Raw genomic sequence first — 63,057 nt, forward strand, 5'->3', positions numbered from 1 at the left:
GCATTGTACCATAACTTTGGCATCGTAATTAATTATGGTCAGATTTAGCGGCATTTAAAAATATTTATTCATATCTTCTCTCAATAAGTCCATAAAAAAGTACGTTCACAAGCTCGTCATAGTTGAAAAATTTACTAAACTGATAATAATTATCAAACAATAAAATGGCAATAAATATTTATCATTTCTTTTGATTAGTTACGTTAAGCCTGCATGGCTGTCTTGGTCTGTGCCTACTATGGCAGTAAGACAATTAACACTCCTAATGCCTGACGTTAAGGCTTAATATACCTTAAGCGCACGATGTTAGGTAAACTTTGGCTAAACACAAGTGCTTCTTCTTTTCTGTTTACCAAAGATCTGAGTGCTTTGTCGGTACTTGGTATATGTAAGGAGTAACAATAATGGCCTCCTTTTCGCTAAGAATTGTTGATAAGTATAGGGATTTAAGTTGCGAAAATTATTTTAGTTAAAGCTTTATTATAAACAGCCTAATTGCGCCACATGTGGGGTGATTAAGGATATTTATCAAGTTGTGTTGGAATGTGTTCGGAATGAACGACTTAGAATGAGTTTACTAGAAAAGGTAGTTATTTAAGTATAGTTTATTTAATTAGCTTAATAGCGTTGCCTCCCAGATCAGAATCAAAACTGATTTAGAATTTAGTTTGAAAATTTTTAGATTAAGAGAATAAATATCTGTACATAACTAACAGAGCGGCATAGTCACATTATGTGACTAAGCTCTTTAAATAAAGAGAAAAAAAACCCTGTGTATAAAAAACAAAAAGACGTTAAGAAAATCCCTTCGAAGAGTTCTTTAAGATTTATTTACCGATAAGGTAGACGTTATCTTCATTGTATTCAAATTTCCCAAACTGATACCACCTGATACGGAAGCGTTCTTTGTGTACTTACCACGAGGTCACCGAACCCGACGACAACCTATTTCGTTTTCGTGTCCGTCAATACCCAAATGTTAGAGTTTTTTGTGACAGAGCTCGTACGGGAAAGTACTACTGCTATGCTTATTTTGCCGCTATATTCTGTGTATTGCTGTTTTCCGGTCTGCTAGTTGCCAAGTTATAAAAAAAAACCCACACCTTAGAATGACACAAGACGTATGGGTAACTTATGGTAACCAATTACGGTTTTCCACTTAGATGAGGTACAGGACATGTCTGACAGTCTGTCCGTAAAAGCACGAATAATAATAAAGTTTATATTCAAACGCATAATTCAATGGCAAAGCTTGATTTGTGCATTAATTATTATGGTCATCCTAGAACATACTGGAGTGAAAAGATATTTTTATTCTGTACGACGACGTTAGCAGTTTCGTTCCGTCTTTTTAATTTGAAAACTGTGTATGATATTATGTAGCCACCATAATATATCTACTGAATTTGAGCAAGGAATAAAAATAGAATCACTTGTTTAACGTGTCTGTAAACGTTTTGGATGGGTGAATAATTGAGCCAAATAAATAATTAGGGATACGACGACCTCGGCCCAAGTAGTGTGGTGACGGCAGATCAGAATACAGTTTTCACCACCCCTCCTTTTAACGCGGGTGTCGTGCGAGGCGACTTAGGGGATATAAAGGAGAACGGACAGGGGATATAAAGGCGTTATCCGTGCAACTACTACCATCTACTGCGATCACCAATCCGTCTGCCCAACGTACTGATTATGGGTAAACCCTCCCGTTGGAAGAGGCCTTTAGTGCATCTGTGGACTGTATAGGCGGTGGTATTGATGACGGCCCATATATAGGTACAAACAAATTCTGTAATTGGCCGCCTGTATATACCTATGCTAATTAATAGCAAGTAGGTTTTCAATTCAACTTATGATAACACGTAACTAACTCATGCTAATAAGTTAATTATAAAATTTTCCCTGTTAATTTACCTAATTAAAGCATTCTTATATGAATGACAAAATGTAACTTGGTTAAAAAAAATTGCTGAGTTGTTAAGGCTTCGGGTTCCCTGAAAGGGGGCTGTAGTTTGTACAGCAGCTTTTTAATGTATTAGTTAGTTGTTAAGATTAGCTTTCAGTTGTTTAATTTTATATAAATATATACCTATATATATGTTTACATTAATTAACATTAACAAATGTTAAACATGTAAAAACCACTTTACTAATAAAATAATGAGGAATTGAATCTGGTACGACAGATGAATATTTTTTAATAAATAACATACATAAATAATTATCATATACACCCAGACACTGAAAATCATGTCATGTTCATCACACAAACATTTTCACCACTGCGCCAATCGACCATCGAAATGATGATACAACTCAATAGGAATCTAAGATATTCATCCAATTTCTGAGCGTTTTAAGTAATCCTATTTTACTGCCTTATCGGTTAATTCAATTATGTCTCGAGGTTAGTTTTAGATTGTCCTTGAAACAACAAGATTTATAGGATTTATGGAAACTTAACTGTTAAAGTACTGAAGCATATGCTGCGTTTTTCCATGAATATTATTATTATGAGTGTAGGGTGAGTTAGCTTGAATTATTTTTCGGATGGTTTTTCAAATTTTAATTATTTTGGTATTGTGCACAATACAACCATAATTATTTTGTGATTAAATATAACCACTTGAATTGAAATGTTGTATCATGTACGATGGACTTTTTAAATGCACGAGATTTACCGGTCGTTCAACGAGAGAAGTCATTAAGCAGGTCGATTATATTATAAAATGGAAAAAAGGCAATAATAAAAATTAAAAACACTGCCTGCACTTTGTTTGGTGGATGAAATAAGTGTAATTTTTCAAGGCGTAGATGTTAACGCCTCAGATTGATAGACGCAGGGCGGCACACGGCTGGACGTTTCCCTCGCATACCCGCGAAGTGTTGTTTTGTTTATAGGCGATGATTTTCCCACTAACAATCGGGTAGGCCAGCTGCTTGGTACGTCAATTACTAAAAATATGATCGTAAGCTTGACCTCGATAACAGGACGTGTCCCATATTCCCAACTTTTAAGCTCACCCTACTCATGACTTATTAGATCCGCAGAAGAACGCCTCCGCGCCCCATGTGTCCGATTCAAGTAATGCCTTAATAACTTATAGCTGACACTTCACATTCTGAAAAAAGACCTGTACCCTGTATTGTGCCAGTAATAGTTTGATGATCATGATCGTTGACTTTGATAACAGGATATGTCCTACATTTTCAACTTTAAGGTTCACCCTACTCGTGACTCATTCTTAGACTGTCGAAAGATTGCCTCCGCGCCCCATGTCCGTAATACCGATTCAAGCCAATGCCTTACAAACATATAGCTGTTAATGATGACATCATAACGATGACTCGCACTCCATTTTTTGCTCATTCTAGTTCGTCTACAACTTTTTATTTGACGATTGAAAATTTTCACGTCACAGTCGACCGTTGACTAAATGGCTACTTTACACATTTTGATTTCGCTGTAACGTTTTTGATAGTCCACAGTCTTACGAATTTGATAGAAGGGCTAGAAAACTTATTTTTGAATACAAAAAAAAAGCGATGGCTTTCGCGGGTACAAATATAATGCACATGGCCGCACTGAGATCAGTTTATAACTCTGATCAATGGTCAAAAAAAATCGACAAGTTTCATGTGGATTATCATTTTAGACCCAGGCCGATATGAATCCTCGGATCCCTAATTTTACAATGAACGCTTTATACGTGCCTGATAAGGCTTACATGAATAAAGAATACTGGAATTTGTACACTCATATGTGAATTGAACGTGTTTTGAATCCAGCACTTTGTCCACAGAACGAGATAAACACTCAGTATGAGCGCGTGTCGACGAGCAGCAGTACTCAGCGGTACAGTACGCTCGCAGACCTCACGCTCAGCCCCATACACACGTCACACAATGTGACGCGGGACAGGTGGGTCATTAATTTTTAATAAACATTAAACACTCAGTATGAGCGTGGGTCGACAAGCAGCAGTGCTCGCTGGTACAGTACACTCGCAGACCTCACGCTCAGACCCATACACCCGTCACACAATATGACGCGGGACAGGTAAGTAAACAATTTTAGATAATGATTATACACCCAGTATGAGCGCATGACAATGAGCAACAGTTCGCAGCGGTACAGCACGCTCGCTAACTTCACGCTCAGCCCCATACAAGCGTCACACAATGTGACGTGCAACAGGTGGGTCATCAATTTTAGATTACTTGGGTTTGGCTGCAATATTTTAAGTCATACACATTGCCACACAGTATATGTATAATGTGACGCGAAACGTGTCGACCTTTAATTTTAGAACTTCTTAGTTTTCTTTGTTGTTGTTCTTTTAATCTAGAGTGTTAAAATCAAAAAATAATAAAAAATAAAAGTTTTATATCAACAATGTTTCGAGGATACTCCTTCGGTCAACCCCACTTATTCCTATAAACATATTACTAACGTTACATAATATGACGCAAAACAGGTGGGTCTTTAGTTATTACCTTGACCTTGTTCTACAACGTCATAATGACACTTTAGCCGAAGATAGTTTATAGAGTAACGACACAAATGTTTTTTTCATTGTAAAAAAAATTCTCCACTACAAGTTAGCCCTTGATTGCATCTAACCTGCTGGGGGTATGGCAGTTATATTAAACGCATACCCCTAATATGTTTCGGCATGCCTTTGTCGGTAACCCTGGTAACTAACCATGCTCCTACCAGATCATAACAGAAAAAAATCTGCAATTATAAATTCTAAAATTGCCCCTGACTGGGATCGAAGCCCGGGAGCTCCCACTTAAATCCACAGCGCTCACTGCTGTGCCGAGTAGATTCACAAAATTCGTGGGTCGTCATTGCTTTTGACAAACCACCGCATCAAGAGAACTTAGGACATAATCAAGATCCAGTTACATCCCACAATCTGGTACGAGAATATATTGGATATCGACATACCCATTTGACGTCAAAGGGCTCTTACACTATGTATCGGTACCTACCCCAATATTCCTGATGCAATATGTTTTGATCTAAAATCATAGTATAGTAGTTACGTGAACAATTCTCGCTCGCAGAATAGTTTTATACTGAACCCCACGACTTTTGGCTTACACCCAACTTTTTGTTGCATTGGGCTTTTATTAATTATCGCATTCGTAAGAGTAAGGCTAAAATGTAGCCGTTGGCAATGCAAATTGAAAAAAAAGGCCCCTCAAGGCAATTCGGGATATCCAAAAAAATAAATACAGTTATACCACGCTTTACGCGAGGGATACGTTCCGAAAAAAATCGCTCACTAACTGAAATTCGCGTATATCGAGGTTTATTAAACATATTCAAAATACGAATCATTTTAATTCTAAGATCACTTTATGCAATACTTCTTATTAATTATTTTTTTACAGAAAAATACTTCTATTGTCTTTTGGGTAGCGTTTTTTTACGTTCTTATAAAATACGTTCATAACACCCAACCCTGTTTTTGATCACACCCACCCAATTGTATGACACACGATCAAGACACCATAGAGAAGTTGATGACCACATTAAAGCCAAAGTCAAAAATATCTTTATTCAAGTAGGCCCATAGGTGGCACTTTTGATGCGTACATAAGAATTACACGGTGGTGAGATGATGGCGATAACCACATTCGTAAACTTAAAACTAAAGCTACGAGGGTTCGAAATTTGAAATTCGCGTTGTAGTGAAACGGGGTCGCGTAAAGCGGGGTACTACTGTAGTGGTTTTAAAAGATTCAACCTATTGTGATTATAATCGGAGAACCGATGGACGTTGGGTTGACCTTGATGGAATGGAACCGCACAGGTAAACGTAGTGTTAATAGACCCGTTATAATGTGGAAAGACGACATCAAACGAGATCAGTTGCTTTATCGGTGAAGCTAAACATCGTGAGGAATCTTGCATACCAATCTGACCTTGACCAGCGTGGTGGACTACGGCCTGAACTCTTTTAATTTCTGAGGGGAGACCCGTGCCCTCTAGTGGGTCGGTAATGGATTGATAATTAAATTATGCGTGTAAAACACCCATGTACGTCGTGTCAGACATCTTCCCCAGAACGGTTATCGCTGACCGTAGGCGGTAAGAAGTCCACAAGAAGAAACTCTCATGTGTCCCTGGTACTAGAAGCCCTCTGTTATACTACTCTCCTTATAAAGCCAGAGTACACACCGCTAGAAAAAAAAAGCCTGCAATTCTTTTTTTTCCACCAGGTCAACCCGCTTCAGTAGTCCCGCGCACAGCGCATGCTCGACGGACAGCTCGTTCGCCGAACAAGCGTTAGCAGATGCGAGCGTCCTACTGGACCGCGAGCCGAACGTAGATCATCTCCCTTACCGACTTTACAAGATGGCGGGCGAGTACTGGAAGTTAGTACCAATTTATTTTATTTATTTGTACAACCGCCGTATGCAGTGTAGTGACGGCACACCAGATTACTATCTAGCGGCCCAGTGGGTCTTCGACTTCACTTTCGGGGGGCCGAGTTTGAATCCCAATATACACCTCGAACTCTTGTAAGTTAGATGCATTTTAATCAATTAAAATATCACTTAGATCATCCGCGAAGGAAAATATCGAGACGAAAGCGGCATGCCTGAGAGTTCTCCGTAATATTTTCAAAGGTGTTTGGATTCCACCAATCCGCACTGGGCCAGCGAGGTGGACTAGGGCGTTAACCCCTTCTCATTGTCGAAGAATACACACCCGTGCCCTTTAGTGGGCCGGTAATAGGTTGACCAACCCGTCTGCCAAACGTTGAGATTATGGGCAAACGCTCCTCTTGGGAGAGGCCTTTAGTCCAGCAGTGCCCTGTTATAGTCTATTGATGATTGATGATTTGTACACTTTGATACTAGCTGCTATCCTCTGCATAGATGCAAAATAGTTTCAAGACGTAAACGTTTAACGTAACGTTTCCCCTCCCGTACTTCGGTGACGCTCTGGACGCTCACTGCATAGGAAGCTGCAGATTTTACAAAGAAAGATATTATACGTATGCCATTATATTATATAAAGATTGCAATTTAAATTATGTTATTTGGTCGCATAGTGCAGGAGATAGTGAAATAAATAATAACCGGAAGGAATTTGAACAGCGTTGGTAGTTACCACCTTACCAGACACGTGCCGCCAAGCGATTTAGCGTTCCGGTACAATGTTTAGAAGCCGATTAGGGTTTAAGATAACTGCCATACCCATAACAGTTAAGTCTTCACCATCTTAAACTGCATCATAACAGGCGATATTAAAGTTTAGGGCTAAATCAAAAAATGATTAGTATCATATTATAAGTTAGTTGTTGTTCATTGTCCAGTTTACACTTAATATCCGTCGGTGTTTTACTCCGTTTAAAACAGCCCTTTTGTTTTACTACGTTGCGGTTTGAAATTTTGACGAAGGACGCGCGCGAGCTGTGCTTCCTAGCAGGTGAAAAACAACCGGCCTGTTGTCAATTAATGTGTACATCTTGATATACAGATGTGCAAAACAACTGATGATACAAAATTTAAAATAAAAAAACGATCAAGGACGAGTATACTCTTAGAGAGGGTTCTGTACCATTTAGGTATATGAACAGGATGCTATATAATATTTTAATATAGTTTTCCTACTTGTATTAGAATGGATTTTACACAGTGTGTATGAAATCCAATAGCATTTAATAAAAATAATAATAGATATACTACAGTACAAACATCGCCATATAGCCTCAAAGTGAGCATAGCTTGTGTTGTGGGAACTAAGATAACTGATGAATATAATATACATAAATACTTATAATATACAGATAAACACCCAGACACTGAAAAACATTCATGTTCATGACACAAACATTTTCCAACTGTTTTGTTTTTTTTATTCCACTAAAATAAATTAGCCTTTGTCTGCAATCTCACCCGGTAAGTGAAGATACAGATATGAACCTAAGGTATGACAGAAATATTAACTCATAACGGTTTCTTCAGATACTCAATCGCAAGGTGCCATTCTTTTATCGGCAGTGTGGTAAATATACCACCGAAGCGTCCCACCAGAAAAAGTGCTGCTTATTTAACGAATCCTATCGCTCAGGTTGCCTTTAAAAAATGACTTTTAGTGATAAAGGCCGCCTTTGCACCCTAGCGCTAGCACTAAGTACTATTACTGTTTTCCTTGTGTTTTTCCTATTGTTTTGTGTTGCAATAAAGTTCAACACTATGAAGCACGGAACCCTAATAATATGTTCATCCTATCCAACAACACTCTAAACAAAAGACCATGGTACACTTTAATTTTGAGAAGTGTATGCATGTAGTACATTGAAAACCGGAATTACGCACAGGTGCTTTTACATTGTTAAATTGTTGAACTTGCTGAATAAGGACTTGACAACTTTGTAATTTTTTGTCAGTACGTATTGCATCTGCACGGTTATGCATTGGCAGGAGACAATTATGTCCCCGGGGAAAGGATACAAATTTATCTTCTCCTACAGCCTTATCAACTCTCGGAGTATTTATTTATTTATTGAAACTCTTTATTTGTACACCACTACACAGTTAGGATAATAAAGGACGAATCGAGAGAAACACAAAAACTGGAGTAGAATACAAAAGGCGGGCCTTATCGCTTTAAAGCGATCTCTGCCACGCAACCTTAGGATTAGGACAACAAGAGCGAGAACAAATAGGTGGTGTAAAAAACCAACCTTACCTTACGACAATTGGAAATAATATCCAAATAATATATGTGTAATATTAAACGAGGGTAAATTTCTCCTATTCCATGTTCCCGTGCTTTAGCCACCTGCTAAAGACGCGTAAATTATATCCCTTGTCACCATAATATAATATAATCGGGGGATATACTTTTTGTTTTCTGTCTGTGCTAGCTCTGCTGTTGTAATAGAAAATAAAATTTTATTTAATATTTCTTAAAAAAGTATACTTTTTTGTTATGCCTACTAAATACAGATTTATTTTTTACATATTTTAAAACTTGTACATATATTTAGTGGGTAGATTACTTTTATTTTATTTGAATGGTATCATCACTAACGGGTAACGGGAATGGGCATTCTGTCAGAATGATGGTTTAGGGCGGCCGTAGTCTACCACTTGTCCAAGTTTAGGTTGGTTGACTTCGCACGCCTTTGTGAACATTATGGAGAAATCAACGGCATAGACATCGTTTTTTTGCGTAAAACATACGGCGTTTGCAAAGCAGCGTATAATACGATATAAATGCCCGTTTTCACTAACGATGGAATAGGCAATGCTTAAGTAAATAACGCCTAATTAAAGAAGATTCCAAGGCATACATTCCCTTTCACCAATCGATTTTCACTAGGCAACTCATAACCTAACTTTTCTATGATTCTTGCCACAAGATTTATCAACTCTCGGAGTATTTATTTTCAAGATTTTTTTTATCCGTTTAAAAAGTTACGACGGAGATACATAAATAAACATCCGAATAGATAACCTCCTTTTTGAGGTCGGTTAAAAAATAGCTACACATAACATGGTGGTAGTGGTGTTATAACTCCGAAAAGTCAGAGGTGCGTGCCAAGGATCGAACTAGGTACTTCTGAAAGGGATGCCGAAGCTCTGATCACTATCCACTATAGGCTAACGCAATCGTAGCTTTCGGCGAAAAATAGTATCAGAATATATTTTATTTTATTTGTAAAACAAAAAAAAAGAAGCGTAAAAATGGACAGTACAAGAGTAGATAGGATACAAAGGTTGGCCTTATCGATCTTTTCCAGGCAAGCTTAGGATTAGGAAAACCAAGAGAAACCGATTATATAATATAATAATAGTAGCAAAAATAAATATTTACAAAGGTGGGTAAACGAAAAGTTAAACCGCTGTTACAGTTTACCAATGTCAAATTTTCTGTCAGTTGATTCAAACCGTTGACTTGTTAATGGTGTAATAATTTAAATATATAATGCCAATGTTTTAATCGAAAATGTTAACGATTTTTTTGTGACTTGTGTAATATTTTTGAATAATATTAAGTTTAAATTTTAAAATGGATGACATTGTAAAAGTGGTTGATTTCGAGACTATAGAAGAGGTATTCGTGTTAAGGTGCGTAAAGTAAGATAATATTGTGTTTTGTCTTGTGCGAGGTTTCGGCCGCGGCTAGTTACCAAAGCCACGCCGCCAAGCGATTTAGCGTTCCAGTACGATATCACACAGAAACCGATTAAGCGTATTGGTTAAATATAGCTGCCATACCTCTAACAGCAGGTAGGCAAAATTATATCCCCCGATTATATCCTCTAGCAAGGGATATAATTAACGTGTCCACCTGCTAAAGCACGGGGACATGGAATACTTATAAGGAGTTAACCCCCGTTTATTATTTCACATATATTATTCGGATTTTATTTCCACTTGTGCGCCAGTTCTCTGAGAGTTGATAAAGCTGTGGGAGACGGTAATTTTGCATGCTTTCCGCGGGGATACAATTGTCTCCTGCCCATGCTAGCCGTGCTGGTAAGCCAGGTATGATATATCCCCTGACAGGGGATATAATTAACGTGTCCACCTGCTAAAGCACGGGAACAGAATAGGAGAAGTTTACCCCCGTTTCTTAATACACACATACATATTACTTGGATATTATTTCCAATTGTGCGCCAGTGCTCTGAGAGTTGATAAAGCTGTGCGAGATGATACATTTTTATCCTTTCCCCGAGGATATACTCGTCGCCTGCCCATGCTAGCCGTGCTGGTGAGCCTGGTATGGTATATCCCCTGAGAGGGGATATAATTAACGTGTGCACCTAATTAAGCAAGGAACATGGAATTGGAAAAGTTTACCCCCGTTTAGTATTACACATATATTATTTGGATATTATTTCCGCCAGTGCTCTGACAGTTGATAAAGCTGTGGGTAAAGATATATTTTTATCTTTTCCTCGGGAAGATAATGTCTTAGTGGTAGGCTAGCCGTGTAGATTAGAAAGTTATAACAACAAACAAAAACACGCGGCGCGGCGCCGCGGCATGGTGTTAGCTACATTACTAGGACAGTATGATTAAACGTCGTTCTATATTTGCGTCCCCGCAAATGTCACATGAACACTAAGCGGTAGTTTAGTCTGTGATTATAACGAAGTCACTAGCACTGACTCGAAACTGTGATAATAAAAATCGTAACGAGGATTTTTAGATACTGTAAAAACTGCTGTCAAAGATATCGATAATACAGTTGAAAGTTTAAAACATATTCTAGGTGGCATACGATTGTGAACTTCATTTTTGTATATCATTAATGTAACGTTAATATTTTACTCAGAGGTAACAATATCATAAGATTTTTTGGTAAAACGGCGATATTTTACATAAAAATATTATATTTTACGTACACGCCTAAACTGAAGATTCAAAACTTAAGCTGTTGGTCCCACCTGACAGTTGATAACGCAATCGATATTATGTAGCTTTTTTACTTTGCTGTATTTAAATATATGTTTCTTATAAAATCTGTGAAACAAGTGCACATTGAAAAAAACTGTAAAAAAATAAAGAACCCATCCCCAAATAATGTTTTGTTTAATGCAAGGAAGAAAAACTAATCAGGCTGGTACTTCTGAACTTATCGAGTTCGAACGTTCGAACGTTAAAACTCTTGCGCTTTATATATAAGTTAAGTTGGTAAACTTATAGATCTTTGAAGATAAAATACAAAAGATCATGAAAAAATTATTATTACAAACTAATAGGAACTAAAATACAAAGATAATTTTGTTCGTAAAGGTTCCAGTATTCATAGAAATTGTAAAAATTCTTATAAATGTTATAACAGAAAGCTTATGAAAAACTGTGTTATGTTATAACTTCGAGAATCGTTGATTGTGATTGTGATGTCTTTGGGATTTGTTTGCACAACTTTTCGGGCTTCACACTGTGTAAATAAAAGTTATGTCATATGTGTACTCGTCAATGGTAGGCTTATGTGTGTTTACGAAATACTAAGACTTATCTATGTGAGATATGGTGTAAGATGAATCAATTTATGAGGTACCTACTTGCGTAAATTTGTACTTATTCACAGCTCAAAATAACATTTACAAAATGGTCTACATTTTGTTAGTTCAAAACAATATACAATTATATGCCTTAGATCGACAATTAGCATTAGATAAATAATAACAATAAATCCTACTATAATATTATAAATGTGAATGTGTGGATGTTTGTTACTCAATTATGCAAAAACGGCTGAACAGATTTGGATGAAATTTGGCATGCATGCAGCCTTTGACATGGAAAATAACATAGGCTACCTTTTATCCCGATTCCTTAAGTAGATCATGAAATTTTTTTTCGAGCTAAGCCGGGGGCAGACAGCTTGGTAATTTGGTATGCATATTACCTATGCTATGGAAAAAAACATGTAGTTTCTATGCCGATCTCTGAAAAAGTTCCCGTGGTAGGATTAAAAATTGTCAACGAGCGAACCAATTCTGAAGTTCACGCAGACGAAGTCGCGGGCAGAAGCTAGTTTATTATAAAAGTAATGACAAACATAGTAAATATTTCTGGGTGGTGACCGAATAAGATGAGAAATAATATCCAAATAATATATGTGTAATACTAAACGGGGGTAAACTTTTCCAATTCCATGTTCCTTGCTTAATTAGGTGCACACGTTAATTATATCCCCTGTCAGGGGATATACCATACCAGGCTCACCAGCACGGCTAGCATGGGCAGGCGACGATTATATCCTCGGGGAAAGGATAAAAATGTATCATCTCGCACAGCTTTATCAACTCTCTCTTTCTTTATGCCTTGTGGTGGTGGGATTGATTTTGGAAATTGTTTGTGTCGATAAAATTTTAATTTTAAAATACTTAAGTATAAGTAACGTAGTAACGTAGTCTAGGTACAGTTTTATTCTTAAATATTATCCTTGTTTTCAGCAAATACCCGAAAACGGACTACACATATTCGCCACTGTCGCGCGACCGAGTGGAGCTGGCTCCCGGACAAGTCGCGGTGCCGAATATGTCGCGACGGTCGCTGTCGCAGTTCCGTATCCAAGGGCCAAATACCGTGGACGAACCGGATATACCTGTCAAATCTGTATGGAAGACCAGCACGTTGCGGAACCGATTTACTGTAAGTGTATCATATATACCTAATGACACATCGCGACAGTAGTTGTCGCAGGTCCATCTTCTAGTTTCGTATACAAGAGCCCAATACCGTAACGAAACCGATCATTTACCTGCCAAATCGGTTTTAAAGACCAGAACGGTGCGGAAGCGATTTAATGAAAATATTTTGAATAAAATTAATTTAAGTTAAACATGCCGCGACAATTGCTGTCGCAGTATATACTAATTCTATATACACGAACACATTACCGAAACAAAACAGATAATATCTCTGCCGAATCTGTATGGAAGACCAGAGTTGTCCGGTAGCGTTTTACTGAAAATATTGCATCTACGTAAGATCTATTGTTAGAAATATTGGGTTAGGCTCACATAAATAAAATACAGTGCACATATTTAAGAGTTATTTATTTACTTTGTACTTCGAGATTTATTTTAGTTACCTACTAGGTAAATATTTTTCATACTAATACTTTACTTCCGCTTTATTTACAGCAGGTACTTATAATTTATCATAGTACCTGCCGACATAATAGGTTTGAATAGTTTTATAAAGTTTAGTTATCATGCCTAACTTTAACCGTTATTATTATTTGGTCACAATGGTGCTTGTAACAGCTTCTAGCAACTAGGTTTTATGTCAATACTCATCTCCAATCTCGTTAGCAACTTGTGGTTTGTAAGAAAGTACGTTGCAATGACTCACAATTAAACTGGTTGTTCGTTTTACTTTCCTTTATAAACAATTACTTCTCATAATTAGGTGTAAGAGTGACCTTTTCAACTTCTACCAACTGATCATTTTTAAGTTTTAACCATGCTTGTTTTCCCACCATCACCGGTTAATTCCCCTTTTTTTCACCACTGACATTGACATTCCTCCTACCAAGACCTACAGTTTTCGTTCAGGAATCGGGAATACTCAACAACTGATGTCGTATCGATATTATTTATTTAATCCTAACTGATTCTTAGTGCTGTTTATTACAATTTGTTTGTTTGGATATTTTATTTATTTATATTTATTTCAAATGTTAGTCCATATTATATTAATATAGTCATAAGTAAAACATGCCGCGACAGTCACCGTCGCAATTCCTTATAAAATGGTTTAACACCGTGAACGATACGAAATTGTTTCAACTATATTTATAATAAAACGTGAGATGTGCCGATCATTTATTGTTATGATAATGATGATTTACAAATAAATATTCAATGGTTTTCAAATTAGTTATAACTACAGTAAAACACAAACCTATAAAACAACAAAAGTCGTTAAGTTTACGACTAGCATTACGAGACATTATTAGGTATGTTCAATGACAGACCTTGAAAAACCAGTAATGGTAATCCGTAACGAATTTTTGCATAATATGTCATACATATCATACATGGTAACTGTATGTAAAAGCGGGTTTTACGTGTGTGGTTCGAGAAGGTTCTTAATGCTTCTCTAAGGACTTAATATACATGTTTGACCTGTCGTAGACGTTATGTCAATACACGGTGCGCGGAAGCGGTGATAGCCTAGTGGGTAGAAGCTCGGCTTCACGTTTGGGGGCCCAGTTCAAATCCCAGCACCCACCTCCAACTTTTCTAAGTTATGTGCGTTTTAAGTAATTAAAATATCACTTGCTACAACGGTGAAGGAAAATATCGTGAGGAAACCTGCATGCCTGAGAGTTCTACATAATTTTTTCAAAGGTCTGTGAAGTCCACCAATGCGCACTGGGCCTAGCGTGGTGGACTAAGGCTTTAACCCCTTCTCATTGTGGGAGGAGACCCGTGCGCTGCAGTGGGCCGATAATGGGTTGATATGATGATAGACGTTATTTCAATAACAAGAGAGTACTTCATTATGTTCACAAAAACTTGTGATGTCCACCTATTCCCCCGAAAAGGAGGCCACAGTGTAACCACAAGCCTATATTGGATAGAAGCAGGCGTTACTTTGCGGAAATCCACAATATATTATGGAAATTAAGCTTAATTTGCTATACTCAGCAAACAGCAACAGAAACACAACAGAACAGTATCATAAAAACTTGACTACATATGACATACAATAATTTGTTATTTTTTTAATTTAGCTATAATTTCCAATGTTACCAAGCTATTCGTCAGGCTCAAGGCTTCATTCATAAGACCCATACAAAATCTGTGTTGCGGTGTTTATGTGGTGCATATGACATACACCCGTAGTGAAGTGATACCTAATAAGACCAATTTGAGAGCCAAGTGCCCCGTGAGTAATTGCTATGAATGACAATTTTAAACATAAAAAGACGTTTTCATGAAAATAATTTCTCCTTATGGCTTCTAAGTACAAAATATATTTTTTTCAACTTTTCTGTAAAGTAATATTATGAAAATTAAGCTTTATTTGCTATACTCCGCAAAAAGCAGGAAAAATCTGTATGTAATTTATAATTTTTTGAATCCCTTCGCTCCGAAACCGGAGCATCTTTAGGAGATGTTGACTTTACAATGAATAATTTTTAAGCATACAGATTCTCCTGCTTTTGGCGGAGTATGGCAAATTGAGCTTTATTTTCATAATATATCATGGGATTTCCGCAAACTAACGCGTGCTTCTATCCAATATGTAATAGTTAGAAATATGTGGTAGAAATAGGTATAGGTAATCAGTTGGTCGAAGTTTAAAGAAAAGAAAAACACTGTTTAGACAATCTTCAAGGTGACAACTAACTGGTTCTAGATAACACACGATACGATGCCGCATAGAACCCGATTAGGGGTAAAGGTTGAATTTAACTGCTTTACCCCTATCAGTCTAGCTGGATGTAGTTTTAAAAAATCAAACACACACACACACCAAAAAATCATCGAGATAAATAGTTAAGACTTCGGATCCATTGGGAAAATAGTTTTCAAGTCATAATACTTAACGACATTTGTCTACAAGCTTGCATTCATTTTCCATCTTAAACTCAGCTAGCTTAATTATTCATGTATATGCTCTTCTTAATAAAATTAATAAGTTTAATTAATGTTTTGTTAATTATTAATATGGTTGAATACAAAATCTCAATTAAAAATAACAACTAAAGCTTAATTTAAATAAAAAATAAAGTGTAAAAAGCACTAGTGCGAAATATCCAACTTTCCGCACGATACACAGCTACAAAATGTGCAACTTTCAGGAAACTGTATTAAAAACTTCTTTTCCAGACGGTAGACAGTTCAGACGACGAGAGTGCGTACACCCGCAACGGCGCCTACTCTAAAGCAGACGAGCGATGGTGGATCACGCAGTTGCTGGCGACCATCGTGACCACCGTTACCACCGCCACCAGCGACGCGTACAGGAAGGTTGTGGGGCCTTCGCACAGATACCCATACACTGACCGGAGACCTGCTCAGAGTATGCTGCTTTCTCCATATTTTTTTGATTTTATAACCGTCGATAAGTGACAGCCCCCTTAAATCTATCCAATCTAACTCTATGCAATATTTAAAAATGTTGAAGTTTACGACACTAGTGATGCAAAATTAAATCAATAATTTCTATATTGTTGGTCAAATTATGGAACTATATTTTCATGAAAAAACCGTAATGGACTGAATTGTCACCGCCGCCGACACTCGTAACAGGATGATTCTTATGACTTTTTACCATTGTATAGTAAACGATAGATTAACTGCAAAATACGCAGCGTGCAATGTTGTGGAAGGAGTTTGCACAAATAAACTGAGCCTGCTTCCGCAGCGTCTTAATAGGACTGCAGCAACCCTGCTTTCTGAGTCCTAGGCCGTGGGTTCGATTCTCACAACTGGAAAATGTTTGTGTGATGAATATGATTGTTTTTCAGTGTATACAGATAAACACCCAGTTTATCTGTATATTATAAGTACTTATGTGTATTATATTCATAAAAATATTTAACAGCTTTCTTTGTACCCATAACACAAGTTACGCTTACTTTGGGGCTAGATGGCGATGTGTGTATTGTCGTAGTACATTTATTTATGTGGGACATGCTCAAACTGGTGCAGGTCTTTTATATAAGCGACTATTGTTAAGTTTTGTTCTAGCAACATTTTTTTTTGGTTTTCAGGCAGCATAGTATCGCGTACAGCGTCATTGGCGGTGGCGCCGTTTTACTGGATCTATACGATTATCAAGACCATAGTGACGACTACAGTGACGACAATAACAGAAACGGTGTGTTAAATGCAATGCTAATCCTATAGAAGTCGAAAAGCCGAGCTTCATCATCGTCCCCCATTATCGTCTCTCAAAGTGTTTAAGCCGTACCACGCTGGCGAAGTGCGGATTGGTAGACTTAACACACCCTTAAGAACATTATGGAGAACTCTCAGGCATGCAGGTTTCCACACGATGTTCTCCTTCACCGCTTAAAGCAAGTGATATTTAAATTGTTTAAATTAAATTTAAAACGCGCGTAACTCCTAAAAGTTATAGGGGCGTGCATGAGATCGATTTCGGTCCTCCGAAAGGGAAGTCGAAGCCAGTAAGCTATCACCGCTATACATAAGCCGGGACGTTACAATAAATATCTTTTAAATTTTTCACGAATATTCCAAAATGCAATTTAGTAAATATATATTAATACTTGAAAGCTATGAGGAAATAAACACTATGTTTTAACATATGTACAGTGTTATATGGACAATGAGGATACAAGCACTGCGTTATGCGTGTGGTAGCAAACAGCCGATATAATGGAATTGTATATTTTATTTTAAAATCAGATAATAAAACTAATCCCAATAGGAAGAAGCGTTTAATTCTCGAATTTAGTTCGTAGTAACATGGGGACACAAAGGATTTGTATAAAAGCGTAATAAACGCGGACAAAAAACGCGGGCAACAGATAGTTAATTATATTAATTGTTAAATTGTGGCGTTCATTGCAATACCCTAAGTCAAGGCTCGTCAACCTAATCGCCGAAGAAGGTACAGAGGTGCGCCGCGAGGCGCTCCTTCTGTACATCAAAAAAAAACAAGAGAAATAATTTTTTGCAAGTATTTGTGCAGCGGTGTCACGGGTTAGCGCACACTTTGAAAAATTCAATTTCAGTCGCCCCCTTGTTGGGATTATTTATTATGGTTATTAAGGATATTTTATTTTTTTGCGCCTAACTGCCTAACCAACAATTACCTATCTACAAGCTAGTTTAGGGCGCGGGCGCCGTGTCAAATTTCCTAACCTGTAAGTGCGTCACTAGCTAAATAAGCGATAATATGTTACCAGGTTGCGTATTATAATTCTAGATATCGCCGAGGGAAGTCAACGAGGCTAAAGCATACGGGGCCCGGTACGTCGAAAAACCCGCCAGCAAAAGACACTGGTGGCCTTGGATACTTCTGCTGCTATTGCCCACGTTCGGATATGGATGTGAGTTTCTGTAGTTCATAATATTTCCTTCTTCATTATCCACAGTCTGTTAACGTCCCACTGCTGGGCTAACAAAGCGGCTCCAATGCGGTTCAGTGGGCTTCCATACATTATACCTGTTTGCGGTTCTGTTCAGTCTTTTTGTCGAACGAACAAAGTTTTTGACATTATTGAAATAGTTGATTGGCAGCGGGTTTGATAGTGTTTTTTTTAGGCAATGACAGCACTGCATAGAGCCAGAGTAAGAGCCAGTGCTCGAGAGTATAGAGTATTATACATACATACATATAAAATATATTTCTAGACACAGAATTAAGAACATACAGAACCCTCATTCTGTGCAGCTTATTATTGTATGTAGTGCATTGTATCCAAAAAAAGTGAAAACGCACCGCGCACATCTCACTTCACCCCGCGGAATGATGCTAGCTCACAAACTGTTTAATGGCAAACGTTTAGATCATTAAAGGTAAATAAGTACTGTCAACCACTAAATGGAATAAGTGACTAACCGCCTGTTCGAGAAACACTACCAAATTTCAGTGATTTTTGATGCTTCAATATTAGTCGTGTTTACGGTTTCTGTACGTTCTTAATTCTGTGTCAATCAGCCAGCCAGTCATGTGACTGCCGCTACTATTTTAGTCGTTTATATGTGCGAACGAGACAGATTGATATAATGACTGAAAGCGATATAACAATGGCTGGCGACGTTAACGTATTACGTACGCGGCAGGCTCGCAGAGTAATAAAAGCTAGAGACATTAAAGATTATCTGCATTCACGAAATCTAAATTAGGTACTTAAAAATATGTTAACATGCAAAGGTGTTACATGAGTTTGTGACGCATGTGTGCGTGCATATGTGTATGAGTGTGCGGACGCTGTGTGTGCGTGTGTGTGTCTAAAATGATATATAAATTCGCTGCGCGCTCGTCTCGATTTCGACTCGCTAAAATCGCCAATGTAATATCACCACTATAAACGGACGAGAGAGATGAAAATGGTGTTACTATTATTATAAATCCCAACGAAGAATAGTTGTTTTTATCCATATATGTAACGTTCTTTTTCTTCTATTGCCTTCTTGGCTGTTAGATGTGCCAAATCAGCGCATTCTACTTTACCAATGTCACGTGTATACCATATAATGTTATCACTAACCCAAATTCCTTTCAGTGCACTACACGTACGAAAACTACGAACATCTAGCTATGCCGAACTTTACCGATTTCTACCTAGATTTGAATGAGTTCTCAGCAAAACTACCGAGCATAACTCTGCCTTCCATACCGAACATTACGCTGCCAAGCCTACCAAGCCTGCCAAGCCTGCCAAGCCTGCCAAGCCTGCCAAGTCTGCCGCCTTTATCTTCACTGAGACCATCTTTGCCGGATATAAATATCACTTTGCCCGACGTCACCGAAACGTTGCCCAGTTTGCCCGAAGTCGCAAAGACTTACAGGGAATACAAAGATGTGGTGCAGAATAGGGTATCAGACGCTTCCGACTTCATAGTGGTAGTTGCCGACAGCTGTTGGGAAGAAATGCGAAGGTTTTGGCGCGGGATCGCTGGATGATTTTTTTTTTGTTTCGTAATTTACGGCAATCACGATAATACAGACTAACTTTATAAATAGTTAAGTAAAACGTGTTTAAGAGTATTTTTTATATACTGTGCCAGGGATGGTGAACTCGTGGAAATAGCGTGAAAAAACAAGAAATATCTTTTAGGGTTAAGAGATATTACCGTTTTTGCAAGATTAAAAATCATTAAAAAATCTTTGCCCACATTGATTTTTCCCTTGTGTTTTTTACTACATTTTATAGGCGTAAATTCTACTTATTGCTAACATATATTGTAAGTAAATAATTACGTAAAAAGTTAACACGTTTGCTAACCCCGAGTTTTTTCACTAAGCAAATTTATAAACTATTTTTTTTAAAGATATGTAACATAATTGTAAACGTGTGCGCCATCCCTGCATAGTGCAGTTATGTACATAACACTATTTAATTCTTATTTGATTTATATCCATACATAAACACTTTATCAATAAATATACTAACTCGTTGTAAATGATATCATAATATAATCGCAGTAAGGGTTATTTTAAAAACGCCTACCATAAAACAGGTGTGTATCACAGTACACTTTTTTAGGTTAACGCATTACAATTATAGACCTTATCGTCGCTTACTATAAATCGGGCTATGTCGAACTTGGTCCACTGTCATAGGAGGCGGCGGCACTAACCATTAGGCTATCACCGCTTAATAGTAATAAAAAATTAGTTTTCATATAGTTTCAGGTAAGTTTTCGATTAACATGCAAAAGAGTCATTCAACTTTGTAAGTAAGGTTGACTACAGGGCATTTATTAACTAAAATCAGTGTAACAATAAGGGCCCTTTCCTTTAATACTGATTTCTACAGACGTGCCCCTCCCGTATCACATCATTTTATATTCCTTCCTGACGCAGCAGGTGAGCGCTCTGATTTTGAGCTGGATTTATAATTTCTGAATATACTATTTCATATTATAGAAATATAATACTATTATCACAAATTTATCATATTTTTAGTTTTTTTATTCCTTCGTAATTAAGCCCTCAAATATGCCTAAAATAGGTTTTTTAGGTGTTCAAACTATGTCAGTATAGTTTGACTACTGACCTCAAAAACAATATTTGTGCATTTGCAACTTTAATAGTGTTTACGTTGTAATTGCCCCATTGGTGCAGCGGTAAGAATGTTCCACTGCCAATCACGAGGTTTTGAATCCTTGGGCCAATGAAAAGTTATTGGGTTGAAGATGATGAAAACATAATACAGTTTACGCCCCACGAGAATATTTTAATGAGTAAAATTAGTTGATCTCAATTCGGCCAGTAGTTCGAAGTATTAATTTGTTTTCAGATTTAAAAAAAGTATAATTTTAAAACAAAATTATTTCTATTAATAAACAAGCTTTAATCTAGTATAAAAGTTAAGCGCGAGTACCTATTTTTTAAACGGGAACTACATATATTTTATTGATTTTCTATTCTTTTAGGCTGTACTTAAATAATGACTTAAAACAGTTTTATCGTAAAATAGAACTTATTTGACATACCTTAAAGTGCTAGGAATAAGGATTATATTTCTAAACAAAGCGTCAAAAATATTCTAAAATTACTGCTTTAAGCAATGGTAGTAAGGCCCATTTACGTACGTACTATGTATTTTATATAATTCTATTCTATAAAGGAGTCTAATGATGTATTGTAGCGTTATGTAAGGCGCAATAAGCTTTTTTTTCTACATTTGTGCGGGGTACAATAAAAGTGTATCTTTTTATTCATTCGTTCGCTCATTTTATAGTACTTTCTTAGATTTATAGACGTTTCTATATTACACACATAGTTAAAATTTCATGTTTTATAATGTTATACACGGTCACATTTTTTTCGACGTACACTGACGGTTAATCTGTCCATACACTGGTAAAAATAAATTAAAAAGTAAAGAAGCATCCTACATCAAGTGTAAGCGGCGCGGTGTGGCGGCGATATCAATTTAATTAATTACGGTGGCTTCATGCAGCATAAAAAATATTCGAATCGGTTCTTAATTTGAGTAGCTGCTTCTAAATTTCTAAATGCAATAATTGATGTTTAAATTTTTTATCTCTAGTGATTGATTGTTGACTGATTATTGATTATCCGGTTCGAGCTAGGACCATATGATCAGAAATCCAGGTTGTAACGAAAAATTTTTATTCAAATTTAATCATAAAAACTCTTCCTAGGAAAAGATTTCCTAGGATTAAATTTAAAGTACTTTGTAGTTCACCACATTGAATACACACAGCAATAACTAGTATAGTAAACTTTAATATTTTAAATATTGCTTAGAGTAACTAGTGGATCGGATAGATTAAAAAGGCTAATGATGTTCGACGATAAAAAAATCACGTAACTTACTATTAATTTTATTTTTATTCTACTGTGTATACATTTTAATAATGTTACAATAACACTTAACTAAACGAATTAATTAACAAATTTATCTATTTATTTGTGATATATTTTCATGTATAACATAAGTTGTATAAACATTTTACAACTCCTCTCCTCTCTCGCACCATAATAATAACAATCTGTTATTGCCTCAAACTAGTGAAACCCAAGAGTACAAAAAAAAATATTTTTCATTATTAATTTATTTACAATTCAATTGTACGTAATGTTGTGCTATTTAATTATTTTATGCTTTATAATAATTTCTTAAAATAGAGATATACATTTTATCTTAATATTTATTTTTTCATAACATTTTATTGTGTAGTTACTTATTTTTTTTTACTGATGTGCTTAATTAAGTATTATACTTGCTGCTTCAAACTTTAAATAAATAAAATTGCGAATTAAACGTGACCCGTTATTGTACCGATTGTTGTTGATAATGTTAAACGATAAACATTGAGTATATGTTTTTTGTTAACTTTTTGGCAAATCTTAAAAAAATATTCCACTTCTTTTTAGAGATATAGGATTATGTTGTATTTCTACCTAAAGCACATATTCTGTTTTGGATGATGAGTGGCGTTGTCACCAGCTAGAAACCAACCTCGGTGGTTTATTAGGAGTTAACAAGGGCCAAGGGTACCGCCAAGCGCTTTAGCGTTCCGGTACGATTTACGGTGTAGAAACTGATTAGGTATATGGGTATAAATAATTCTTTCATACACACCAAAACATAAAACATAATTCATAAACAACTTTAAGACTAAATTCTGGTGTAATGGCGGCCATTGCGATCTCTTCCAGGCAACCATTGGCTATGGGTTTAATATATTCTAAATTCCAAATTTAAAATACAGTTATTTCAAGTAGGCCTACTACATAAGCACTTATGCAACGTCAAGTCACTTTGTTTGTAGTGACTCTACCATCATGTATCTTAGAGAGCAATATCTCTTGTCACCTGATGAGATTGCAGTCAAGGTTTAACTAGAAGTGGAATAATGAATAAAGATCAAACTGTACAGCGTAAAATAAAACGTGTCAGAAAGCTCTCGGCCTTTAGTCGTTTGCAATAAATCTAGCAACTTTTGTTCTACAATATATATTTTTTTTTACTCTCTTGTTTGAGATATATTAAATATTCAATATTTTACATGGATACTCTTGTTATTACTCTGTAATTTAACAACGGCAACAAAGCGCGAACCACGCCTCTATCGTGCGGTCACTGACCCGACTACGCGACTTTTTTGAATCACAAGTTTGGTTTCACAGTGTAATGTCCAGCCATAAAGTTCCCAAAATTTTTAACGTTTTGAATGATACAATTTTGAGACAGCATGTATAAAGTTAGTGTTAAACAAATGATTGTACCTTATTGAAACGATGATGCCATATTATATTGGAGGTTATTTTTATTTTTTTTATTTTGATTGAAATTTTAATCATTTTAGTTATTAATAATTTGTAAGGAAACTAAAACCCTAGTCGTAAAGAAAATCTTTTATGAGAGGCATGCTTTTTATGCTGATTTTTATTTTATTTATTCTATTCATTCATTCTTATTCTATTCATACAAGTTTGGATTTCTATGTTAATTTAATATGATTTTTTTTATTTATGTAACATAAAAATTAAGTCACCACTCACAGTTTCGCCTATGTGTTACAATTTAAGTTAAAATAAAAATAAATGGTTCTTATAATTTATTGATTAACAAGTTGTTTGTTGATTATGCTTATTTTAATTTAATTGATAATATTGAGCTATTTTTAATTGAATACATAATTTTCTTTTGTATAAGCCGCGTGTTTTCCTTACCCCTCTCCTTAATTCTTCCCTGCAGACAAAATTATAACAATCAGGGAAGGATAGAGTCACCTATTGAAAGTGGTCGCAGGGCGCAACACTTTTAGGTGAGTTTAAAAAAAAATGCTATTTTTACGTAAATTTAATTCTCTGTCCTTCCCTGCTTACATATTTCCAAAAAAAAAAAAAAAAAGTACATTCCAAATTCTATTATACTACGTGGGAAGGACAGGGAACTTCTTCACTGGACTAAAAGTATTGTTTCTTCCAACAGGTTACATGTACAAAGACGAAATTATGCCGCAACAAGAAATATTAGTCGACACATACAAACCTCCAACCATTGTGCAAGATGTAGATTTAACGAAACGCGTAGCTGCCTTAGAAAATTGGGCGTTAAACGTCGATACGAGAATCAAATTCTTCGATCAGAAACTCTCGAAATTAGACAACATAGCGACCCAAATAGAGGAATATTCCTTCCACAACTTACAACAGAACCTAATCCGAATCCTGAACGACGATAAAAACAGTGAAGCTGTAGCGGCGAAACTCAAATATCACTTCGACAAAAGTTACGTTTCCAACGAGCGAATGGAAATACTCAGCCGCGAAATACACGAGAAGTTAATTAATTCGTGGAAACCTGGTATAGATGAGGATGGAATGAGGAAAATCGTCCAGGAATATTTGCTGACAATCGAAAAGCGTCAGATGGAGTTGATCGTGCAGAAGGTGAAAGAGTATGTGAGAGAAATCGAGACACGGCCTGTTGAAATGAGATCGGAGGTTGACTACGATGTTGTTAAGAAGATGGTTGCCGGCATGCTCGAGGTTTACGATGCAGATAAGACTGGACTAGTGGATTATGCTTTGGAATCTGCTGGTAAGTTTTTTTTTTATTACACTTAAACAAAAGTTTAAAGGTTATTTGAGTTTGTAGGTCGCCCAGGTTAAGTTCTCCGCACTGCAACTAAACTGATCGTAAAGGTGCCTTCTCATAATTCTTCTTTCTTCCACAAGTCCTTTATTCAGGCTGTTAAAGCTTTGGAATGCCTTGCCTTTTGCTATAAAAGAGGCAAAATCAATCCAAATCTTTAAAAAACTTGACCTGTGATAGTTCACTGCTCCCTTCGTTTAAAGCTAATTATTTATTTTGTTTCATATTTAATTTATTATATTATTTGTAAGTAATATAATTTTTATATATTATATTTAATTCAAATACTACTTATTTATTGTAGTGTGTATGTAGTTACTTATTTATTTTTTTGTCTTCAGTTACAAATATTGTTTTATATATATTATATATACAGTCAAACCTGGGTAAGTGAGAACTGGATAAGTGAGAGTAATAGCCAGGACCCGTCATTTTAAGCTCCTAAAATCTCTATTAGCGAGAAACAGAAACCTTTGTAAGAGAGAGTTTGTTTTAAAATATCACAAAAAAAAATTCTACATAATAAAAGAAATCGACATAATTCAATGTGGAATACTAATAGACTCATTATAGGAAAAACTAGTTTCACTCCACATTATTTGAGATTTTTGTACAATTGAATCACAAAAATTGAAAGTGTACACTGTCAAACCTTATAGCTAACTTCAGGGTGTCGGTTTTTGTGACAGTGTGCGCGCGCATCAAAAAAAAATTACTCTCATAATTTTTCCCCAACGCGCCAAAAGAAGTATAACTTCAAAAATATCATCAAATCTTTTTTGCCGCCATAGTATCTAGCACTCTCGAATAAACATTGAAATTTTCTGTTAAGAATCCAGAATAACACGATGTTATACGTTAAAGATGTATATTTTTTTTTTGTGTTCTATTCCAGGCGGGCAAGTTATATCGACGAAATGCACGGAGCTGTACCAAATCAAGACGAAACAGTACTCGATACTGGGTCTTCCCGTATGGTGGGTGTACACGTCGCCTCGTTACGCGCTCACCCCGGGCGCCATGCCCGCAGAATGCTGGGCTTTCCAGGGCTTCCCGGGCTACCTCGGTATGTATATCATCATAACAATAACCATTTAAAAAATTCACATTAAAAGATACACAAATTAAATTAAACACAGGAAATAACTAATAAATAAATATAAAATAATGTTAGTAACAAAAACCTCTATCCTATGTTAGTCAGACTTATAAGAACCTAAAATTTACCGGCCCAATAAACCAGGCCCTGTGGCCCTCCTATAGCCCGTGTGTGCCTATAACAGTTGCCGGCATAGGTCTCTACCAACCAGAGACCCCAAAGGTCTCTTCTAATCACCAATCTGGGCAGACGGATCGGTGATCGCAGTGGATGGTAATAGTACAGGTTGCTGCTCGTTTTCCGTTGTTTCCTTAGTCGCCTCGTACGACACCCGCGGAAAGAGGACTGGTGACAACTATATTCTATTTCATTTTGGTATTTACGTATATCTATCAACACTCTTGGCACTATCCCGTTCTCTTGCTGTACGTCCTATCTAGAAAGGTTGCCTGTAAGAGATTGCTTGCAGCAATAAGGCCGCCTTTGCATTTCTACATTGTGTACTGTATACTCCTTACCGTTTCTTTTCCTGTATGTTATACGTGCAATAAAGTGTTTCTTCTTCTTTTTCTTCTTCTTCTTCTTCTTCTATTCTGGTCAGATATATATACGCCCCAAATGTATATTACATAACTACGTAACTACACCAACAAACTAGAGCTATGCTAGGAGTGTCTCTACGTGATCAAATCAGAAATGAGGAGATCCGTAGAAGAACAAGAGTTACAGACATAGCTCAGCGAGTCGCGAAGCTAAAGTGGCAATGCGTAGGGCATATAGCTCGAAGAACCGATGGACGTTTGGGTCTTAAGGTGCTGGAATGGCGACCCCGCACCGGTAAACGCAGCGTAGGTCGGCCCCCAATGAGGTGGACAGATGACATCAGGCGAGTCGCTGGGAGCCGCTGGAGGCAAGCGGCCCAGGACCGTGGATTGTGGAACTCCCTACAAAAGACCTTTGTCCAGCAGTGGACCTCAATTGGTTGAAACGATGATGATGATGACACCAAACGCTGACCGAATGCAGATTGGTAGACTTCCCACGCCTCCCTGGCGGTGGGGTTTTAAGTGAAAGGTGAAAGGTTCCTCCTGGGTTCTATCCCGGTAGGAGAAATTTGGGATTTATAATTTCTAAATTTTCTTCTCTCTGGTCTTGTACTTCATTAGTAAAAACGGGTATTACAACCGTTATACCTAAGTTAAGTTATGATCATTCGAAAAGTGTTTATACTCTGTGATATATTTTCAGTCATACGCACGTACGCGATCATCGAGGTGACTGGCTTCTCGCTGGAGCACATGTCGCGACTTCTAGCAGCGGAGGGCAAGATCGAGTCAGCGCCCAAGAACTTCTCTGTTTACGTAAGTTTTTTAGTCACAAGTATATATTACTATCGTGAATTTCATAGTGTGACAAAGAACAACCGCAGCTTTCTACAGAGAGGTGGTCCCGATAAAAATGACAGCGTTGACAGTTTTGGCCTATTAAAACCAAAATTTTGATGTTAAATACGAAAATCAAGAAATTGTGACATTTTAAATCCATATATGTTCTGTGTTACTTGAACTGTCGCTGTTTGCCGTTATTGTCGAACTGTCACTTTTTATCAATCGGTCTCTCAATTGGAATTATTTTCGTAGACTTTGTAAATGTAACCAAACAGAATATAAACACTATATGCGTACCACTGCCTATATACTTTTTCTATCGGAACACTTAGACAATAGAGCGCCGTAGTCGTTTTTAGTCGATCTTTAACTACACTGAGTGCTTATTTCACACATCGTGCACATCTGTAGGGTTACAGACTGTATGTTCTGTTATACGCTTTCATCAGCCAATGAATTTTCAGAAATTAAAACAGTTTTCCCATATATTCAAATAGCGTTTTAAGTCATACAGTGGCCAACCCTGGTCCTAGTCATAATAAGTTGATCTAGTAATTAGAATTCAATTCAATTCAATTATTTTATTTGCACTAGACATTGTAGGTATACCAGTTCATTCAAAATCTATGACATGGTAATCTTAATTTACACAAATGAATTATATAGCTAAAAAATCATCAAACTATGTCGACTGAATACTATAAAAATGTCATTAGTAATCATGGAAAGTCAATTGAAAATAAAATATAAATTAAGTTAGTACCTAAATAAATTATATTTTGTCATCCAAAAACTCTCTTACCGAGTAAAAGCATTTATCAACCAACCAGTCACGTAATTTAGCCTTTAATATTAAAAATGGTAAATCTTTAATAGCTGTAGGAAATTTATGGTAAATCAAAATCCTACTATGATAACAACTTTTAGAACTAAATAAATAAATATACTACGAGAATACACATCGCCATCTAGCCCCAAAGTATGCGTAGCTTGTGTTATGGGTACTAAGATAGCTGATAAATATTTTTTTAAGAATATAATACACATAAATACTTATAATATACAGTTAAACACCCAGACACTGAAAAACATTCATGTTCATCACACAAACATTTTCCAGTTGTGGGAATCGAACCCACGAGCTTAGACTCAGAAAGCAGGGTCGCTGCCCACTACGCCACTCGGCCGTCAACTGAGCGCTTTTAGAAGTTGTCTAGCTTAATATTGCACCGTTGCATGTAAACGTTTCCACTTAAGCATACATATTCCTTAACTGGTATTTATGTGAATAACTAATGCATTATCATATCTAACGAAAAATTTAACTGAATACTCTGCCTAACAATTTTGTCTCAACTCGCATCAAACCCAGTAGTAGGACCTAGTCGTTAAAATTTCGTTGCGTTCTTACAGGAAGGCTCGTTACATTACGTGTTCCTTGCATGCCCTGCGAAATTACTCTGCTTATAGACGTTTTGCACCATCAGGTGCTTGGACCATACATTTTACTATAAACAAAACATACGCTCAATTAATATACCATTGCATGTACGCTCGATTTGACTTAAGCTTGCAATAACTAAAGAATTATTATATCTTCAGAAAAATGAAATAAAATCCTATAATACGACTATCCTATATATTGACGGTCGATTGGCGCAGTTTGCAGCCACCCTGCTTTCTAAGCCCAAGGCCGTGGGTTCGATTCCCACAACTGGAAAATGTTTGTGTGATGAGTATGAATGTTTTTCAGCGTCTGGGTGGTTATATGTATACTCTAAGTATTTATGTTATTCATAAAAATATTCAACAGTCCTCTTAGTACCCATAACACAAGCTACGCTTACTTTGGAGCTAGATGACGATATGTGTATTGTCGTAGTATATATATTTATTTATTTTATGTAGTGTGATCAAACATACAAACGACGCAGTTGATCTAGTTTTTAAAAGTTGTTTATCAAATGCCTAATATTGCAAGTAACCTCGTTTTCACTTAAGCTCGCTTTTTCCTTAACTGGCGTTCAGGAAAATAACTAATGCTAGGTTTAAAGACATTAATTCTCAAAAGAAACAGTTTCACTTAATAAGAAATTAAAATTAACATAAAGAAGTGGTCATATATTATCTAGTTAGTGTGATACAAAACAAAACAAACACATAAATACAAAAGATGGCGCGCTTATAAAAAATTTAAACAATTCTTTTTTAGCTTAAATGATTTAAAAGATTTCTCGCAAAAAATCTCTTTGGGTAGACTATTGTATAGTAGTGCTCCCTAAACCTGTATAGTTTAACTGCCATACTTATTTTATAAATAAAAAACCCATAAATTTTCCTTCCAGGGTCTACACGAAGAACTAGATAGCGAGCCACATCTCTTCGGCGAATACATGTATGACGCCAACAACACATCCATACAGCACTTCCCAGTTAAATACCCTAAAACCACGAACATTGGTGGGGTTGAGTATCCGGTAGCTTACGACATCATAGAACTTCGAGTGGAGAGCAACCATGGCAACCCTACGTACACATGCGTCTATAGATTCCGGGTTCACGGAAACCCACTGACAGACATACGGAGTGCAACTGAAGACAGCATAAGAGACAGTGAAACATAGCAGGAATTTCTAGAAAAGTAATATAACTGACATTAAGCTATGTATCTGTAAAAGTGACAACAGAAATTTCTAAAAAAAAGTGACATTAAACTCTATGTGTTAAAGTGACCAGTGAATTGACTTATAAACGTCCGGCTGCAGTGCAAAATTGTGTTTAATATTTGGAACAATACAACATTCCTAGGATATATTGATGTGGACTTAAAACTGCAAGCTATGTTACATTAATGGTCTAAAGTACAAAATCTGAGTGTTGACTTAAATGTAGTATTTATGTACAAACCTAGATGCGTTTTGTGTGCAGGCATATTTTCCTATAAAATTGAACAAATACATAATTACCGTACCTAAATACAACGTTCTGATTGAGCGTTAATTGTAACGTTTGTTGAAATTAACTGACGAAAATTTAGGTTTAGTTATAGTTTTATGAATAGTCCCGAATTTATGAAGTACAATATTAAATGTTCAAAACCCAAATAAAATCTAAAACAAGATAATCTTTTAAGCAGTACAAATTTGGATTAGATACTCTATCTAATGTGTATGTTTAAGGAAAATGATATGTATCACCTATAAATATTTTGGACTCATTTAAAATTGCAATTTTCATTTATAGAGTGCATAAATAACTTAAATATTTTTCAGTAGTTAAATAATAACTTTACAAGACGCTGTTAGAACGTTTGATAGAAATGTTAAGTTTCTCTATTTTGGCTATTTCTAAATATTTTACCAAACTTGATTGTTGTATATTGAGTATTTTGTTTAAACTATGTCCAGCTATAGATACCGCACAAAACCTGTTATACGCTTAGTTATTCTGAGTACTTTTTATAATTGTATGTAGATTTTAATGATTTTAACTGTATAATTAAGTTTTTAATTCTAATATTTTAGCGTTTTAAAATACGTGAGACAATGACCATTAAGCCTTTAAAATTGTGCCCAATTTATTTATTACTTCACCATTAAAAATATATCATCACCCCACTTTCATACTTACAACATGGAAAAAATAAATTGAGTGTGCTGATAACCGAATTCCGCACGAAAAATATTTTGTGACGTTAATTTTGACAACTCTTACAAGAGAATTTTTGCTCACCATAAATTGAGTGAAGATCGGAATTTAATAAAGTGTCAGGGTTCCTGCCGAAATAATTTTTAGAATGAATTCTATTTCTCAAGTAAGTAATAAAACTAGTAAACATGTTTTAAGCTAAATTTGGTTTGATTTTCTAGATAGCGCGACAACCAGGCAAATATTTGTGGTATATTTTAATTATTCGAAGGTTCCAATTATTTAATATTCAGAGCATATTTTGGAGCATCTGGTGGTACATGTAAAAAAATATTTGATTATTATAGAAAACATCACAAATCAGCAAATCGGGGTAGTGAACAACATGCATCCAGTCTACTATATAAATTCAAAATTTATTTATGTAGGCCTTTCACAGGCACTATGTTTACATAATTGTAAGGGGATGGTGATAATTTCGTTCGCCAACTTAAACCTAAAGCTACGAGGGTTCCAAAGGCGCCCTGGTCTAAGAAGAGCCCACAACAAACTTAGCCGGGTAGTTTTTTTTTTTTTTGTTATCACCATCTCACTGTAAATTCATACTAAGCTATGATGTTAGAGCACATATATTTCTGTCTGTCATCCATTATATATTTATTCCGGGCTATTTGGTCTTTGTCATTTATATTTGAAATTAGGTTTAATGAAGGAGCTAGTCCAGTTTAGAAGTTAGTAAGTTTTATGCCAACCTACATAAGTGATTTGTCTCAAACTAATATAGTTTTAATGGGAGCCCATCGTCTGTGCTAACTTGAATCTTAAATATTTAGGTTATTTTTTATAGGGTTTAGTTTAAGCTTCGATCAATAATGAATTAGAAGGGGAAATCCCATACCTACGTTCTACTTATGTGTTTTAAAATATAGAATAAAACTGATAATATGTAGATTCTTACTTAAAATAAAAATATGGCACTATGAAAATAAGATTTCACTTTTATTGCTTTTTTCGGACATTTCGCAAACCCTTTTTGATGACTGACAGCAAGGCTTTCCCAATAGCAAAGTAACGAAAATATATTCCAAACTCGTGGGTGAGATCTCATTTCATAAACGAAAATAGGTTCCAAACTTGTGGGTGAAATCTCATTTCATACAAACAAATCTAGTACATAACAACATATCTAGTATATTATTGATCAAAGTTTGTTTTGTTTTTTTTAGCTTTTGCACAAATGAATTTCGCAGATGACTTTTCGCGTTACACTTGGTTTTCTATTTGAAAAAAAAATCTGCTATTATTCTACTGCTAAGCATTTTTATTTCCTTTTGTCAATAAAATATATTATCTGATTTTGTTTTTAAATTAAACGAAATCATGTATGGCAGCTTATTTATTTGGCAAATGCCTTATTTAAATATTATTTTATAATGTTTAGTTTTAAGGTTTCTTTTTACTTATACAGTTACCACTAACTTTGTAATTTTTATGTTACACTTCTGTTCATCGCTTTCTATTCTTTCTAGAAAAATAAATATGAATTAGTTATGTTTCTATAAAGTGAAAATGTACTTGGTTTGCTATAAAAGTTAACATGCACTTTAACAATTTCTAGTAGAGTGATTTTACACTTTTTTATCAATAAAACTAAAAATGACAGTAACATCTTACAATTTGTTTGTACTATATGACTAAAGACAAATGAAGATTGACCTATTTATAACCTCGCTTACAAATAAAATACACCCCAACAAAGAGTTTGCCATGCTAATCATTTTATTTATTTTTTCTTTAGTTAGGGAAAGTAAAACCTAACACTGGTATTCAGTCTTAAAGATAGCATGCTATACAATACTTTGTTTTTTAAAGTACTTATTATATCTAAAAATTTTCTTGCCCTGAGTAGTTCTTGCAAACAGGGTTCTTTTTAAGATCATGTCTGCTTGATATTGTATTACAGAGCTTAATAATTATTATTTAGTTTAGTTACAGTTTATAGAGCTAGATTGTAGTGCCTTTAGACCTTTCTTAAGAGTAAACATAAAATTGTTATATTTCTAACTATTTTTCGAGAAAAATAAAAATAACCAGTATCCGGCAACCTTTGTTGATATCTATGTATATAATACTGTACTGAATTTCTTACTGATTTTATAAATTGGTGTAAGAAATGAACAATTCGGCAACAATATAATATTAACGATAATATTTTACGAAACGAATAAGAAATGTGATGTAATAGTGACTTTTTCTGTGTAAACTTTTTTTTTATTATAAAGCAAACTCATGTTTTTACATAAGAATAACTAAAAAACTAGTAGAAATAAAAATATTGCGCCAGATACGTTAAGTCCTTAAATATCCTACAACCTTTTCACATTCACAGATATAATTTATAAAATTTCAAACTTGTAGCAGCCCTAGCAACCATATGGCAGCGGGGGAGTTGCGGGTCGGAAAGGGTAGTAGGTGTTTAAGAGAAGTTTTATAGGACACGTGAAAAAGGGATATCTTTCTATACTTAGTTATTCATATGTTTCTATTCAAATTTTATCCTTTTTTTAAACAATATTTTATAAAATAAATGAATTTTTAAATTGCAAAAGTACTTTTGATCATGTTCTGAAATAAACTTTTTAAATAAAACATTTAACAGTTGTTTCATTTTTGTTAGATACCTTCCCTAAACGGTTGTACTTTTTAAAAGTTATTTTATAATTGAACTATGTTATGTAAATAACTATAATTAGATTTATGCCAGATTTTTTAATAAATCGATTTGCATTTTAAAAAATTTGTTGATATTTCTTATTTTATTAATAAATTATTTTGAAGAAAAAATCAAAGTTTCATTTGATAACTTGGCTAGTTTTTACCAGCAAACTTAATTATTAAAAGAGTAAATTTTACCATACATAAATAGTAAAGTATAACATACAGATGATAAGTAATCTACTTTCTGTAAATAATTCGTATGTTCAAATAGCAAATATTGTTATAGTATAACAAAGAAAATAATGTGTTTTTAACAAAAAATTTTAAAGTGATTTTCTTATAAATAAATTTCAAAATTAGCTGCAAAACTTAGCACCCGTTGAGATCTCAATTAGTTTGTTGGTGAAACCAACATCCACTCATTTTCCTCATATTGAACTTTAAATATTTATATAAATTATGTTTTTGACGGGATATATTTACTGTGCCCAGATGGTACTCAGAAAAGCCCTGGTTTGTTAATTTTCCGAAATATTCAGGCCTAGACAATTCCAGAATAATTTTTGCCAGAGAAATTACGATTTCAGCTGCCTGACCCAAAGCAAATCAGTATAGCTATTCTTCTCGGCAACTTGTCCAGCGTCTCCTTTAAACTGGTGTTCATTGCGTGACTACTTGAAAATTTTAATACCGTAGAAAGCTGTCCTAGGCTGTAACTAACCTCTAGCCATTTGTAGACTCAACTCTATTACTCACCTGTGTCCTTTTCATCAGTCCACCAGTATGTAGGTATGGCAGGCCGGACAGGATCCTGTTCGACAGGATGTAGTCCATTTTTACTCCATTCCTCCTTTTTTTTTATTCCACTACAAGTTGGCCCTTGACTGCTATCTCACCTGGTGGTAAGTGATGATGCAGTCTAAGATGGTAGCAGGCAAGTAATAAAGGCATTACATGTTCACTGTTTAGATCTGCAGACTTTGGCATCGCAGATACCTAGATGCCCACATGGCAGCCATGTTAAGCCTGTAGAGACTTTCGCCTGCTAAATGAAAGTTATTTATTTCATCAACAAACTGGCAAAACAAGATATTAACGGCAAAACCAAGCTCATTTATATATAGCGTAAACGGATATTTACCGATTAGAACACAAATAATGGAATATTCAGAAGATTCGGCTATTTACCGATGGTTAGGTACTTACTATTATTACCGTTTATTCGAGCGATACGACCTGAGAGCCCTTAAAGATGTTCAAGTTGTTTATCTCACGCTCACGACTATAATATTTTTATTAGGTAAGCATTATAAAGGTAATAAAAAACCTGTGCTATCGGTAAAGCAAAAGAACTGTGCTTTGCAAAAAGACTTGAGGACTCAGGGTAGGGCAAGAATGTGTGATGTCAACTGGCCCCTTTAATAATATATCATTCCCTTTGTTTTGTTTAAGAATAATTATCGACATACTATAATGCTCAAGTAGTAAACCTTTTCATGAAACTTACCCTTAGCTAGGTAATTCGTGTATTCACTGGTTAATTTCCGTAAAACTAAATATCAAAGTTGTTTCTAGTAGAACCTACCTAGTATAAAATTATAGTGTTTTTTTCGGGAAATAGGTAAACTACCTAGGTAGGTACTTAATACGTTGTTAGTCAATTTATATTATTGCCCTAAACTGTAACGTAGGTACCTACCTACTCGATGCTGCGTGCAATACTCACGTATTTTTGCACTGCGGTTCACCTATTTAACAGTAGGCAGGCTTACCCACATATTATTATATAGCGCCTTGAAATCTGGTTCTATAAGAAATTCCGTATTTAGAATCAACCCTAAAATTGTTTTTTTTCTCCTACCTAAGTGTCTACTTAGTCTTGGAATTAGATGGAAGCCCTACAAAGCATTATCGAGACGACTAGTAGGTACATATGGCAAAATGTAAGCAGTGTGGCGCCGTGGCTATTTTAGGAACCCGCTGCCTCCCGTACCGATCTATTTCGGTACATGGGTCAATGCCGAGCATTGCTCTTGCAATAACAAAATCATCGAATAGGTTATGATTTTAAGTAAAGGGCAGTGAAAAGAAAGACAGGTTAATTTTTCAGATTTTTTTTCTTATTTTTTATTATATTTTATAATTTATAAATGACCTAGTAAGAAAGTAGTCTTATCCGTTTCAGCACATACAATCATCATTCATGAGATTACAAAAAGATCCTTTGGCGAGTGCAGTACCGAGGCCGGCGGTCGAGGCGCGCCCGCGGCGCCGCGCTCCGTCCTGCCGTCACTATTACGATTTAATTACATATAATATCTTACGTACAATTAAATTAACGGAGATTACAAGCCTGAGTTGAGCAGCCGACCGCGGGGCGGCCGGGCCGCGGCCCGCTTCCGTGGCGGCGAGGGCAGCGTGCGCTTAGAAGCACTTCCTGTGCACGATCGAGGGGCCGGACTCGTCGTATTCCTGTTTCGAGATCCACATCTGTTGGAAGGTCGATAGGGACGCGAGGATGGAGCCTCCGATCCATACGGAGTACTTCCTCTCCGGGGGAGCGATAATTTTAATTTTCATTGTTGAGGGAGCTAAGGCTGTGATTTCTTTCTGCATACGGTCGGCGATTCCAGGGTACATCGTAGTACCTCCGGACAATACTGTGTTGGCGTACAAGTCCTTACGGATGTCAACATCGCACTTCATGATGCTGTTGTAGGTGGTCTCGTGGATGCCACAGGCTTCCATACCCAGAAACGAGGGTTGGAACAACGCCTCGGGGCAGCGGAAGCGCTCGTTGCCGATGGTGATGACCTGGCCATCGGGTAGTTCGTACGACTTCTCGAGCGAGCTGCTGGAGGCGGCCGTGGCCATCTCCTGCTCGAAGTCCAGCGCCACATAGCACAGCTTCTCCTTGATGTCACGTACGATCTCACGCTCGGCCGTGGTCGTGAACGAGTAACCGCGCTCCGTAAGGATCTTCATGAGGTAGTCCGTGAGGTCACGGCCCGCCAGATCCAGACGTAGGATGGCGTGCGGCAGCGCGTAGCCCTCGTAGATGGGCACGGTGTGCGAGACGCCGTCGCCGGAGTCCAGCACGATACCGGTGGTGCGCCCGGACGCGTACAGCGACAGCACGGCCTGGATGGCCACGTACATGGCGGGCGTGTTGAACGTCTCGAACATGATCTGCGTCATCTTCTCGCGGTTGGCCTTGGGGTTGAGCGGTGCCTCGGTGAGCAGCACGGGGTGCTCCTCGGGCGCCACGCGCAGCTCGTTGTAGAAGGTGTGGTGCCAGATCTTCTCCATGTCGTCCCAGTTGGTGACGATGCCGTGCTCGATGGGGTACTTGAGCGTGAGGATACCTCGCTTGCTCTGTGCCTCGTCACCCACGTAAGAGTCCTTCTGGCCCATGCCCACCATCACGCCCTGGTGGCGCGGCCGGCCCACGATGGACGGGAACACGGCACGCGGCGCGTCGTCGCCCGCGAAGCCGGCCTTGCACATGCCGGACCCGTTGTCCACTACCAGCGCGGCTACTTCTTCGTCGCACATTGTGATTTAGTCTGGAAAGGCAAAAAACTTCCTATAAGACACAAGATACTTAAATAAATACGTACAAATGGACCGTTCGATTAACTTTCATTACAAAGGAGCTAGTCATCACTAAAATCAATACTAGGGACCATAAATAGCTTAAGAGTTGAGATCACCCACGCCGCACTAAGTGGGCGATGGAGTGGCGGGCCATATAAGGCTTTGTCTGTCGAGAAGCTACTAGGGACGTGGCGTGTCGCGTGAGGCGACACGGAGACGGGCGGGCAGCGGTAGGTAAAAGTCGAGCGCGAGATACACTGGCGAGTTACTTTCTTTTAAGTTATTATATTGAAGCACTGCAACTCTATTACAAATACTCGTAATTAGCGAATATCTCGACCACGCCCTACCGCAACCGGCGTTCCCGGTATCCAGACCGGCGTCACGCGGCGCCTGGCCCGACTCCCGTGTCACTGACCGCACTCACTAATTACACTTAATTATCCTCACAAAACACTACAAGAAGGCACGAATCACAAAAAGATGCACACGTCATAAACTTACTTTAATTAAATAGTCCTAATAATAAATAAATTAATATCGCTATTGCACAGCCTTGTTTGTGCTGTACAACGCCTCAACTCGAGCTCACTTCGTGGAATGTTGGCGGACGAGGGACCCGGAGTATATAAATGAGGCTGGTTATCGGGGCCCCCCTACCCGCGAGCCCGCGGCCACGGTGAGCTCTCAACCAATCGCAGAAGTCCTGAGTTTTCGTTACCATATATGGTATTGCGCTGCATGGAGCTTGCGCGCACCCCCCCCCTGCCCCGCAGCGTCGCCCGTCGCCGCGTACTTGCGGCCCGGCTTGATAGCGCACCGGGTGATAACGACATCTCACATTGGCCTTTGGGCCCCGAGACGGTACACGGCCGGAGTACAAACTCAGTCTCATTAGAATTAATTTAGTATACCATAAACTTGCGTCCTAACAATCAATAAGCAAGTACTCTGTACAGTAGGCGAAAGTAAATAAAAATATTAATCAATATTGGCATCGTTCCAACACGCACAGATGTAGTATTCGCGAGCCAAGCGCCATGCAACTTAATGATTCATGGTAAATTATATTGCACTTGCATGTCTGCATAAAATAATGATTACAATAGGTACCATTACAGATACACAGTGCACACAGTTTAAAGTTAACTTTCCGGTTTTTTCGTGGGCCAGGATAATTTCAATTAAGCGCAGAAAATATGGTACCTAGATATTATAGTACTATTTTTAAGGTCATAGAGCTTTACCCAAATGACAATATTTATTGTAATTGATCATCTCACCTGAAGGTTGTATGGTCGGACAAAAACTGAACACAATAGGCAATTCGTGAGAACGCCGGTCGTTTGTCGCTCGCTCGCACACGGAGGTCGATTTGCTTGAATGGCAAATGTGTCGCGTTTGCTAGCGATACTTATTTACGCACTCGGCGAAATCTCTCTAAACCTAACCAAATTTGTAAATTTTTTTAATTTTTTACATCCGAGCCTCTCAAAAACCTAAATCAATAGACGTTCTGACATTAAATGTTAAGAATTTTTCATAAAAAGAAATGGATTTTTTTCTTTTTCTGAACTCATTTGATTTGAAGACCTCCTCGGTATAAGAATTATTATTTATTATCTTTCGTCCTCGCTACAAAACCGGCGGTTTACCGTATATAGGCACAGGATTGTGATTGGTGTAGGCTTGCAACGGTCTCTGTTCGTACACAACGGGCTACCGCACACATTAATCATATTTCAATGTGTGTGTGTCTAGTAACAACGATTCATTCAAATTCAATATCAACGTCTGCTTTGTGGATGTAAACTGGCAAAGTTACGGAGGGTTCTGCAGAGCGTAGACGAAGTTAAAACTCGAAGGCGTATTTATTTCATTCAGGTTACCGTCTCGACGCGTGCCTTATCTCAAATGATTGTAATCACGTGACTGTTCCCACATACTTGAGCTTCACTACAGCACAACATTATATGCATTTCTTTTTTATATGCAATCCATACTTTGTCAAATATATGTATATCTAATACAGAATTCAGATGCTACAAAAAATAGTATATGTATACCGTTATTTATAGTTATAGGCACCTATTTACTAATAAATTGTTGGCGTCTTCCTTCCAACCGATGTACAGCTGAACGTAATGTTAATTCTAAAGATTTCTACAATCCACACTCAACAGTCTTGTGTCAAGCAGATCTTCTTGGCCTGTTTGATGTCGCTATAGTCACGAGTGTATCATACCTAGCTGCATTTTCAAATGCGGAATACCCATTCCAGCCTGGGAACCTAATGTTTATCGATCCTCCGTATGCCCCGTCTGTTTCCACTTAAACTATGGAATTCGTTGCGCTAGTAGGTAGTATCTCTTCTACGGATCTCGTCTGCTAGCTATTGTCATTTTTAGTAGCTTTAGTGGCTTATTGGCTATGAGCTTTCTTAAAAATCTCGTTGTGAGCGTTTGTTGTATACCTACCTGCATACAATACCTTATCTAAAAGTAGCAGTAAAAAGGAATCTATACTTTAATATTATAAGGTTGAATGTTGTTTTGGTTGGTTAAAGATTATTTTTTTTGTTTAGATATTCTAAATCCTTATTAAAAACAAATAAACAAGTCATTCATAATTCATTGTTAGGTATAAAGACAAACTTATGTTGATAAACGGCATTTCATTTGATCGTGTAGTTTAGGAGATAATCACCCTCATCGTGGTTATCAACGCATTACCGACCCACTACAGGGTGTTCTCTCAGAATGATTAGGTTTAGGCTGTAATCCACCGCGCTGGCCAAAGCGGATTGGTAGACTTTACACGCCATTGAGAACGTTATGGAAGTAATATTTTAATAGCTTAAATTGAAAACGCACATAACTCCGAAAAGATAGCGGGTGTTTGAACTGGGTCCCCCTGAAAGAAAGAGAATCGGCGGGGTGATTACGTATCTCGCGACAGGCTTGCGACAGGCGTAAATCTTGCAATCACTGCTGTCAAACGTCACTTTTCGATACAATAAATAAACATAATTGACGCGATATACGTAATCACCCTGCCGAAGCTTTACCCAGTAAACAGATAATTATAACTTAAAAATACGGGAACAGTGTACGTTACAACGCTTATTGCAGTGTCTACCTAAAATCTTGTGATTACGTTCCATAATTTTGAACTTAATTTTCATAGCTAGGTACGAGGGTTTCAAACTCACTTTGTTCCAAAAAAAAAGCCCACATTCCATTTAACTCACATTAGATATTTAAAAAAAAATAGTAGAGAGGTACCTAGTCACCTATCAATCGATCAATGCGTCTAGTCCCGTCCGGACTATAGGGTCATTTCGCCTGTTTGCGTCCACTTAGTGGAGTTGTTAGGTTTGAACGTGAAAAAAAAAATATCCGTGCGGTAGTTTTTAATCAAATATGGTTGTAATGTAGTCCCTATATAGTCTTGACAAGTTTAATGCACAGTTTTGGACAACGCATCTGATGTTTTATTCTACACAGGTACAAATAGCTGAAACAGGCGATTTTCCCATTTTGCGTCCACAAAATCCAGATTGCGTCCGCCTGTGGACCAATTGGCGTCCATCTGTTTAGAAATAATTAGGAAAGGAAATAGGAAATAAAAAGGGAAGCTTGTGATTTTAATCAAAACATTTATTGAATAATTGCTGATATCATAAAAGTAAACATAAATTGCACTTCAGGATATTTTTTTTCTCCTCCAACTAACTCCATTAATAGATTCACTATTATTTCGAATATCATGTCGATGGCTTTATAGGATTCTATTTTACCATTTCGGTACAAAGCCTTTAAAATTGGCCAAGTGCGAATCAGACTCGCGCGTTCCGTGTTTTATTCTATTTTTTAATATTTATTGTTATAGCGGCAATAGAAATACATCATCCATGAAAATTTCAACTGTCTTACTATCACGATTAATGAGCTACAGCCTGGTGACAGACGAACAGCGAAGTCTTAGTACTAGGTTCCTGTTTTTACCCTTTGGGTAAGGAACCCTAAAAATGGATCAAAATTCAAATGTTGACAAATACATAAAATAATTTTCGTATAATAATTCTATATTTTTAGGTTAGGTAGGTTATAAAGAGTATATTTAAATAAAATTATATAAATTTTATTCTATTATTTTCGTGTGATAAAAAGATGGACGCAAAATGTTATAGGGTTTCTAATGTAGGAAAACTATGCGTCCAAGTCTGATTTTTGACATTCATTATCTTTTTTTATATTTCTAATAACATGGACGCAAATCGGCCATCATATTATGCATGTTAATGTTGTTAAAATTGATAGGAAGTTTATATTGTTTTTCCCATGTAATCGTATTTAATTAAACATCTGACTGAGAAATAGTTAGAGTAATCTGCGTCCACAGTGGACGCAAAGTGATTTTTTTATAAATTTTATGTACCAGTTCGCGTCCACCTTATATAAAGCTGTCAGTAGAAAAATATAAGCACAAACATCGTTATTCCTATAGTGTGGTTCAAAATTAAGGTCTAGGGATAACAAAGTATTCTAAATTTCACATAAACACCTTAAATACTTACCGTGAAAAGTACAGCTGCTCACTATTTTTTTTACAACACATTCGCGCGTCAGCACTTGTTGGTTGCACACGCAAGATTAGTTTATTTTTCATTAAATTTGGGTTGCACGCACAGATTTTTGTGTGTGAGTACCTGTCATAGGTCCGAACATCAATAGAAGCGCTCTTGTTTAGATTGGTGTGTCGGTATTGTTATTTTTCACTGTTGTAAAACAGTGTACTGTCGTTTGGACGCGAATTGGGCGTCGGACGCGAAATGGCGAAAAGACCCTAAATTACGATAGGTACGAACAGTACATGCGCATTCAGTGTCATGATACCTACCATGCCTGCAGGAAACATAGGGGTCAATCTATTACATAGCTACAATTTTGAATTATGCGATTTCGTCCGTTAAAATTTTTGAAATATTTAACACCCACTTTACTTTGAGAAACAAAAAGGTAAATTTATTTGATTGTTTTGTGCATACCACATTTGTTGTACTATTTTACGGTAGTAGATAGGTAAGTCTTACTTACAATTATGAAAAAAAAAATTGGAATAGAATTTGGCTATCTGAAGCCCCCGAATGCCGAGTCTTTGAATTAGTCGACGCCCGTCATTGGGCCGCTTTCAATGCGAGTAAACCATTTGAGCTGGATGAACCTCGGTTATAGCGGTACCTATTATACCTAGACATACCTACTGTTCTCTAAGTAGGTACCTATCTATAACATGTGTGGGCTGAATCGAAGGTCTGACTTACAGATCTCAAATTCGTTCACACTTCTACAGCAGTTTGGTAATATTTAAAACATGGTTACACAATATGCTACCTTAAATCAAGTAAGATTAGGTTTATTTTGCTTTGTCGTTACAGTGTTTCGATACTCTAAAACGACTTCACTATTGTAAGCATATGAGTGCTAGTGGTTTTGCTTACCAAGCGTACCTAGTTATTTTTTTTAAATTACACACTAACCTAGATAAGTTTTATTTCAAAAAGCCTTATACCTAGGACAGAAAGTTTTTTATTCCATATTGACTAAGGATCAATATTTTTCTAAAAAACTAAGACACTATTCCATAGAATGAAGTACATACAGAAACCTTGTCCACTTTAGTAGTGTTTCTCGAACAGGCGCTTCTCACTTCATTCCATTTAGCAGTTGACAGTTATTAATTTTATATTATATTTTTAACTTTATTACCTCTAATGTTATAAACGGCCGACTGGCGCAGTAGGCGACTGTGCTTTTTGAGTCCAAGGCCGTGTGTTCGATTCACACAACAGGAAAATGTTTGTGTGATGAATATACATGATTTTCAGTGACTGGGTGTTTATCTGTATATAATAAATATTTATGTATATTATTTATAAAAAATATTCATCAGTCACCTTAGTATCCATAACACAAGCTACGCTTACTTTGGGGCGAGATGGCTTTGTGTGTATTGTAGCAGTATATTTATATTTTATTAATTTATTTAAACGTTTACTATGAAATGGGAAAAGTTTGCTTTGTGAGCTAGCAACATTCCGCGGGTGTCAAGAAAGACGTGCGCGGGGCGTTTTTTACATTATGCACAGCATGCAATAATGGCTGAATGCGGGTTCTGTATTTTCTTATTTCTTTGCATTATTCACCTTATTTACCCTTTGATCTGCAGATACGGATATACATAGTTATATTATGTGAATGCCACAAATAATTACGGTCATAGTGAGTCACGCTTGAGTGGCGCATGCGTAGTGAGTACTACGTCGCTGAGTCAACCCTCGGTTCTGAGGTTGCCCCTCGTTACCATTTCCGAAGCTAGGGTCATAATTGGACGGTCAAGGACGTGATTTCATTTTCTTTAGGCCGATTTAACGTAGCTGTGTATTCTGGAAGGTGCATGCCGTGTTTGATTACTGGACGTGGCGTATGAATACTTTTTTTAGTTCTTGCTTATCAGCTTCTAGGTAGCTATCCGCGTTTATCACTTTTTTTAAAAGAAAATATGAGAAAGAGGCCTTTGAACAAAATAAAACCTTGAAAGGCAAGGATGAAGAGTTTGCAAGCAAACTTTTTTTAAAATATGTATACATATATTTAAATATTTTTATTGAGTCGTATAGGAAATCAGAAGAAAGACATTTACATAAGAGACGGGAAAACGCAATTACAACAAAACAATACTTACACTCGTAAGGACGTACTTACAATTAATAATAAAGATGATACATATTCAGAGAGAAAAAATATATATATCTTCATAAACACTTATAAATATATACTACAGAAACATATAAATAAATAAATACAAGAAATAAATTTATAACGACAAATAGTAAAGCCTGACACGGCTTTTAAAATAGCTTTAGGATTTCTTAGTTGCCGTCCAAAACAAAAGGAATACATATGTTTTTGAACGAAGTTATTGTGTTGGCGGACGATGCGACGCATAGATGCGATATGCTAGTTTCACCTAACTAAACTATGAGATCGTTTCGCTTAGTAAAATAAAATCTCGAGGTCAATCAATACGGTCGATTTGTTTTGATTTTCATATCAATGACTCACGATTTCTCGTATGAATAAATATAACTAAATTAACATACATCAAACGTAAATTTTTAACATAAATTTAAAAAATTATGAATCACGATTTTTTAATTTCTGTTCGGCGTCTGGGATTTTCGCTCAGGAGTGAATCGATGATTTTTTCGCCATTATAAGGAAAAAGACGGCATGCCTCCTGGCAAGATTGCGGTCGAGCTCAAACGGTATCTTAAGTAGGTATGTTAGCGGGAAAGTTTGACTCATCTATCTTGCAACACTTCATGTCGATATTCTTATAATATAATGTCAATCTATATTATATCTTCTTATCTTAAGGAGAAGTTTAAATTTCTTGGAGTGCAGTCCGAACTCAGATCGAGTCGTACGCTGACTTTGAGCGTGCCGTTCCACAAAACACATTGAACAAAAGACAGTCGAAGTCACTGGTCATATTTAAAAATGCTGTTAAGGATCATTATCTCGCTCAATAAAGACGACTACCTACCTATTATCATTTATTTATCTAATCTAACTCATATTTAAATATTTATGGTATGTTAAAATATGTATTAGTATATTTAGGTATTTTTTATATTTATCAATAGTATTGTTGTATTTGTGTAGTCTGGTTTATGTATTAGTATGTAGTTATTCGTATGTATGTTCTAAATAGTGTACCCCACATATTCGTTTTTCTTTGTAGTTTTTCTAACCCTAACGTCGCCTGGCAGAGATCGCTACTAGCGATAAGGCCGCCTTTTGTATCCTACTTCATTCTTGATGTGTTTGTTCTTTTTTTTTCGTTTTTCTGAGTGGTGCAAAAATCTCTTCTTAGGCGTGCACTCTTGGCAGAGTGTTCGTGGCTGCTGAGAATAATTCCATGGCGTTAGGCATCATTGGATTGCAAGGCTTCCTGCGCGACTCTTCTCCACTTTTGGCGGTTGGTAGCGTGTCGACCATTCCACCACAGTTGTTTGGGTCAACGATTTCACCGTATCTGTCCAAGGAGTAGGTGACCGCCCTCTTGCCCTTTTTTCTTCTACCTATCCTTGCACCACCAATCGTTCAATCGACCCTTCATTCCTTGAGATGTGGCCAAAAAACATGAATATTCGTAACTGCACCGTCGACGAAAGTCGTTCCTTGATATTCAGTTGTTTTAAAATTGAATTATTGGTGCGGAATGCAGTGTACAAATAAAGACTATAAATAAATAAATAAATATAATTAATTAATACTAACAAAGGTGTTTAAGTTGTATTACTAAAAAACGAGCCTTAGTTGTCTTAATAAAGATATTTATTATTATTATTATAGATAGATGAACACTAGATGACACATAGATGGACACTACGTACCATTGCAAAGTTTTTCTGCTACGAGCAGAGAGCGAATTATGATTAATCTGTGCATATGAGGAATAAACCAATGATTATAATCTATAGCTGTTGTCCGCAACTTTGATGGCGTCTTTTTCAGTTCCGTTTTTTAGTCAAATTAAACTCAAATCCGTGTCCAGACTACAAAAAACGCCTACCTATCGAAAACAGTGCGAAATAGATATAGATATAATATAAGCTTGTTGTATACAAACATCAAATAAAGAGTACTTATCCTGCGTCCATCTCCACATTTAACTTATATATTATATGCCAAATTTCATTAACATCGGTTCAGTGAAAAATAGGTAACAAACAAACACTTTTGATTTTATAATATTTACGTACCTACCTCATCTATTATTTAAGAGGAATGTACATTACATGGCGAGAAAATGTGCGACGAATCTATATTCTTACCATGTCATATACTATGTTACTATACTATGTAGATATCAATAAATAAAGAGAAAATTCAGTACAGAAATCTTTAAATATCTGAACTGAGAGTATATAAAGAATTTTTATAATGGTAGGTACTGACCTTGCTATCTACACATTTATCTAGATGGGTTATCTCGATATTAATATAAAAACAATAATTCACACATTCATATTTACACATATAAATGTGTAAATACGATTTAATGTACAATAATTAGGGTTGTAAAAAGTGACGTTAACGTTATTACATATTAATTTATCTTAATCGAGTAATAAGGGGGCGATGTCCTAACCCCCTTTTGAATTATTCAGCCTTTTTTGGTATTTTTATGTTTATTTTACAACCTAGCTTTTTCTATGTTGTTCTCTACCTTTCTATATTCTTTCATGCCCGTGTGAACCAGACGTGCGGACGCCAACATTCACATCCGATCGCAAAAGTTGGAGTTACTTTCATCGCTTTTTTAGACGAATTAATATGCACATTCTAAACTTACGATCGCTGTAGAAACCTCCGTAACGCATCCGTTAGTAAAATATATAAATATAAATAATTAAACTTACGCTGTCGCTGACTTTTTTTTAGGCATTATTAACCTTTACAACTTTTCTCCGTAACTTAATCATATTAGCTCTCATCGTTAAGGTTTTCGTTCGGCCGTTTTATCTTACGTTGAAAATCCGACTACCACACAAAGGCTTTTTAGTTTTCATTTATAGCCTATGGCACTAACAAAATATGTGGCTTTATCTCTAAGGCTAGGCAAGGCTAAGGAGGCTTGATCTCTTTTTTAAGAATTATCAAAAAGGGTTATCGAGTTTACTGGTGATCCTAGAGCGGGCAGTTACCTTGGCCAAAGAATAAGTTTGGCCATCCAAATGGGCAATACTGCCAGCATCTTAGGAACTGTAGAACGTTTTTATTTAGATTTTATTTAGTTTTACATAGTTCATTTTAGGTTATATTTATAAAACAAATGTGAAAGTTATAAACTATAAATTTAAATTAAAGATTACAAATTTTGTATTGGTGGAAGAATTTTTAAAATCGGTTCATGAGATCCAGAGATTACCTTAGGATTAGTTTAGGAATTGGCGGTGATACACCCCGTGCCTTGGAGAGCACAGAGGAGGGCAGCTGCCCCTGTGTTTCGGTTGAATAGGATGTGTTCCTTGCATGCTCTGGCCGATGGCTTTTTTCCATTATGATAAGCCATCTGCTGTGAAGATAGTTCATCCGCTGGATTAAGGCTTCTTTTTACCCCGGAAAAATCCATGGGTCCCACGCGATTTGTGATTAACTTAATTTCATGTCCATGAGCTATAACAAATAACAATAGTTTGCTATCTCAAATTATACCAATAGAATGCCATAGCAAATTTCCCCGAAATTCGAAATTAGCTTTGCACCGCGGTGCTACCCGCTGTTTTTAAGTCCGTACATGTAATTGCAATAAAAGGTTTGCAGCCTTGTAATATAGTAATAATTACGAATAATTTTGAAACGTGTTATTTTAAAATGAATATAAGGAAAAGCTGACGTTTTATTGTGCTAAAACCTTTTTAGTAATACCATGAGTCAGTTAAGTACCTATAAGAAGGATGTGTGTACGCGATACATTGAATTCCAAACAGTCGTACCTTCCAAGAGTATACGTCAGGAATACATATCACCATATCGTGTATTGGAATGACTCATTATCATATTTTGTTTAATGTAAGTATATATAATAATAATGTATAATATTTGCAAGACTTGAGTGACGAATAATTTCCACGGAATCGTAGTGAGTAGAAACCACAGCGGTGGTAGTGCTACCATGTGTTATAATTTTGAGATTTCTATATTTACACTGAAAAGAGTTTTTTCGCTTATCCGTTGAACTTCCAATCGGGATAGGAATTGAGGAGCATAGCCTATATAACTTTTGAAATTGTCGTCCATAAGAGGGTTAACATTTATAATGTGACGAAAGTGTATATACAGTTCGTTATTTTACTTTACTGTACACATTTAGGTTGATATATAAAAAATCTAAAGAACAACAAACGAATTCTTGGTTTTTAAGTTTTTTTTTAATATTCCGATTGATGGCCGATTGAAGCAGTGGGCGTTTATATAAACGTTCTTTGTTTTATAAGGTAGGTAGTTAGAATTTTTGTAATTACTACATGGGTAAATTGGTGCATCTAAAGGTATTGTTTTTCTGCATTGCATTTAACTTCAGTAAATAATGATTAATCAGACTGTTTTCATACGCATAAACTTTTTATGTGCATTTACGGTAGGCAACCTATCAAGTCAAACTTTCTTCTAAATTAGTTCCGCGCTTCTAATCTTATGAATTTGAATAGCTGGTTTACATTTTTTTTTAATTTAGGCATAATTAGTTAGTTAGTAAAATATAATTAAATTATTTCACGGAATAATATTAATTATTAAAATCGTTAACGGGCTGTTTTTACCGTTTCTGAAACAGTAACGTAGTTTATTCCACTCGGTCGATTCAGATGTTACTTCAGTATATTGGTTACTAAAAAAGACAAACATATGCTGCGGCGGACTTTTTTTTTTACTTTTAAAAAGGAACAACTTTGTCTCAAATTATTTTATCGAAACTTTAACCGTTTATGCGAATGATTTGAAACATTCTTCATAGGTGCCATGCTTCTATTAGTCTGAGCGTGATTCTTCTTCGATAATAATTTAAAAATCATTAGTCTGTCAAGTCGTTTAGGGAGGAACCCACGTATCTACCTATACGTTTTGTTTCCTTCACAACACCTACATCGGTGGTTCACTAGAATCGTCAATTCGCCACAGAAAACGAAAGGGTTTTTTTCGTGTCAACTGGGTAGGCAGGTAGGTAGCGTGGATTGTAAAAAATAGCATTCATAAGACGTACATTATAAAGAACCCGTCATCCTTCGAAGGGCTGAACCATACCGCTTCTAAACCTGTTGCGGATGCTACCTATGTAAACGGAATATCTAGTAGTGTGAATAAAATATTTATAATTGGTCCTTTACTGGTATAATTGTTAAACAGCTGCGCTTATTTGCACTTTTGAAACGTTGAATACCTACATATTTTGACCGTAGACTAAGTTGGTATACCTGAATTATCTTCTACATAAGAATTTATATATATTAATACAAAAAAAAACAAATACTTTGTATCCCTTTTTACGTAAATTGTGCGGACGGAAGAGTATGCAATTTTCCACACTGATAGTTTCTATAGAGGAGTGCAGAATAGATTTTTTTTTTAATTATGCAAAATCATTGATAAATATAATTACTAATGTGCATAATAAACACATTAAATCAAATCAGCAAATAAACAGTGTCAGTGCCTTGGCAAAATCTGTGATTGTAGAAGTAAGTAGGTATGTATAGTTTTACAGTAATTTTATAAAGGGGATAAATAACCAAACTTTTGATAATAAAGATTCTACAAATGCGCTTATAATTATTAATTAGTTGATAGATAGTTTTCAAGAAACAATTAAAATTATATTTAATTAATATCCAATGTTCATGACATTGGTTGGTGGGTATTTTGAGTAAATACGACTGCATTATCGATACACTTTAGTCCTACATGGACTCGAACGATGCAAAGATACCTCTCCCTCTTAGTCGTTATCAAAGTCTTTGACACTAGAACCTTAATAATGTTGAAACTTAATATTTAAATTAATTATGGTCGAATTTTGACCACAGCGGTCTACTAGAAAACATTAAAATTAGTACTTTGTTTTTATTATTACCAAATATCTCACATGGTTATTTAAAATTATAAGAAGAGCAACCTGGTTAGAGCAATAATTTTAAACCATAATAATATAAGTATAGATTATAGAAGTAAATATAGCTCCTCGATCGAGAGTGTACATACATAGTGCAATCGCCCGTTTTGTCTAGCCGTCATTTCGACTGTCGGGAGGGAAGGCGATAGACTATTGATCGCCTGCCCTTCACGTTCGGCCTCGACTGCACTGCGGGTTCATCCATGTGAGTATATTTTACGATGTAACGATGAGAGCCTAGTGGTTAGGGCTTCGGTTTCCCTTTCGGGGGGACTGAGGTCAATCTCCGACACGAGAGTTATGTGCCTTTTTGTAATTTATACAAATAAATATCACTTGTGATAATGACTATACACCGGGAGGTATTTGCATCGTTCGAGTCCATATAGGACTATTAAGTGTATCGATAATGCAGTCGTATTTATATTAAAATACCCACTTTAAATTATTCTAATTGGACCTAGGTATAGTTTAGAAGTTACGACAGTTATATTAATGCTAAAGCAAGAAAAATGCCGCGTATTATTTACTTAGTTTGGAAATAAAGCTGGACCAACTTCATGAAAATTGGTTGTTAATTAAATTGTTCCTCGAAAACTATTTATTAAATAAATAATAATTGTTAGCATATTGTAATTGTACCTAAATACCTAATCAATTTAATTAAATATATAGCCAATATAAATTTATAGTTATGAAAAGTTTAATTATTTACCCACTATATATTATATATTATGCTTTAAAGGTGTAGGATAATGTGAGGAAAACATCGTGAGGAAACCTGCACGTCTGAAAGTGCTCCAGCACGGCTAGCATGGGGCAGACCATTATATCTGGTATCTTATCGACGGCCGAGTGGCGCAGTGGGCAGCGACCCTGCTTTCTGAGTCCAAGGCCGTGGGTTCGATTGCCACAACTGGAGAGTGTTTGTGTGATCAACATGAATGTTTTTCAGTGTCTGGGTGTTTATCTGTATATTATAAGTGTGTATTATATTCATAAAAAAATATTCATCAGCTATCTCAGTACCCATAACACAAGCTACGCTTACTTTGGGGCTAGATGGCGATGTGTGTATTGTCGTAGTAGGTATATTGAATTTATTTATTTATTTATTTATCCCCGGGGAAAGGATAAAAATTAATCTTCTCCCACAGCTGTATCAACTCTCAGAGTACTGGCGCACAACTGGAAACAATATACACATAATATATATTGTAATAATAAACGGGGTTAAACTTTTCCTATTCCCTGTTCCGGTGCTTTAGCATGTGGACAATTTAATTATATCTCTTGTCAGGGAATATAATCGGGGGATATAATTTTTTGTCCTCCTGCACAAATCCGCACTCGGCCAGCGTGGTAGATTTCGGCCTAAACCCATCTCATTCTGAGAGACTATTGAGTGGATATATTAAACCACTAGCTGTGGCACGCGTATATCCAGTGTCACTCTCCAAACTATGAACTATATGCCAATATTTATAATAAATTTATTATATAACATATAGTAAGTAAGAATAACAACGCCTTGAGCGAGAATGTACACTCAGCGCCATGTGTCTAGCCGACAGACGAAGCGAAGTATCGATCGGCCCGCCCGCCCTTGACCCCCGGCCTCGCCTGCACTGCGGGTTCATGCATGCATGCGGCTTGAATGAATACAGGAGCTATTTAAACTGAGCTTTGAGGGGGGTCTCGAGTTTGATTTTAATTCTAAACTAATACAATCGTGTGGAAAAGCTTTTCTTATCTATGTAATATTATAGTATGTAGTAAACTGCATGATATACTTTATGTATATATGTTATGTATAATATGTGTGTAGTATTAGTCTAGTCATAGACACATACGTTCACACGCACGAACACACATAAGTTTTGGGGCTTTTTTTTAGGTAGATTAGATACCTATACTTTGAATGGGTGGTATTTGTACACTAAACAAACCTTTAATTTTATTCTATTATGTGCTTACTCCCAGACATACCAACCCGACGAGACTTGGCGCCGCCAGACAGCTGTCGACATTCCCATACAAACTTTCGTACTTACAGCATCCTGAAATAGAGATGCAGTGTGACGTCACGTAGTAGACGAAACGCTTGCGGGTGTGTCGAACTAATTATAGATTTGTAATCGTGTACGCTGCTAGGTCAGCTAAAAATAATACCTATTTACTAAGTGTACAATTCCATTAATTTTGTTGTAAGGCAAATTACTGCGTAATTTATTTTAGCTAGTAGTTACCATATTTTTCATAATAAGGTATATTATTCATTGTTTTTAGTAATCAGGTAATACATATATGTTATCTGTTCTGTAAAAAGACTAACCACAGATTAGGTTATGTATCTGAATTCTAAATTCAAATACTTATACGGATAAAGATTAACAAACTATGATGAAGCGCGAGGTTTATGTTGTAACTGACAGATGCTGGCCAGTAAAAAAACCTGTCATCTTCGGGTTTTTTGTGATTTTGTTAAATATAGAAGAATCACTGACTGAGTATTATTAGGGGCTTTGTAGATCTGTAACTACCACCGACTTCGCCGGCTTATACCCACTATTCGCTTGTGTACATAAAAAACATGCTATGTTCTATTCTTACTTAAGTCATTATTATTTCCATTAAGACAGTAGTTTGGCAATGGGATGTGTTATGGAAGTGTATTCCACAACATATCACATTGCTCAACTTACGAAAAACTTTTTTTATAACCTTTGTAAGAATGGAACGAATTGGAGCATCAACTTGTTAACTAAGATTTGATTTTAATCCCCTCGTATCTCAGAAGTCTGATACGAAAAATGCATATAAGATTTTTTTTATTAGTAAATTAGCTACCTATATGTATGTAAAATGTGTAACAAGGTAACTAGTGACAAGTACCTACCAGATTAGGTACAATTATATAAAATACATTGCAAGCGAAATTTTTTGCTTATCACAATACCGTTACGTGTTTAATAAGATAAGCCATTTGACTGTCCTGTCATTTTATTTCCCGGATACAGTCTTAAAATGTGTATGAGTGATATAAAATTGAATTAATTATATTAAGTTGATAAGGACAATTTTGTAAAATTTAATCTATTCTAATTGATTAACCCAGAAAATATTTGTTATTCATTTTATTGTGAATCTGCTAAGCTCTGTCTGAACCAATCGGTTTTGAAAAATATTTTATGCGTTTGATAGCATGTTGGCAGGTTATGTAACATAAATAAATAAATATACTATGACAATACACACATCGCCATCCAGCCCCAAAGCAAGCGTAGCCTGTGTTATGGGTACTAAGATGACTGATGAATATTTTTATGAACAATTTACATAAATACTTATAAAATAGGTACATATAAACACCCAGACACTGAAAAACATTCATGTTCATCACACAAACATTTTCCAGTCGTGGGAATCGAACCCACGGCCTTGGACTCAGGTAGCAGGGTGGCTGCCCACTGCGCCAATAGGCCGTCAAAAATTATAGTTGTAGTTTTTGTTTTAAATACATAACGGTAGAACATCCACAGCCTTCTAACGTCCCACTGCTAGGCACAGGCTTCATCTCTCATAAGAGAGACGGTTATAGGGCATGACCTACCACGCTGCTCTTATGCGGATTGATTGGCTTTAACAACTATTAACACAAATAGATGGTGTACGCCTATTAGGAAAAAATGCGGGCGATGCTACGGACTTTGCGAAAGTAACGCCAGCTTCTATCTAAGCAAAAGAAACATCCCGAAATCCCTACAAGCGACCAATTTAATTAGGTATATTTATTTAGCCAATAGTTCTGTACCACTGGGACTGTGTTATTTACCCCTTCATATTTGTTCATCAGGAAAATATTGCCCTATAATTGGCGGATTGGGTTAGACATAATACTATGTTTTCCCTTTATTTATTCCAAACGCGTTAACCGCACTTCTGTTTATTTTCCTTGTTATATATTTAACTATGAACATATAATACAATGCTGTAAATAATTTTATTGTTCTCACAAAATTTATAGAATAACGCGTAATTTATTATATTAACAAGCTATTAATTAGTTTTTAGAATCATAAATAAACCTTGCCAAAGTACGGGAGTAGTTATTATATTATAATCTAATTATTAATATCGACCTCCTTTTATTTGCTTCAGTGCTTTTTTTTTAGCCGCGGTACAATAATCTAAATAAATGAATACCCGTTTTCGTCCAAGGTTTTTTTAAAAAATTTAAGCAAATAAAATATCACTTGCTCTATCGGTGAACGAACATATCGTGAAGAAGCCGGCACGCCAGAGGCGAAAAAATTATAACATAATGAAACACTATGCCATCTTTATCTATAAGGTATTTACTATACTTATTTGAGTACTATGCCTTATTTGGTAATATTGAAAATATAATTTTATATAATAATAGATGTGCCCTGCGGCTTCGCCCGCGTAATTTTGGGAGGCAGCGTACTGCTACATATACCTACTATATGTAATTTGAGATTTATCAACAATTTTTTTTTATCTTGCGTTATTTTTTTTTTTTCAATGAAAAGTATACTATCTTATTTCTTATACCTCCAAGAATATGTATAAAAAGTTTCATGAAGATCGGTTCAATAGTTTACGCGTGAAAGCGTAACAAACAAACTTACATTCAAATATTTTATAATATTCGCAGGGATTGGTACCTATGTAGGTTTTTATAATAATTAATAAATCTACTTTAAATAAATTAGGTAGGTAAATACTTAATTCCATTTTGGAAGTTATAACAGGAAAGGTGTGGAACATAATATAATGGGGTAAACGACCACAAAATAATGAGGTTTTTGCCTTCAGACATACCTACCCAGCTCCCGTCAGCCAACTTAAATCAATTTTATGAGCCAGAACTTCGATATTAAACTCTTTTATAGTTACTAAGTATTTTATTGCCCTATAACGGGAAGTTTTTAGTAATTTTATTTAGAGTTATTAAAATAAATTAAATAAAAAAAAACTAAAATCATTATATTTTAGTTTTTTTTAAATTTAATTTCTTGAGCAACTTTTAACTGCGATTTCGTTTGAGAAATATTGCTATACGCAAGATCATCAATTCAACCATTAACAAAAATTGTGATAATCACCTGCTACACTATGCCCACAGCCCATGGAGTCCATAAAAAACCTTTTGGCCATGGCTTCATCTGGTGTCAGAGGCTGGGTCATTTTTTGCCCTAAGATTCAGTATGGCTTTCCAGCGTGGAAATGCAGCCAGCATTCTTGGCTCCATTCAACGCGGGCATGACTTGTATATAGGAAATTACTAATTAGTTTAGTTTTAATTTGTATTAGACTGATATTAATAAACACACTTTCGCGTTGTTATAAAATTAGGGTAGGTGTACCTTATATGACCTAGGTAGGATAATATGAGGCAGAAAATTTGTTACCTTACCGTATTAATGAGTAAAGAGAATGTTTGCTAGCTACTTCCATTCGCAGAATGAGCATAAGAAAGTAGGTTGAGTGCAAAATGAGTGCAAAAAAGTTAATCAAATCAGCAGACTATCTAGGACAGTTAGATTTATATCAATATCCAGATTCTTATCATCAACTTCGAATAAAATATTACTTATTTACAAGAAAATTCTAAGAAGGTACTTACTTCAGGTACCTTTATCCTCAAGATTAGATTAAAAAATACACACAGGCCATGGATTTCTAAAAGAATAGGTACTTGAAATAAAGAATATGATTGTATTTGATTAGGTACTCATTGGTATGACCCAATCTAGGGGGTTAGGTTTTACTCAAAACTGAGGAAGGAAGAAAACTGCACTTTTATACCGGTATATAAATTATTTTTTATTAAAAATGTTAGTGACTTCAATAAATAAATTAATTAAAATCTTTGTCAAAATTACGTAATATGCATATTACGATACCTTACAACCTATTTAAATACTGAACTTAAATTAAAGATCACAAGCGTAGTTTGAGCCTCCCATCAGGGATGTGGTGTAGGGCATCATTTCGTATTAGGTATAGTCTTACTTGGCGTTTAGAAGCACTTCCTGTGCACGATGGAGGGGCCGGACTCGTCGTACTCTTGTTTGGAGATCCACATCTGTTGGAAGGTCGATAGGGACGCGAGAATGGAGCCTCCGATCCATACGGAGTACTTCCTTTCCGGAGGTGCGATGATCTTAATTTTCATTGTGGATGGAGCGAGGGCTGTGATTTCCTTCTGCATACGGTCGGCGATTCCAGGGTACATTGTGGTACCACCAGACAACACGGTGTTGGCGTACAAGTCCTTACGGATGTCAACGTCGCACTTCATGATGGAGTTGTAAGTGGTCTCGTGAATTCCGTTAGCTTCCATACCCAGGAATGAGGGTTGGAACAACGCCTCGGGGCAGCGGAAGCGCTCGTTGCCGATGGTGATGACCTGGCCATCGGGTAGTTCGTACGACTTCTCGAGCGAGCTGCTGGAGGCGGCCGTGGCCATCTCCTGCTCGAAGTCCAGCGCCACATAGCACAGCTTCTCCTTGATGTCACGAACGATCTCACGCTCGGCCGTGGTCGTGAACGAGTAACCGCGCTCTGTAAGGATCTTCATGAGGTAGTCCGTGAGGTCACGGCCCGCCAGATCCAGACGTAGGATGGCGTGCGGCAGCGCGTAACCCTCGTAGATGGGCACGGTGTGCGAGACGCCGTCGCCGGAGTCCAGCACGATACCGGTGGTGCGCCCGGACGCGTACAGCGACAGCACGGCCTGGATGGCCACGTACATGGCGGGCGTGTTGAACGTCTCGAACATGATCTGCGTCATCTTCTCGCGGTTGGCCTTGGGGTTGAGCGGTGCCTCGGTGAGCAGCACGGGGTGCTCCTCGGGCGCCACGCGCAGCTCGTTGTAGAAGGTGTGGTGCCAGATCTTCTCCATGTCGTCCCAGTTGGTGACGATGCCGTGCTCGATGGGGTACTTGAGCGTGAGGATACCTCGCTTGCTCTGTGCCTCGTCACCCACGTACGAGTCCTTCTGGCCCATGCCCACCATCACGCCCTGGTGGCGCGGCCGGCCAACGATGGACGGGAACACGGCACGCGGCGCATCGTCGCCCGCGAAGCCGGCTTTGCACATGCCGGACCCGTTGTCCACTACCAGCGCGGCTACTTCCTCGTCGCACATTTTCAGTTAGTCTGCAACAAAAATTATCTCCATTAAACCACACATTCAACACTCATCATTATTATTATCATAATCTGTACTACTAGAACTCTGAAACACTTTATGTAAAATGTTTCTACAAAATAAAAGATTTCTATTATTTTTTAAATATTATCAACCCATTATCGGCCCTCTACAGGGCATAGGTCTTCTCTAAGAACGGAAAGACCTTAGCTGAGACCACGGTCACGGTTATTTACACGCCTTTGAAAACATTATGGAGAACTCTAAGGCATGCAGGTTCCTCACGATGTTTTCCTTCAAACTCAAAGCTTAAAACGCACATAACTGAAAGTTAGAATAGGCCCATAGGGTATTGAACTCGGTCCCCCCGAAAATTAGGCCGAAGTCCTAACCGTTAAAACAGCTAAAACACCGCTTATCCAAAACCAAGTTGCTAAAGAGTTGCTAAAGTGATTCCAAAATGTTTAAGTCTCACGGACAAAATAAATTCTATTTATAGATCGGAACTACATAAAATGTTTTTCGATCGGAACTGAATTAAATTTACATTCCCTTATGCCATTTACCGTTAGCATAATGCCATATTATAATTTTTAAGCGAACTAAGTGTGATTTCAATTTCCCATTCGCACGAGATATTTATCACTTCACTGTATCAAATTACCAAATTACGTAAACGAATTACATAACTGAAAAACACTTCACTCGACACAGGTAAGTATAGTTATAAAAACTGTGAAGTTATATCTAACTATCCACTTTTAATTCCTATTTAATGAAAACTTAACACAAATAAAATTAAACTTAATAAAATAAATTTAAATAATGAAACTTACTTTTTAAATTAAATTACAAAGTAAAGTAAACGCGACAGCCCGCTACGTCCAGCACGCAGATTCAAAATGAGTAATATACGGCTCTGCATGAACTATATAAAACCGTCTTATCACAGCTGCACTATCGGTGGTAGCATAATATCCCACCAATCACAATTTTTGTTACCATATATGGTAAAGCGTATCCACATGTGATTAAGACGTTGGCCCGATAAGAACTGGTAATAACACTTTATCATAGATAAAATGTGAAATGATAAGTGATAAGGCGACCAAGTTGTTGAGGCTCGTGGAATGTGCGCGCGCGGGCCTCGAACTAAGTCGCACCGAAGCTATGAGGCGAAATGATGTAATCTACCATGAACCGACTGCTCAGTGTTGCGTATGTGTCGGAAAATATTTGCTCAGTAGTTCCACGACACGACAATTACGTACAATCTCTGTTACCTTTCCAGCAATATAAACTGGCTTAGAAAACTCATAAATAGCTAATTCCTCACCCTAGCTTATTGAAAGAGTTCTATCGGAGATTAATTATGGTACCAAAAGCCGAGATTATATTTTTTCCAAACCCCTTGATGAGGAAAACCTATCATTTAATAATAGCTGTTTTGATTATAACAACCTGTGGGTTAAGACAAAGATCTTCCAGCTTATTCTCAGACTCGCCATAAATTCTAGCATTTTACCTCATTTACCATTTATATTTTCATCCATTTTGTCAATCAAAAATATTAATAACTAATTCAACGATATTTTATAAATATACTTTTTGTTTATGTTTACTAATATCTCTTTCAAGTCTGAATGGATTTTATGCTTTCTAATTTATCCTATTAGTATTTAAATAGGATCTAATGAAAAACAGAATTCCTTAACAGACAATAATAGCAAATCTCAATCAATGAAATAGTTAAAATTAACTTTACATCCATTCATGAAAATGGTATTGTAAAACACATTTTCACTGGCAAATTAGTATTTACTTTTCATCTATGCACTAGGTTAGTGCCATTCTTTTAGAAAGAGCAATAGTCAAAAGGACTTTTACCTATTTTAGTCTAGTTTAAATCGAAATACTTAATTAAAAAAAACAAGGAATATCAAAAATATCTAGAATACACGGAATTGATACTAACAATTATCTGAAGGTCACCTAAAAAAAAGTTAGGACTTCAGCATTGGTAGTAAAATCTTTGATGTTTCAGTCAATTAAGATAAGATAATCGGACAGATTGATAATTTTTTTGGAATTCGATTAGCGCCATAAAACAAATTGATATTATAGTAATCTGTGCGTTCATGGCTTTTTAAAAACGAGTCTCTGAATCAGTTCCTACTTCCCGGAAGGTAATCCTTACGCCGCGTCATCGAGGACTCACCGTCTACGTGTGGAAAATGTTTCAAAGACACGAGTATTTGAATTTTTCATGTGTCAATTATGTTGTAGAAAAGGCTGTAAACTCAACAAAAAGGAGAGATACCTCTTCACAATATTTCCAGTGAAAAAGGACAGAACCATTTTTAAGCGTGCCATGTTTAGTTTAGTTTAGTTTATAAAACTAAAGCTAAAACTTTTATCTGCATAAAAAAAACATAAATAATTGGATAGATTTGTTTGAGAATTTTGTAAGACCATTTGGACATTTAAAATAGACTTAACGAATATAACAACTGTTTACACATGAAACAGTGTTGGTACACAACGATTCTTGTCTGTGTGCTGACATTTGAGAGTTCATGCCACACACGAAGATTAAGCTATTTTAATATTTACTTTTAATATTGTTCACGTTTTGTTTTAGAATTATTATCCTTATTTATAGGACGTCAAAGGGTATCAAATAAATTGTAATTTTGTAATAATATCGCTTTATGCGATGGTAGAATTATGAAGTTCTTATTTCATAATTGCCATGCGGCAGCAAAAAATAGTCCAGGTTATCCGACCCTCTCAGCCCACCGTAGTTTTCTTGGTAGATATCATGTTATTTATATATCAATCGCGCGCACTCCGTACCCTTAATGTGATAGCCGAGAAGAGGGATTTATTTTGTTGCACTCTGAGTGAACTCCCAAATATAGCGATTTGGATTTTATCATTACATTATTATACATTATAGTTATACATATATATTATTAAAATTGACATAACATACTGCATTGTCGTATTAGGATAACTTTTTCCTGTGATGACAAAATGTAAGATTGGGAATAAATAAATAAATAATACTAATGTTATGAAATCTATTTTTATAAATTGTCTTATTATGTAAACAATATGTTACTTTTAGTATACAATTTATTTTCAAATTCCTTAGGAAATAACCTTTATATGGAAAAACTAATTCTGTTGTGTTTTTATTTATTTTATCGCACTTGTTTTTTTTATATTTTCATATCATAGATCATTTGACTTTAGACTAAAAAGAATGGTTTACATTATAAGACAAGTTAAAAAAACTGGAGTGTGCTAAAGTGTATCTGTTTGTTCATCAAAAGGTTCTTCTAGCTTTCGGTTACCCACATATCAAGTACGCTGCGGTTTTCCCCAATACTTGTAATGTAAGGTCCTTCAAATTAAGAGCGAATACGCAAACCCACTCCACATGCAAGAAAGACCAGTCATCACTTCCTATCAAGTATGATACTAATCAATCAGTATGATAGTAATTATTTAAGAAAAATATTTAACAAGTTTGGAAGACAACAAGTCTGCTAAAATGCTGCGTGGAGGTTAAAAATACTTTCCAGGAATCAATCTATGAATTGTGGTTTGAAAAATATTAGCAGTGTAAATCCGATAACTGCACCCTTAGTTAGAGGCAACCTCAAACCTCTTACCTAGCAAGCGAGGGTTTTGAGCATCGTAATTCGAAAAAGACTTTCGCAAAATTCAAGAATAATGTTGGTTATATTGGTCTATATGTAAACAAATATTATCTTGGCGTTGGCGTATATCCTGTCAGTTTATAAGGGCCTCTTTACCTATACGGTCAAGTCGACGGATGGTATCTAGCCTTTTTATTTCGCTTTTTTAAATTGCATACTTGGCATCGATGACTTTAGCAAATAAACGAAGCTCTAGTTCATTGACTTAACTTCAAGTTATCATTTGTGACACCGGTACGTTATTCTGACATATTGGTAAGACTTCTCAAATTACTATGACGTCAGACGACGCGATGACTAAATAAGAGTTCAGAGTAACGCGATAACAATGATCTCAAGTGACAGGAGCTTCTTGTTTACAGTCACTATGGGTTAGTTATAGCTTAATTCGAAATTTAAAGTGACTGTCAGCAGTCTTTCGATGGTCGATAAACATCGACGTTTGCTAGAACATTCGTGCTAATAACCGTGTGTGACCGTGTTCCTAGGCGCTAATTGGTGTTTGGAGCAGCTTGGAACACATTTCACCACAGTCTCGGAAACGCGGCACTTTCTCTATGACTCCGCATTTTTATCTTATTACCGGCATCATATTAACCCATATCTTGACTATACTTTTAATTTGACTCGTCTGCTTAATTTATGTTTACCGTTTTCGATAGTATGAAAATTTATCATATTTCGTGGCCGAGTTCTTTCAACTGGGATTTTTTATACATTTATTATCTAGTTTAGGCACTTGTAAGCTGCAGTATTTTACAATGTTTTTGCAATCATAATCATCTTCAATTTAAACAATGTGAATGTACTAACAGTGGTTTTATTCTCCTTCCCATTAAAGATATGCCCGATAATGACCACGATGGGCAGACGGGTTGGTCATCGCAGGGCTAGACTGATCGTACCGGTGTCGCTGCTGCCCGACACCGGTCTGTGCCATTTGTTCAGCCTAGCCAATTCGAAGTGGTTATACCGCCACTTGTAGATCGCCAGAGCCTCGTCGTTAAGACGGCAGGGTGCACAACGGGCACGTGAGGATGGCATTTTGGGAGGCTGACTGGTACTGGCCTCCCACTGCCTCCCCCCCACTTCACTTGCCGGGAGATAATTTGAAGGACATGTTCCTCGCATGCACTGCGAAGTAATGCTCTGTTTATTGACGAAGGTTTTCCTTGGTTGGGATGGTTTTTACTTACCAACAGGTTGGGCCATCTATCAGTCAACTATTAAAAAAGGGATGAACTATTACGTCACACTTATCAACTTATTCGAATCAAAGTGTGAAAGTCAAGTATTCTAGATACTACCATTGCTCATTTTGATATATACTTTGTATAAATAAATATATTACGATAATATATCGCCACCTATCCCCAAAGTTAGCGTAGCTTGTGTTATGAGTACTAGGATAACTGTCTGGGTGTTTATTTGTCTATTATAATTCTTATAATAGACAATTAAACACCCAGACACTCAAAATATTCATCTTCATCACAGGAACATTTTCCAGTTGTGGCCTTGGTCTCAGAAAGCAGGGTCCCTACACCAATCGGCCGTCAGATTGTTGACAGCTTGTTACAGAATAAAAATAAGGAGTCGGTGTAATTAACTGCCATCATATATCGTGACTCTACTTCACTTTCATCTACATATAATTAATTTTGGAT

The 63,057-nt window shown here is 36.3% G+C and overlaps 3 protein-coding genes across 3 annotated transcripts; 1 reads left to right on the top strand and 2 right to left on the bottom strand.

Moving 5' to 3' along the window:
* The first annotated feature begins 9,933 nt into the window (after positions 1–9,933).
* On the top strand, positions 9,934–31,889 carry LOC120629650 (SUN domain-containing protein 1-like). Its single transcript, XM_039898645.1, has 9 exons — positions 9,934–10,101; positions 12,948–13,146; positions 16,341–16,533; positions 17,228–17,334; positions 18,409–18,532; positions 24,623–25,234; positions 26,184–26,354; positions 27,636–27,748; positions 30,121–31,889. The coding sequence occupies exons 1-9, from the start codon at positions 10,043–10,045 to the stop codon at positions 30,397–30,399; spliced, it is 1,857 nt and encodes a 618-aa protein (XP_039754579.1). The 5' UTR covers positions 9,934–10,042; the 3' UTR covers positions 30,400–31,889.
* Positions 31,890–36,239: 4,350 nt separating this feature from the next.
* On the bottom strand, positions 36,240–38,376 carry LOC120629578 (actin-5C). Its single transcript, XM_039898547.1, has 2 exons — positions 38,243–38,376; positions 36,240–37,707 (listed from the first exon to the last, which is right to left on the bottom strand). The coding sequence occupies exon 2, from the start codon at positions 37,694–37,696 to the stop codon at positions 36,566–36,568; it is 1,131 nt and encodes a 376-aa protein (XP_039754481.1). The 5' UTR covers positions 37,697–37,707; positions 38,243–38,376; the 3' UTR covers positions 36,240–36,565.
* Positions 38,377–56,360: 17,984 nt separating this feature from the next.
* On the bottom strand, positions 56,361–58,650 carry LOC120629634 (actin, cytoplasmic A3a). The gene is made up of 2 exons (XM_039898627.1): positions 58,499–58,650; positions 56,361–57,670 (listed from the first exon to the last, which is right to left on the bottom strand). The coding sequence occupies exon 2, from the start codon at positions 57,657–57,659 to the stop codon at positions 56,529–56,531; it is 1,131 nt and encodes a 376-aa protein (XP_039754561.1). The 5' UTR covers positions 57,660–57,670; positions 58,499–58,650; the 3' UTR covers positions 56,361–56,528.
* Positions 58,651–63,057: the final 4,407 nt, after the last annotated feature.

This window comes from Pararge aegeria, chromosome 14, assembly GCF_905163445.1.
Source record: "Pararge aegeria chromosome 14, ilParAegt1.1, whole genome shotgun sequence".
Taxonomy (NCBI): domain Eukaryota; kingdom Metazoa; phylum Arthropoda; class Insecta; order Lepidoptera; family Nymphalidae; genus Pararge; species Pararge aegeria.

Bases quoted from the DNA above. Each gene is read 5' to 3' on its own strand.
- LOC120629578 (XM_039898547.1), bottom strand. From the start codon at position 37,696: ATGTGCGACGAAGAAGTAGCCGCGCTGGTAGTGGACAACGGGTCCGGC.
- LOC120629634 (XM_039898627.1), bottom strand. From the start codon at position 57,659: ATGTGCGACGAGGAAGTAGCCGCGCTGGTAGTGGACAACGGGTCCGGC.
- LOC120629650 (XM_039898645.1), top strand. From the start codon at position 10,043: ATGGATGACATTGTAAAAGTGGTTGATTTCGAGACTATAGAAGAGGTA. The intron at 17,335-18,408 runs GTGTGTTAAATG...TTATAATTCTAG, and splicing joins TGACGACAATAACAGAAACG to ATATCGCCGAGGGAAGTCAA. The intron at 18,533-24,622 runs GTGAGTTTCTGT...TTCTTCCAACAG, and splicing joins GCCCACGTTCGGATATGGAT to GTTACATGTACAAAGACGAA.